This window comes from Adiantum capillus-veneris, chromosome 3 (genome assembly GCF_014529385.1).
Source record: "Adiantum capillus-veneris isolate H3 chromosome 3, ASM1452938v2, whole genome shotgun sequence".
NCBI classification, from domain to species: Eukaryota; Viridiplantae; Streptophyta; class Polypodiopsida; order Polypodiales; family Pteridaceae; genus Adiantum; species Adiantum capillus-veneris.
The window spans coordinates 123735412-123807500 of NC_140933.1; the positions used below are offsets into that span (position 1 = coordinate 123735412).

Genomic DNA, 72089 nt, shown 5'->3' on the forward strand with positions numbered 1-72089 from the left:
TAGTTACCTCTATAGTACTCTTGTTCTTGTAAGATCTATTGTGATGCTATCCATCCCATGTGTTTGTCTTTCTATGCTAATTTTTTGTCTTCAATCCACACTAGAATATTAAATTTTACTAAACTACTCAGAACAAACACTTGCTTGACTTTCTTTTGCTTTTTTGAGTATTTGGGTTGATATACCTTTGCTTTTTTGGATAACTCCCTAGAGGTTTCATTTGGTTCAGCAATTGACTTAAAGTTTTGCATTAGGGATAATTTGGACTCGCAAAGAGGCTCTATTAGGAGGTTTGACTTTGCCTCTCTTGTCCAAAGTGGGCAACTGAGTGAAGTACATAAATGCTTTGTCAAAACCCTATCAACCAGCATATCATTTGAAAGATCTTAGAAAATAAGTTTTAATTCCCCAAACTCTGACAAAATTGGAGTTGGTTTGTAGAAGTTATGGCCTCCCCACTGAAGCTGACATGTGGGAAGACATTCCATTTATAAGACGGAGTTGTCACATCAAAAATGGAATCTTCTAAAATATAAGGAATTTGATGGCATGCTATATATCAATGGATAGGTCTCTATAAGTACTGATCCGAGCCTATCACAAATTTTTGTTTATTATATTTTGTTGGTTTTCCTTGCTTCTAGAGGTTTACAATAAAAGAAAGAGTGAGAACAACCTCTTGGAAAAATTAAAAACATGATTTGATAGGAATTTTTTCTTGCCTAGTTCACCGGAGGTGAAAGGTAAAGGGAGAACCTAGTGGTAAAGGGAAGGGAAAATATGTAAATGTGAAAAGAAAAGATCTGATGTGGTTGTGGAGCCATGCACCCATGATTCAAGGGTCATGAGTGGCTCATATCATCATGGATTTGGAGCCATATGATGATTCAAACAGATGTGACCCAAGTGGAAGACTTGGTAAAGGAAGGAACCAGACACATGATGTTGCTGAATTTTTAAAAAATACTTCCACTCCGATCCAAGAAAAGTTGTCTTCATCAAAGTTGTAGCTGATGAGCTAGAGATTCTGATCATATTTTTTTAATAATTTTTGCATCTACGGTCTAGGAGATATGGCCAAAATGGCGGACGCCAGTTTTTTCAACTGTGGTGGAGACCACCCTCTCTACCTTTACACACACACACCCTTCCTTTTCCACATTGAGACCTTCTCTAAAAATCAGCCATTAGTCTTCTCACCCTCCTCTCCTTCCTCCTCTCTCTCAAGCTCAAAAACCCATCAAAATTCCTCTTCTAATCACCTCTCAAGTCATGCTTAATCTTGTTGTAATTCATAAGTTCTCATTCAACCCCTTTCTATTATTACTAGATATGTATTGATTTTATGTAGATTCTTTACATTTTAAAATAAGGAAGCTCTTGGACTCAAGCTATGGAGGAAGGAGTGAAGACAACACAAGAGATGATGGAGCTAATTAGTTGCAAATTGGTCAACAAATCACTTGGAAGGAGCTTCTTTATTGGTTGAATGTCCCTAATCAAGCTTCATTTGTACAAATTACACTTGGATCTTAACCTCACTCCTAATCACTCTCTTTCCTATATAAAGAGGCCTTCCCCTTTGTAATTTCAAGCCTCCCTCAGCCCCATTGAGTCTTTGTATCACTCACCATGAGCCCATAAGCTCATTCATTCACTCTATTCTTGCACATTCTAGAGTGAAAATTATTTCATGCTAGTAACCTCTCCTCCTCTTACTTATGTTAATTAAGAGATATCTTTTATATGTGTGTGAGAGTGCTGGATGTGATCTTGGCTAATCCTTGAGTGGTTGTTTGGTAATCTACATGCTATTTGTGTTGGGAGTGTTTGAAGTCATCCATTCCTTGTACACACACTAAGGTTAATGCTTCATTCATAGTGATCTCTCTCTCTCTCTCTCTCTCTCTCTCTCTCTCTCTCTCTCTCTCTCTCTCTCTCTCTCTCTCTCTCTCTCTCTCTCTCTTTGTGTAGCGGTCCTAGTACACGCTTCCAAGACTAGGTGGTGCCCTCATCTCATTTCCCTTGTGGCACAATGGAGTTTGTTTTGGTGTAGAGGCCTCCATTCCAAATTTCCTTCGTCATAAATTGGTGCCCCCACTGAGGAGTTCTCAAGCAGCGCTCTGTCAATCCTATGAAGGAAGATCCATCAAATTCTCCGAGACTTCCACTATGGTCTCCCCAAGAAGCTCGAGAAAAGAAGCATTTTTATCGACAAACGGCACGTATGCGGGTAAAGAGAGTTAACTACACACACCCTTCTTTGCTTCAAGGAAAATCTTGTAGTCATCAAGTCCCTAGGTCAAAACATTGTGTTGAGTGCTTTGTGGCTAGTGTGAAGACACTTCCTTTGAAGCCTCGACTCCAGGTGGTGAAAGCACTCTCAAACTCGGTATTAACAAATTTTTGGAGGGGGAGATACACATCAATGGGGTGCGGTATTGGCAAGAGGCTACATATGGTGATGCACTCCAACTACTACTAGCAAGAAGGCTCAAGGTGGTTGAGAGGGTAGCCATTGAACCCTATGAACTCTACAAAGCTGAAGATGGTCACACCAAAGCTAGGCTAATCACTGGTGAGCAAATTCTTCGCATCTCTCAAATGGTGGGATCCAAGAGAGCTCAACTTCAATGAAGTGCTTCATGGAAGTTTGTATTTAATGCACCAATGAATAATCCCATTTTCTACAACTTTCAATCAGTTCAGAATATTAGGGTGAATGTGCGCATTGATAGAAAGATTTTTTTCCAACAAAGATTGGTCTTCTATTTTGGAGCTGAGAGGTTGAAAGGGATATTGTTGTCCCCTGACCCTATAATATTTTCTATTTTGGAGTATAATGTATCTTTTGATGTTCACATCTTCATCTTGCTTTAAGCATACTCCATGAATCATAGGGATTTATATGGACCTTTCCAACCTCTTGCTAGACAAACTGTGCATATAATAGCTAGCACAAAGCTTAGGTTCCAAAACATCATAAGGAACTTACTAGGCCCTCGTCGTTTAGCTGAGATTAATGCATCTATCAATCCATTTATTCTACCCTTAATAAGATATGATTTGGGCCTAGACGTTTTCATCTTTGTGCTGTATTGAGAGGAAGGCAACCCATTTTTATGATGGCTTTCCCAAATTTTTTTGGGCATAGTGGGGAAAATGCTGGGGATTTTTTGGATAGCTTGGAGATGGCTTTCCTTGTCTCTGGGAGGGATGACGAAGCATTGAAATTGAGATCTTTTCCTTTGGTGCTCAAAGAAGAAGCTAGGGTATGTTTCCAGGCTCTAGATCCAACCCAAAGAATTGATTGGGAGGGATTGAAGGCGGCTTTCCTACGAAGATTTCAACGAGCCAATTCGGCAGAAGAACTATGGCAACGGCTTCTGGCCCTTCATCAAGTTGACCCTCATGGTTATGCAACCTATGAGGAAGGTTTTCTGAAACTTTGGGGGCAATGGTCAGACTCACTAAACCCTGGTGAGCAAGCTCCCAATTGCCTCCAAAAGGATCGATTTATGTCAGGTTTGTACCCCTTGCTAAGGGAAAAGGTAAAGAGCAAATTTCCAAATGCTTTTGAAGATGCCTTAAGAATTGCTAGGGAAAAGAATAGAAAGATTCTCTATCAAGCCCAAACTGGCCAGCTAGCTTTGGGAGGCAATATCACAACTATGGAAGCTTCTCACATACCTCCAAATGTGCCTAATGCACCAGACCTCAATAGAGGTCAACTAGAAGATATGCTCCAATAAATAAACAATCTCACAAACCAGCTAGAGGGGTTGAGAGTAAATCTTGTGCAGGGTGCAAGAAGGCCTATTGAGGGAAATGGTGGGAATCGGCCACCAATGCGACGTCAAGAAAGGGAAATGTTGTGTTACAATTGTGGGGAAAATGGCCACGGCATGTATAATTGCCCTCATCCCAGAAGATATGACTACCCTGTCAGAGGTCCTCGACAACAAGTAAGTCCTCCCCGTGCTAAAGCTCAAGCACAAGAGCAACCGCAACCTCAAATTTTGCAGCCACCTCGTGCTCAAGCTCAAGCCCCTGCTACTCAACCAAATGTGAGCATCATAAGGATGGAGGAGGTCCTCAATGGCAGAAGCAACCAGGAAGAAATAGCTAAAGGGAAGATGAAGATAGATGAAGTGGCTACAATGCCTATCAAACGTGTGCGTGTCCAAGATGAAGTAGGTAAAGAAACAAGCAAGGATGCAAGCAATGAAGCAAGTACATATCGGGCAACTAAAGGTGAAGCCAAGAAGAGAAAGACCCGTACTAGGTCTCAAATTGACATCTCTGATTTCCCTATGGGATCTCGGACACAACCTTATGACTTGACAGCTGATGTGAGTTCTCAAGGACCAAAATTACTTGGACACAACTACTTCATATCTCCCCAAAGCTTCGACGACAATGGTCAAAAATGGTGAACACGAGGGCAAAGCGAAGTAAGCTAGTAAGTGTAATCAAAGAATATGGTCTCAAGGATATAGTGCCTTTGGTGGAGGCTCAAATCAAGGGACAACGGATTCCAAAAACTTACATTGACAGTGGAGCAGAGGTTTGTGTCATGACAGAAAAGCTAATGCATCAATTGGGTTTAGAGGTAATGGAATCATCAAACTTGAGGGCAAAAATTGCCAATAATGTCTCTTTCACTTGTGTGGGTGTAGTGAAAGCTTTGAGAGTTTCTATTTTTGGAATCACTACAGAGGTTGATGCTTATGTGATGCCAGTAAAGGGAGAAGGATACCCCCTTATTTTAGGACGACCTTGGCTCATGGGTGTAGGAGCTAGGCAAGATTGGGCAACAGGAGACTTGGAGTTGAGGCCTCGCATGGGTGGCCATAGTCGGAAGGTGGTTTATAACCTAAAGAATGGGCGACAAGAGAACCTTGAACTAGAGACGTCAGCTGATGAGTGGAGCTCAAGTGGATGCTCCTCATCCATGGACGAGGAAGAGAGTTCAAGTGAAGAGAGTGATAGCACTCTCGAAGTCATGGGCGTCACCATAAAGGAAACTACCTCATCAGAAGACAACCCAAGGATCCAAATGGAGAATGTGTGGGATGCCAGCCTAGAGGAGATGTTATCCAAGGATATAAAGGAAGAAGAAAAGGAGGGTTATGTAAATGTTCTCAAGAAGCATGCATCATTGTTTATTTCTGATTACACTCACATTACAGGTGTCACTGCAGTGAAGCATCATATCCATTTAAAAGAAGGGAGCAAGCCAGTAGTACAAAAACTAAGAAGATTAGGAGTTGTGCAACAAAATGCACTGTTGTCCGAGGTGAAGAGACTCTTAGAAGCAGGATTCATATACCCAGTAGAAGATTCAGAATGGGCCTCCCCAGTAGTGGTGAGGCCAAAGAAGAATGGTAAATGGCGAGTGTGCGTGGATTACAAGCCACTAAATGCTGCAACAAAGAGGGACCACTTCCCTCTCCCATTTCAAGATGAGATTCTAAATGAAGTAGCAGGCCATGAGAGATACACAGTGTGTGATGGCTACTCTGGCTACTTTCAAATACACATTGCAGAGGAGGACCAGAATAAGACTACTTTCATCACACCATGGGGCTGTTTTGCATTTCGAGTCATGCCTTTTGGTCTCACCAACACTCCAGCCACCTTTCAACGATTCATGAACATGGTCTTCCAACCTTACTTTGGTAAGTCCATAAGGGTTTTCATAGATGACTTTTGTATTTACAGCTCCAAAAGTATGTATCTCGACAAAATTGATGAAGGATTTACTCGTTTAGCTAAGCTGGGTGGACAACTAAACAAGGACAAATGTCACATTGGGGAAAGCAAGGTTACACTATTAGGGCATGTAGTGTCCATTGATGGAATCGAGGTAGATCCTGAAAAGATAGAAACATTGCTAAATCTACCTTCCCCAACTTCCATCAAACAATTAATCTTTTTCTTGCAAAAGCTAAGATATTTGAGTAGATTCATACACTTACTCTCCCAAGTGATATTTCCTCTACAATAGCTGACTCGTCAAGAGACGCTTGTTTGGAGTGAAGAAAGTGATGGGCATTTTAGAGAGATTAAAAAAATGTTAGGGTCACTTCCTGTAATCCTCCAACCTTGTTGGGAAGAAACATTCTTTGTAAACCCTGGTGTGGGAGAAGAGGCCATTGGTGCTGCCCTCCTACAAAAAGATCCAAAAACATCCTTTATGAGGCCTGTGTATTTTTCTAGCCGCCTCATGGAAAACACAGAGAAGGCCTACACCCTGATGGAACAGCTAGTGTTAGCTCTCATGTTTGCGGTAACCAAATTTCGGCCATACTGGCTGCCGAAGAGGTTTGTAATTATCACTGTGGAGGATATGTTTCCCTATGCACTACAACATATGGAAATCTCTGACAAAATAGCAAAGTGGGTGGTGCGACTTCAAGAGTTTGATTATACAATACAGGTTGAAAGAACAACTCGAGCATGCTTAGCCGACATTTTAACAAACAAGTGCTATGAAAAAGTTTTCCATTTGAAGAGAAAGGAACTTCCACCACCTCCAGCTCCAGAGGCTTTGGTCAATGCTTATAGCCTCTACTTTGATGGAGCATACAAGAGAACCAAGGATAAGGCAGCTGTAGGCATCGTGGTCTTATCTCCATTGGGAGAGAGGATCCATGGTGAAGGGATCACTATAGAAGATGTCCACTCCAACAATGAAGCAGAATATCAAGCTCTAATTCATGGCCTTTGTTGGTGCCTCGATAATTCAATTAAGAGATTAAACGATTTTGGTGACTCCATGCTTTTGGTAAGGCAAATGCAAGGTACATGGGCTTGCAAAAATGCCCGTCTCTATACTAAAATGAGAGAAGCCAAAGATCTTATGAGGAGATTTAGGGAGGCACAAGTACATCATGTGCCAAGAGACCAGAACAAGGATGCAGACCACCTAGCATCATCAAAGTTAAATGAGTCAATAGTGGGAGCAGTGGCCATCAAACTTCCACTTCAGCAAGGCAAGGAGGACTTAGAAGATATTATGCACATTCTGGAGCAAGGAGAGGCTCCTAAACACTTGAATGCAGGGGAAAGGCGATGGTTAGCTAGGAAGGCTACCAGGTATCGCATAGTAAATGATGACTTGTATTGTCTTGGTAAGGATGGTGTGCTTAGGAGAGTGCCTTTGAAGAGTGAAATTGAAGAGATTTTAAAAGCTTGTCACGATGATATGTGCGGAGGACACTTTGCACACGACGTCACTAGTAGAAAGGTTCTACAAGCTGGGTTTACTTGGCCAAGTCTTCATCGTGATGTCAAATACTGGTGTCAAACATGTGATAAATGTCAGAAAGCAGGACCACGACGGCTCATAGCTGAACCTCAGAACCCAATAAAGGTATATGGGCCCTTTGAGAAGTGGGGAATTGATGCCATAGGGCCTCTACCACGCACTCAGTCAGGTAAAGAGTACATCATCATGGGAGTAGACTACATGACTAGATGGGCTGAGGCTATGCCGACCAATTGAATTACTGCTAAGGATGTGAGTCAGTTCATCTTTGACCACATCTGTTGCCGGTTTGGCACCCCTCTTGAAATACTATCTGATAGAGGACCAGGGTTTAGAGCAGACTTGGTAGGAGAACTCATGAAGAAGCTAAATATTCAGCATCAACACTCTACTCCTTACTACCCTCAGTGCAATGGTTTGGTGGAAAAGGTAAATGGAATCATTTGCAAAATTCTCACCAAACAGGTACATGCCAGGCGCCAAGATTGGGACAAACACCTGAATGGAGCTCTATGGGCCTATAGAACCTCCTTCAAAACCACATTAGGGTACACACCCTTTCATTTGGTTTATGGAAAGGAGGCGCTTTTGCCCATTGAAGTGAAGTTAACAAGTCTTCGAATATTGGGTAGCCAGGTAGGCTCTCAAAAGGAGAAAGTACATCAAAGGATCATGGATCTAGAGAGGCTGCAATTGGATCCTGAAGAATCCATCAACCACTATTCTCAAGAAGCAGAGAAGCGCAGAGAAAAGTTCAACAAAAAGCTAGCATCCAAAGACATCAAAAAGGGATCTCTGGTGCTTCGATATGACAATCGCTTCGACACTCGTAAGGATGGAAAGTTTCTTTTTCGATGGGAAGGCCCGTTCTTGGTCACCAAAAAGTTCAAAAATGGCTCTTACAGACTTCAAGACATTGATGGTAAAGTGCACAAGACCAGGACAAATGGATGGCGTCTAAAGCCTTATCACATCAGGATAAGGTCAGCTCAAGATCAAAGAAAGTAGGCTAGAGGCATAAATACCCCTAGCCAGGTTTGGGGGGGCTATGATCCGAGCCTATCACAAATTTTTGTTTATTATATTTTGTTGGTTTTCCTTGCCTCTAGAGGTTTAAAATAAAAGAAAGAGTGAGAACAACCTCTTGGAAAAATTTAAAAAATGATTTGATAGGAATTTTTTCTTGACTAGTTCACCGGAGGTGAAAGGTAAAGGGAGAACCTAGTGGTAAAGGGAAGGGAAAATATGTAAATGTGAAAAGAAAAGATATGATGTGGTTGTGGAGCCATGCACCCATGATTCAAGGGTCATGAGTGGCTCATATCATCATGGCTTTGGAGCCATATGATGATTCAAACAGATGTGACCCAAGTGGAAGACTTGGTAAAGGAAGGAACCAGACACATGATGTTGCTGAATTTTTAAAAAATACTTCCACTCCGATCCAAGAAAAGTTGTCTTCATCAAAGTTTTAGCTGATAAGCTGGAGATTCTGACCATATTTTTTTTATAATTTTTTCATCTACCGTCTAGGAGATATGGCTAAAACGGCGGACGCCAGTTTTTTACACTGTGGTGGAGACCACCCCCTCTACCTTTACATACACACACCCTTCCTTTTCCACATTGAGACCTTCTCTAAAAATCAGCCATTAGTCTTCTCACCCTCCTCTCCTTCCTCCTCTCTCTCAAGCTCAAAAACCCATCAAAATTCCTCTTCTAATCACCTCTCAAGTCATGCTTAATCTTGTTGTAATTCATAAGTTCTCATTCAACCCCTTTCTATTATTACTAGATATGTATTGATTTTATGTAGATTCTTTACATTTTAAAATAAGGAAGCTCTTGGACTCAAACTATGGAGGAAGGAGTGAAGACAACACAAGTGATGATGGAGCTAATTAGTTGCAAATTGGTCAACAAATCACTTGGAAGGAGCTTCTTCATTGGTTGAATGTCCCTAATCAAGCTTCATTTGTACAAATTACACTTGGATCTTAACCTCACTCCTAATCACTCTCTTTCCTATATAAAGAGGCCTTCCCCTTTGTAATTTCAAGCCTCCCTCAGCCCCATTGAGTCTTTGTATCACTCACCATGAGCCCATAAGCTCATTCATTCACTCTATTCTTGCACATTCTAGAGTGAAAATTGTTTCATGCTAGTAGCCTCTCCTCCTCTTACTTATGTTAATTAAGAGAAATCTTTTATATGTGTGTGAGAGTGCTGGATGTGATCTTGGCTAATCCTTGAATGGTTGTTTGGTAATCTACATGCTATTTGTGTTGGGAGTGTTTGAAGTCATCCATTCCTTGTACACACACTAAGGTTAATGCTTCATTCATAGTGATCTCTCTCTCTCTCTCTCTCTCTCTCTCTCTCTCTCTCTCTCTCTCTCTCTCTCTCTCTTTGTGTAGCGGTCCTAGTCCACGCTTCCAAGACTAGGTGGTGCCCTCATCTCATTTCCCTTGTGGCGCAATGGAGTTTGTTTTGGTGTAGAGGCCGCCATTCCAAATTTCCTTTGTCAGCACCTTCTAAATCCAAAGGGTCGGACAAGTTTTATCTTGCATCTGTTTTGGACAAGAGGAAGAATGTCAAAGTTCTTATTGGGTTCATTTGAGAGTCCAAAATTTCCCTAATGAAAGACTCACTTGGTCGAAGAAGTTGATCCAAGAGGATTGTTTGATGTAGAGACATATGTTGTCATACCTTTTGTGCTAGTTGGTGGAAGGTCCACTTTAGCTTTAACTTTGTCTATAAGATTTTTCTTTGATTTGTGCGACATCTGCAACTTTGAATCCAACATAAACAATTCCTATAAATGTTGTTGGCTACAGCTTGGGAAAGAGAGTAACGACATTGAATCTCCTTTGTAGGCTTTTTAAATTAACCTACTCTTCATGAGTCTAGGTGCTAAGGGTAGAAACCATTTCTTCTTAACTTGTATGAATACCTCTCATTGATTTCTCCCCAAACCATTCACATTTCTCACTAGCTACACGCTTCTACGTCAATTGGTAAATATCCCTACTCTTTTAAGAGGGTCATCAAGTGGATTGTGGAGCTACAAGAGATCCATTAATCCTCTTTTCTTGTATTGATGTGATAGGTCCTTTACCTATGACAACTAAAGGCAAATGTTACATACTTACTGTTGTTGACAATCTATCTAGGTGGGAAGAAGCCAAATCTATTAAATCACAAGAAAAGATGTTTCCCAATTTTTATATGAAGATATTTTCTAAAAATTTGGCATGCTATTGGAGTTACTTTCTGACAAGGGTCCAAGTTTTAGGAGAGATCTTGTGGATTATCTATGTGAGAAGCTTCATGTGCATCATATGTTTACTACTCCCTATTATTCCCAATGTAATGGCATGAATGAAAGGTTTAATGGAGAGATCACAAGGATGCTCACAAAGTTTACAAATAATAATGTGAAGACTTGGTATTTAGAGCTACCTTGTGCTCTATGGACTGATACACTACAAGAGCCTCTTAAGCTTAGCGACGCTCATTGTGAGACACTCAAAACTAGTGGCATCGTTGTGAGCATTGCTAGATAGCAATGAGTATAGGAAGCTTCATGTGATTCTCATAGGGACCCTGATAGTGGGTAAAAAAATACCATAAGAAACCTAGAACTCACATCTGGATCTGAGGTTTGGTGCTCTCGGGAAAGCGTTGAAGAAGAAAGTAACACTTTCATCTTCCTCTCTCTCACACACACAGGTACAAGTACCACTTCCTGGTTTTTTTAGGACTCTTCAATTAGCTAGGAATATCCACTCCTTTTGTGGCATGTTCTCCTTAAATTGGTAGTTGGCCTTGGGCTTTTAGTCCTCACAAAATTCCCCTCTTAGGGGGGGCGTGAATTTTTTCTCCTCCTTGGGAAGAAAACCAGGCAATAAGTCCTTCTCCCCCACTCTCTATGCACTCACTTGTAGATTCTTACACTTTCTAGCTTGATTAAACAAACCTACATTAATGATGTTTTGGCTCATGGTTAAGGCCATTTTTGTACTAGCCATCATGGTGCTGTATTCTTCTGATTTCAACGAACGACTCTCTGTCCATGCTTTATTCTGCCATAAAATTGGTGGCTTAACAAATTTACAGTGGTGTACTTTGCCCTTGAAAAATAGATGGTGATTTTGTACTACTAAATACCAAGGGGTGACCGATTGTTTGTTGAGTGCATATAGTGGTGTTACTCTTGTTTTTTCTAAAAACCGAGCTCGTACCAAGCTATTAGTGTGGTAATGGGGTTACCTTTGATGTTGTAGTGTTTTAACATAAGGATAACTTGACTAGATTTGAATACTAATTGTGGTATGGTATATTCCGTATAGGATTTGGTTTTACCTAGCCAAGTTGGCTACCTTGAAGGTATCAATGGTATATTTTTTGGTTCTAAAGCTATGGATTCAAAGACATTTTATGACTTATGGTACTTGGGAAAACAAGACAAAAATTAAATTAAAAAAATCATTGTCGATGCTAGCCAAAATCTTGACCCAATCATTTAAAGAAAGCATTTGTAAGATAGGTAACTTTTTGTCCGTGGCAAGGGCCAAATCAGAGATTAATTGAGAAGCATCAAAACTACAAATACATCTAAGGAGAAGAGAGGTTTCCATGGAGAGGGGCTCAAATACTAATTCCAAGCCTTGCAAACGGGCAAGGTTCTGCAATAGACAAAATTAGGATTACTTGAGGTAACAAGTAACATAGCTTTTGGTCCGTCGAGCCAGAAAAGGTCTAGTCCTAACAACCAATGATTTTTTTCAAGAATGGTCCTTTATGTAAAACCTAATTTGTTCTAAAAATCCTTGTATGCTACTCCGGGTCATGAATCGCTCTCATGCGAGCAATCAGTTTATAATGTATGTGATCCTAAAAGTTAATAGAAAATTATGATTAATATTGTAGGTTGGACCTGCACTCCTTAAGCCGAAAAATTCAGAGCAAGTATCCAGAATAATAGCCTAAGAGGGACCACCTAACACCAACCAACCCAAACATGAATTATAGATAGTGGGTCCAACTTAGAACTATGATTCGAGCTAGTTTCCAAAGCCAGCGTTCTGGTTTTCCAGAAGGTTGGAAAAACCTTATGTATAGGATGTGTCTGGAGTTGTTTTACTTATATAATAATGCATAAATGAACTTTTACTCTCAAAAAACAGCTGGCTTTAGAAAATTGACAATGATTAGTACAAAACCAACTAAATCTTAGATTTATTTTTGTACATGGATATAAGAATGAGATCTCATTCTAATGTAAAAATACAATAACCGATCAAATCCCAAACAGTAGTAGGAGCCACTGAAGTCACCGACACACATTTGCTTCAAGCCAAAAAAAATTCCAAGAAAGGATAGAGTTATCACCTGCATCCATCAAATAAAGACAACAGATACATTAGCCTTGGATGTACTTTACAGGTGTCAATGGACTATATCAGTTGTTATCCATGTCCAACTTATAATTTTTTCAAATTAAAACTAATGTTTGAATTGTTTATGTATTCCAACTCTCTATTGTTTTGAGAAGATTTTTTAAAATTATGAAAGTATTTATAGGTATGGTTTCTATCTAGCCCCATTTTTTAAATTTAGGTAATAGCATACATATGATTCTTGATCAGAAAGATCTCAAGATGGGGTTACTTTGATTTCCCATTACATAGCCCAATTACCTATACTTTCTTTACAATCAGCAAGACCTAGCCATGTTCTCTTCTTTTGGAGCTGAGCTATCTAGCTTTCTCAAAAAAAAAAAGGCCTCAATCCATCTTTTATCAGTACCCGTGCTACACCGACTATCCCTCAAACTAGTGGCATCTTTTGCAGAGATAGTGCGGCACTTAAAGATGTCAAGGAGTTTCAAAACAATCTTTGCTCCCTTAGTGACTCTAATCTTTTGGAAATGGTACCCAAAGTGTCAAAAGTTTTTTGTTTCTTACCTGGTAGACAAATTGAAATTGAGTCCTTTGGAGCGGATCATTAGCTCTATGTTTTACCTAACAAAGCCTTTCTGGCACCAATTCTTAGTAAAACCTGGGTATATTTAGCTAATATTCCTACCTTCACAGTTGAGGATTGCAGACTCAGGATTCTGAAAGAAGTGCAATTCCTTGACAAAGGGGAACTCATTAAAGACCTCTTCAAATTCTGTTCTAATGTAGGATTATACATTCGAACAAAGGTAACATGGAGTTTGCTAAAAGTAATATTGATTTCTACACGAAATCTATCTAGAATGTATTTTGGCCATATGTTAAATGTGCATGCAAGTTTCTTGAGCCTAAGCCTCATGTGAATCTAGACTTATGTAGTTTGACCATGCTGTCTACTTTATCCTCACCCATCTTGACCACCTTTCTCTCAAGAATCCAGTGGAATTTCATCTATCCCTTATCTGCTCTTTATTAGGAGGCCAAGCCAAATAATTTGTGGTTTGTCAGATTGGTTTTAATATTTTTCATAGACTTATATTGGATATCCTTAAAGAACACAAATCTGATTATCCAGGAACTTATTTGACCACTTATGCCAACTAAAAAGGTGTTACTAATCACCAATTTACTCAAGCGTTGTATTGAAGATGATGACTCCCCATCACTGAAAAGACCTAATCCATTAGCCACCCCCAAAATTACATTCACATCTTTTTTGACACTTAGTTCTTCCTCTAATTTTAACAGAGGAAAGTCTCATAGCCTTAATAGGGGAAGAGGAAGAAACACTCCCATCCGGCACCTCTTTGACTTATGATCACTGATACTGTGAAAGTTGCTTTTGGCCCATGGGGAAGGATGCATCTTAGTATATCTACGTACATTGTCTTTTCCAAAGTGAACCTCTGGATTGGGTGCACCCAAAAAATATATTTTGTGAGTGTTTTGACTTACTCTTTGAAAATCATGAAATACTTGATAATGTTCTCATTGGTTGGAAGTATCAACAACCTATTAAGAATCTTGTCCACAGTAATGATTTTTTACGACCTCGGGGGTGCACTACATAATCATGTTAATGTATAACATCAGTTCAAAAGGAGGGGTTTTTAAATGGAAGAATTTGTAAGGTCCCCAACACCGCCGACACCGAAAATGGGATGGTACCATTGACAGGTCTCTAGGCCTACTAAAGTCAAAATTCCTGGGAATTCACCCTTACCATTGGCAATGATTTAGGTTTATAGCCCTAGAAGAGACCCAATCCTGTCTCGCAGTGGAAATGGGACCCTAAAAAAAATTCCGGCCCTATATCTTCATCCTTTAGATTAAGGTTTCCTTAGCCAACTCTTTTTTCCCCCTAGCATATGTGAGGGCACGGCCGTTGGTGGATTCCTCGTCCAAGTGAAGAAGTTTCTAAATGTTTTAGTGCGCGGGAATGGATAGTTACCTGACTAATCAGGTCCACCCGTCCATGATTACCAACCTTAGTCAATCCCCACTTACCACCCCGCACTCACACATGATTCTGTTGTTGTTTAATTACTACCTCATTCTTTTCACAATTAAAATAATGATTCCTTTTAACTTTCAAAACTGCATTTCCTTAAGACAACCCTTGAAAACAGTATTGAATACATTCTTTCAGAAAACAAACATCTTTAGACTTAAGACAAGGTACTGTCATTTTAAAGTATCACTGACCACTACTAACTTGTCTCAAGACCACCTATACAGGGGTGAAAAACGGCACCCATTTCTTATTTATATAAACCGGGGTGGAAAAAGTCTTCACCCAAAGTCCGGGCGCCCATACGCCAAAACCAGTTGCCCATACAACCGGGCGGTTCCTCTAGGATAAACTTAAAAGTACTATCCATAAACATAAACAAGCACGGGGTAAAGACTCCACACATGCCGAGGTAAACGACTCCTCCATGATGGTATCTCCATCATTACTCATTACCTGGAGTAAAATTTTCCAAGGAATCAGAGGTGTCTTGAGACAAGCTGTCTTAAGGATGGTCAAACATTTCTTTCCTAGGTCAATCAGTCATACCCCAATCATTTCTTTCCTAGTTACAATCATTGCTCGTCGGTTTTGTGAAGTTACCTTCCATTTACAGCGAGTTTTTTCCTTCCTAACCTTACGTATGCAATGCTTAACTTAAAATAAACTTTAAAAGCTATTAGTGACATAATAGAAATCCACCTGGGACTGCTCGTCCATGTGTTGTGGGGAAGGTGCACGGAGACTCTCCTCTGTGGGCCTATGGCTAGGCCCTGCTTCTTGGTCATAATTAGTTGCTTTGTTGCGCTTGTTACTAATATCCTCTTCTTCAGTCAAAGGATTCCCCTTGGTTCTCTTGGGAGCCATTTCGGCAGCCTTATAAAAAAACTTAATCCATTAGAAGCTTAATTGAATAGCCTTTATTTTCCTTGTTTACCCAAAAATAAGGATTTTTGGAATAACTAGGGATCTTTAAGAGTCAATTTGATAAGTTATTCCTCCTATAACTTAATTATGCTATAAGTAATTTTTTTCCCACTCTTCAATAAGGATTTTGGACCTCAGTTATTTATTTGGCAATTAGATAAATTTATTTCCTAATTTTTCTTGTCCATTATATACACAAATCAGTTACTTTTGACCAAGATACGTACCTAAACTATTTATCTAAGGTTAGGATATTTATCATAGATTCCTCAAGGTGTATTCCTTCTCTGGTATTGATATCAAAGGTTTTCAAATTAATTTACTATATTTCCCTTTTTATTTTTCCCAAAAATTAATGTAATTTTATTGGGATATAAAGTTAAACTAATTTTATAATGGTAGCATAATTACCAAGGGTTCCCTAAGGTCTTATTAACCTCTAATAAATATCTCAACTCAATTCAAATCTATTTGATAATTTCTCCTATTTAATTTGTCTAAAAAATAGAGGATTTTTGCTAATATATTTAACTAGATTAATTATCTGAGCTTCTCCAAATTATCACGGGTTTTATAATACCTAATTAATCTCTGATAAATGTATCAGAGCATTTGAATTCAATTTAATAATTTCCCCTATTTAAATTACTCAAAAAACAGAGTAGTTCTGCTAAAGTAATTAGCTAGATTTATTATCTTAGCTTCTCCTAATTATCACAAGTTCCTTAACACCCAATTAACCACTAATAAATATATCACAACATTTGAAATCAATTTAAGAGTTTCTCCTCTTTAAATTGCTCAAAAAACAGAGTATTTCTACTAAAGTAATTAGCTAGATTTATTATCTGAGCTTCTCCTAATTATCACAGGTTCTTTAAAATAATTAACTAGATTAATTAGCTGATCTTCTCCTAATTATCACCGGTTTCTTAACAACTAATTAATACCTGATAAATATATCACAACATTTGAATTTACTAATTTCCCTTATTTAAATTACTCAAAAAACAGAGTATTTCTGCTAAAGTTTAGCTAGATTTATTATCTAAGCTTCTCCTAATTATCACAGGTTCCTTAACACCCAATTAACCACTGATAAATATATCACAAAATTTGAAATAAATTTACTAATTTCCCCTATTTAAATTGCTCAAAAAACAGAGTATTTTTGCTAAAGTAATTAGCTAGATTAATTATCTAAGATTCTCCTAATTATCATGGGTTTTTCAACACCTAATTAACCATTGATAAATATATCACAGTATTTGAAATCAATTTACTAATTTCCCCTATTTAAATTACTCAAAAAATAGAGTATTTTTGCTAAAGTAATTAGCTAGATTTATTATCCGAGTCTCTCCTAATTATCACGGGTTCTTTAACACCTACATAACCACTGATCAATATATCACAGCATTTGAAATCAATTTACTAATTCCCCTATTTAAATTTCTCAAAAAACATAGTATTTTTGCTAAAGTAACTAGCTAGATTAATTCTCTGAGCTTCTCCTAATTATCATGGGTTCTATAACACCTAATTAACCACTAATAAATATATCACAGCATTTAAAATCAGTTTACTAATTTCCCCTATTTAAATTACTCAAAAAACAGAGTATTTTTACTAAAGTAATTAGCTAGATTAGTTATCTGAGTTTCTCCTAATTATCACGGGTTTCTTGACACCTAGTTAACCACTAATGTATATATCACAGCATTTGAAATCAATTTAATAATTTTCCCTATTTAAATTTCTCAAAAATTAGAGTATTTTTGCTAAGCTAATAGTAAGATTAATTATCTGAGTTTCTCCTTATTATCACAGGTTCATTAGTACCTAATTAACCACTAATAAATATATCACATCATTTGAAATCAATTTACTAATTTTTCCTATTTAAATTGCTCAAAAGATAGAGTATTTCTGCTAAAGTAATTAGCTAGATTAATTATCTGAGTTTCTCCTAAATATCGCGGGTTCCTTAATACCTAAAAAACCACAATTAAATATATCACAATATTTTAAATCAATTTATTAATTTTCTCTAATTAAATTGCTTAAAAAATAGAGTATGTCTGCTAAAATAATTAGCTAGATTAAATATTTGAGTTTCTCCTAGTTACCATGGGTTCATTAACACCTACTTAACCTCTAATAAATACATCATATCATTTGAAATCAATTTACTAATTTTCCGTATTTTAATTTCTCAAAAAATAGAGTAATTATGCCTAATTAATTAGGAAAATTATTGAGAAAATTGTAGGATGATTTTCCTATCTAAATAACTGTCTAATGCAACTCTGATAATTACTTCAACTTAATCTAAGCCTATTTATTATATTTGTCATTAATTCATGGTTAATTTGGCTAATTTCAGCCCTAATATGATAGGATAATTAATTAGTTTAATATTACTATGCTTAATTAAAATAATTAGTAGAGATTAATTAATTAAGAGAGGTTTTATGAGTATACATAGGCTTAATCTTTGATTTATTAACAAATAGCTTAATCTAATCTTGCTAATTAAGAAGGATTAGGCTAATTACCGTTAGGGTTAATCAATTAGAGATTAATCTCTAATGATTTCTACGTAGTGTTCTCTCTAGATGAGAGAGAGAGTATCAAGGCTTCGAGTCTGAGAAATTATGAAGAGAAGGGGTCCTTTTATAGCTTTTTCTGGGCACTTGGCAGTTTCTAGCAATTTTTCCACATTCCAAGCAGCCCCCTAGCTTGCATTTTGCGCCATTTGCTGCTATCACTATCCTTGGTGGGTTTCCCCAGCTTCCACACTCCCCCCATACCTTCCAGAATTTACTTGGTTGATTTTTGCAGATCCTTAATGATGAAAATTTGAAATTTCTAGCTAATTCTAGAATCTTAGTGTAAAAAGTCTTTGTTAATGATTAGTACTGGAACCATCCAATTTTTGTTACTAATTGAATTTCTATTGTAATCTTCTAGGGCCCGTAACTTTTCCAGTTTTTATCGGATTCAGATTCTGAAAATTACTAAACATAGTAAAGCTCTGCTTATGATTCCAAAAATACCAAAATTAATAGTGTTTGGAATCCTTCAATAGTGTTTTCTATTAAGTTTTGCAAGCTTTGTACAATTTTTAAGGTTTTGAAAACTGGAAACCTTACAATCACCCCAACTTAAGGAATTGAGATGTCCTCATCTCAACCAAAATTGGGAAAAATCCTTGCGAGGGATACTTCATCCTCCCAAGTGGCGTCCTCGGTGGGGTAGTCCTTCCATTTGACCAAATATTCTTTGATAACCTTGTTTTTGAGACTCCTTTCCCTAGTGTCGAGAATTCAAGAATTCCTTGCTTCTGCATTACAATTTGTTCGTCATCTAGAGTATGATTTGGATTTGGGATGTAAGGTTTTAGAAGACTGATATGGAATACATTATGGACCTTGAGGTGCTCAGGCAATTTTAGTTTATAAGCTTGATCACTGATTACTTTAATCACTTCATACGGTCCACAATATCTGGGGCTTAGTTTTTTGTATTTTCCCAAGGATATGTTGGGGTATAGGCGTCTGTGCCTTGCCCGACCGCCCAGAGTCTGGGTGCCCACTAACTTGTATACCTTATACATAGCATAAGTGTATAGAGGGCTGCTCACTCTTTGAGTCTCCCCACCCACATCGTGTGTGTCTCTCCTTCTCTCTCTCTCACTCTCTGTCTGTGGTGCTCCCCGATCCCCTTCAATTGGTATCAGAGCGTAGGTGCGGAGGGAGCGCGTGTGTGCACAGTCACGACGACAGCGGAGAGCTAGTTTCATTGCCGAAATCGCGTCCACGTGCGCGCGCACTTTTAAGAGTGCAAACAGGGTTTCGACTTCGGCATTGGCAAATTCAGCTTTCCGAGAGCGTTTTCACTAGGTGTCTTGACATTTTACCCCCCTTTCGAAGCCATTCGAGCCATCAGAAACCTCATATGAGCTACGGTTGAGGAGCTGCATTTTTCAGCCCTCTTTTGGCAGTTTATGCTGCGTTTTTGGGTCGAAACGGAGGTTTTTTGGCATAGCTTTCACACCCGGACTTGGATCCATGTGATCCAGGAGTCTACCTTGGGGTTTTGGCACGCTCCGGACGCGCTCGTCATATCAGAATTTTAAAATTCTGAACGCTGAATTTTCTGCAGCAGCAGTTGTTTATTGTGTGTCGAGGATTCCACACATGGTTTGCTCTGAGATGTGAGAGTGATATTTGCTGCAAGTTTCCTCACAGGTGGGAGGATACGATGTATGCCTTATGTGGTTTGATGCTCAGGGAGACTAATGTGATTGCATTTTGAGCTCGGCAATGTATGCCTCGAGCATGTTTTTTGGCAGTCATAGGTAGAGCAGATATTTGTGTACTAGATTTGCAGGTGTTTGCAATGATGTATGCAAAGTGTGGAGATTGGTGCATGCATTTGGAGTGCGGTTTGATGCGCTTTGGTTGCTCATGGTTTTGAGCGTGCAGTCAGTTTGGTTACTGGTTTTGTGGCCGTTTTACTGACGAAACTCTGGCGAAATTTTCCCAGGAGTTTTATGCGTATCATTTATGCGATCTAGGTAGAGATTGCGGGTTGCACTCAGCATTTGCGTGTGGTGTTCTCTGCAGGTGGGAGATTTGTGCGTGTGTATGCATCGATAACGCACAGTGTGGTCTTGGTGATTCGCTCACGGTTTGACAGGCGTACAGTTATCTTGGCACACTCACAGGAGTGAGTATTGTGATGTATGCTTGTGTGGCTACCTAGCTCGTAGCCACACAAGCATACATCACAATACTCACTCCTGTGAGTGTGCCAAGATAACTGTACGCCTGTCAAACCGTGAGCGAATCACCAAGCCCACACTGTGCGTTATCGATGCATACACACGCACAAATCTCCCACCTGCAGAGAACACCACACGCAAATGCTGAGTGCAACCCGCAATCTCTACCTAGATCGCATAAATGATACGCATAAAACTCCTGGGAAAATTTCGCCAGAGTTTCGTCAGTAAAACGGCCACAAAACCAGTAACCAAACTGACTGCACGCTCAAAACCATGAGCAACCAAAGCGCATCAACAAAAGTCTGCAAATATGGCTGTAAAATATGGCTACAAATTAGCCCTAAAATTCAGCTCTTAAACAGCTGCATAAACAAGTCACAAACGTGTCCCAGATCAGCCTACAACTGAGTCATACATGAACACCTGCAAAGAGGAAACAATGGCTGAAAATTCAACACCCAAATAAGCCCTCAAACGTCCTGTAAACTTGTAAACCTGTAGCTGAAACCTGCTGAAAAACCTCAAGCTATCATTTATGCGATCTAGGTAGAGATTGCGGGTAGCACTCAGCATTTGCGTACGGTGTTCTCTGCAGGTGGGAGATTTGTGCTTGTGTGGCTACGAGCTAGGTAGCCGGATTCGAGCACTAATGGCTGATTTTTCATTTGACTTCCAGTGTTATGGTCTGACACAGTTTGATGGTACAGATTTTGTTGCTTGGAAGGAACATATGCTTGTTGCATTGGCGGATTTGGGGCAGGATAAACCCTTGCGTGGTTTATCGGCGAATCCCAACTCTATGCGTGATGATAATTGGCAGGATCTTGATGAGTTAGCAATGTCTACGATTTGTTTGCATCTGGTTGAGTCTGTTTACTGGCAGGTCTCGAGGGAGACTACAACTCATGCTTTATGGCAGATTTTACATGCTATGTACGCGACATCCATGTCTACAGGGAAGTCTAGTCCCACTTCTATGTCCATGGGAGAGATTGATCCCACACGCAAGTCTCGACGGCATAGAGACTTGACATGTTGGCATTGTGGACATAGAGGGCACATTAGGCGTCGATGTTTCAGGCGTTTGAGACAACGGAGGCGACAGATGCGTGATGTAGATTTGGGCATGACAGATGCTAGTGAGATCAGTACGGTGGTTATTGAGTATGCTTGTGACGGCGATGTCACATTTACATCTAGCTTGTCTTCAGACGATCTTATGTCTACGGATTGCATATCGGATTGCACATTGTCTTCACATTGGTTACTAGATTCAGATGCTACTTTCCATGTCACGTCGCATCGTGAGTGGTTTAGCACGTTTTCTAGTGGGAGACTTGGTTGTGTGCACATGGCTGATGGTGTTGTGTATGACATTGAGGGTGCAAGAGACGTATGTTTGTCCTTGCCGAGTGGTATGAGATTTACCCTGCGTCATGTTCGTTATGTGCCAGATCTGAGACGGGATTTGATCTCAGTCAGACAGTTACGGTATAGTGGATGTCGGGTATCGCTGCTTGAGCGATATTTTGCGTTGCATTTGGGTTCGCTAGTGATTGCGAGAGGTGCCAGGAGTGGTACAAGTTACCCATTGCATGTGGATCACGAGAGAGACGGTGTTGTCTCTGTGATCATGCAGCCAGGTAGAGAGCGAGAGAGCAGGCGAGTCTCTTTTGCTTGTGGGTTGCAGGATGCTTTGCATGGAGTGCAGAGTAGTGAACTCGTTGTGCACACAGTTGGGGCACGACTTGAGCAGTCACACAGAGAGGTGACAGAGTCAGACATGCATGCTTTGCTAGTGACTCAGCAAAGCAGAGAGTCAGTTGTGCGAGATACTTCTATGCAGGATAGACAGGTAGAGCGGTCTTGCTCTAGTGAGTCACGACAGGAGGACGTTGTGCAAGAGTCTATGCATACGGAGTTAGAGCATGAGAGCTCTAGTGAGTCACAGCAGATTGAGTGGTCATGTTTGCAGTGGATGATTGCAGAGGAGACTAAGATGTCATCGATTATGCAGTCATTCCTTTCTATGCTTGACAGTGAGCACGGGGATATAGTTGTGCAGGATATGTCTTCCAGCAGACATCTAGAGCAGCTGGTTTTCTCTGAGGTTGCACGACAGGTTGATGCGTCTTTTGTGGACAGTCAGGAGATGCATGTGGCTGACACGCCTTGTCAGTCAGAGATGCCTATTGCCAGGGATATATATGTTGATACATGCTCCGTAGAGCTAGCAGGGCCCGCTAGCATTGCATCGGCATTCGGTGGTCTCATGTATGAGATGCTGATCTTGAGACCGGATATCGCAGCTGTAGTGGGAGCATTTGCAGTTGGGGTTGTCAGTCGTTTGTTGACTAATGATGGCATAGTGCACGAGGGAGATATGCAGGTATTGCGTACATACTTGCAGTACGTGTGCGGTACGTCTGGTGGTGTATGGACTTACACGGGAGTAGGACAGTCGGATGCACACAATCACAGCCAGCCAGTGGGCATCGATTGAGAGTGGTTTTCTCTCACCTTTTGTAGTCTTTTGACTAGGTTCTCTTGCTTAAAGTCACAGTCGCCTTTAAGTGGGAGGTTGTTGGGGTATAGGCGTCTGTGCCTTGCCCGGCCGCCCAGAGTCTGGGCACCCACTGACTTGTATACCTTATACATAGCATAAGTGTATAGGGGGCTGCTCACTCTTTGAGTCTCCCCACCCACATTGTGTGTGTCTCTCCTTCTCTCTCTCTCACTCTCCGTCTGTGGTGCTCCCCGATCCCCTTCAGGATAGAGTGCTTCTTTTTGGCCGAACCCTTAGGAATGCTTTATCTCCTTGTTTGAAAACTCGATTAGACCGTTTTTTATCAGCATACTGTTTCTGGCGATCCTTGGCTGCCTGAATGTCTTGCCTTATGGCTTTGGTTTGGGCATCCATCTCCTCCAACATTTGCTTTGAAGCTTCTACTCTTGTAGTAGGGTCAGAAAAGTTTAGGGGTGATATACACTCATGCCCATAAAGAGCATTGAATGGTGACATCCCAATCTTTGATGAAAGGAAGAGTTATAGGCCAATTCCACCAGAGGAAGAAATTGGATCCATTTCCGGGGTTCCCTACCACAATAGGCTCTAAGGATGTCTTCAATAACTTGGTTCACTCTTTCTGTCTGGCCGTCTGTCTGGGGGTGATAGGATGTACTGAAACATAGCTGAGTACCTAAGGATTCAAATAAAGCTTTCCAGAATTTTGAAGTGAATTTTGAGTCTCTGTCACTGACTATTCTCTTAGGAAGCCTGTGTAACTGAAGATCTCTTTGATAAAGAGACGGCTTATGTCTGATGCAGTGTAAGTTGTTTTTACAGGCATCAAGTGGGAGACTTTAGTCAACATATCCACTACCACCATAATGGAGTTGTAACCCCCTTGAACAGTGGGAAGGCCTATTACAAAGTCCATGCTAATGAGTTCCCACTTCATTTGAGGAATGTCCAGAGGTTGAAGTTTTCCTGGCATCATTACTCGTTCAGCCTTAATCCTTTGACAGGAAAGACATTGTCTGATGAAACGAAGTATATCTCCTTTCATTCCTGGCCAGAAATAGCTTTTCCTTATGGCATTAAGGGTCTTTGCATAGCCAACATGGCCGGCAACTGGAGCGTTATGTCCTTCATAAAGGATTAACTCCTTTAATGTTGGATTTTTAGGAATGTAAAGCCGATACTTATAATAGAGAAGCCCCTCCTCAAGTGAATAATCCTTGATTCTGTCTTTCTCTTTCTCTTTTAGGTCCTGTTGATTGATAACCTGTAGAAGTTTGTGATAATCCTTATCTTCCAGTGAAGCTTCCTTAACCTTGTTGAGGATTGGATTGTCAACTGTGGAAATAGCCCCAAGAAAAACCTTATGGCTAAGAGAGTCAACAACCACATTCTCTTTCCTTGGTTTATATTTTATCTCAAAGTCATATTCATGTAAGAGTTCTATCCATCTTCTCTGCCTCATGTTGAGTGTTGCTTGTGAGAAAATCCATTTTAAACTCTGATGATCGATGATCAATTGAAACTTTCCTCCTAGAAGATAGTGCCTCCAAAGTTTTAGAGCATGGACGACAGCTAGAAGTTCCAGATCATGAGTTGGATAATTCAGCTCGTGGATTCTTAATTTTCACGAAGTAAAGGCTACTAGTCTACCTTCTTGGTTTAAGACTCCTCCTATAGCAAGACAGCTGGCATCTGTTACTACTTCAAACTCTTGAGTGAATTCAGGAAGTTTGAGTACAGGAGCTGATGTGAGATTTTGTTTTAATTTGAAGAAACAATCCTCATGCTCTTTTCCCCATGTAAGTTTGGCTATCTTTTTAAGTAGCCGCGTCAAGGGTGCGGCAATAACTGCATAATCTTTGACGAAGATTCTATACCATCCTGTAATGCCCAAAAATCCTTGAATCTCACTGACCGTTTTGGGTTGTGGCCAATCTATTATATCTTTAATCTTTGTGGGGTCTACTGAAATTCCTTCAGGGTTAATTATAAAACCAAGATAACTAACTTTTGTCGTGGAAAACACACATTTACTCATCTTGGCATATAACTGATGTTGGCGTAGAAGATGAAGTACTTTACGTACATGGTCTTCATGCTTCTTTTCGTCCTTAGAATATACTAGGATATCATTGAAAAACACCAACACAAAATCATCCAGATATTCTCTAAATATATCCTACATGAGATGGTTAAAGGTAGCTGGAGCATTCGTAAGACCAAAAGGCATCACTATGAATTCATAATGCCCATACCGGGTGTTGAAAGCAGTTTTGTAAATATCTTCCTCCTTAATCCGGATTTAATGGTAACCTGATAGGAGATCAATTTTTGTGAATACCTTGGCTCCATGTAACCTATCAAGCAATTCATCGATGCGAGTAATGGGGTACTTATTCTTTACTGAAACCTGGTTTAGCCCTCTACAATCAATGCAGAGACGTAAGGATCCGTCATTCTTCTTTTGGAATAGAACAGGCGCTCCCCAAGGTGAAATGCTTGGTCTTATGAATCCCTATTCAATAAGCTGACGAAGCTGTTCTTTTCATTCAATAGCTTCAGGAAGGGACATTTTGTAGGGTCTTTTTGAAATTGGTTCACTACCTGGGAAGGTTTCAATTTCGTGGTCTATATCCCTAGGAGCAGGTAAATTCGAAAGATCTTCCGAAAATATATCCGAAAATTATTTAAGCCATTCTGGAGTTGGGTTGTCCCTTGAATCATCTGACTTATTAAGTTTTACTACAAAGATCTGTTGCCCATTACGTAACCCCTTCAAAAGTCCACTAGCCTTGACTAAATGAGCCTTAGGTTTCCCATTTAATCCTTGTACTAATGTTTCTTCACCTAAGTGATTTTTGAAGGTTAAGTTCCCTTGAGCACAGTGAATTTGGGCTTGATTTTTTATTAGCCAATCCATTCCTAGGATACCATCATAGATTCCTATTGGAAGAGTTCAAAAGTAGGATGAAGTCAGGGTTCCCCCTAGTTCAAACTCAACTTTCCCAGTTGTAAATTGAGATAGAACTTCTTTCCCATTTGCTAGTTCTACTACTAATTTCTTGGTAGGATATTGGTTCAATTTAAGTTTCCTTAAAAATTTAGGGAGAGAAAAGAGTGTGTGCTGCCACAATCTATAAGTAGTTCAAAATTTTCACCTTCTCTGTTTACAGTGGTTTGGATGATAGCATACTATTGTTGAGCTCCAGGGTTATCAATGGCGACAAAAAGAGTAGCTCTTTCATCTTCCTCATCCAGCAAGGTAGGATCTCCTACTGCAGCATAAGCTCTGGCTCCTCTACCTCTTCCTCTGCCTCGTCCTCTATTGCCTCTACCTCTTTGTTTATTTCCTTGTCCTATCTGAGTCTGAAGAGTAGTTTCGGTATAAATTTGAGGATTTTGCCCCTCAGGACATTGACTCATGTAGTGTCCCATTCTATTGCATCCATAGCATCTGATGTTCGGGAAGGTCTTCTCTATAGTGGCTGCAGCTGACACTGCCCTCCGTTGACCTACTTGAATATAATTCCCAGTTGCTCTTCCTCTAAAGTTATTGTAGTCGTTGTAATAGCTCCTGGCAGGGGGTTTCCTTCAACGGCAAGTGGTTTATCTCTTAGAAGAGCATCTTGAATAGAGGTGGGTCTCATAGCTTCCAGGCGGTTACTCAAGGTTTTGTTTAGACCCTGACAGAAACGAGCAATCTGTTGTTCCATAGTCATTGGTGGTGCGTAACGTCGTAAAGACACATATTTGGTGTAATACTCTTCCAAAGTAAGCCCTAATTGTTTGAGGGCGAAGAACTCATTCATCTTGATAGCTTGGTGAGCTGGAGGAAGATATCTTTCTTTCACATTTCTGCTTCATTCTTTCCCAAGAGGGACTAATGGAAGGATTATCTCTACAATATTGTTTCCACCAGAGTTTGGCATCTCCGGTGAGTCGAAACATTCCTAACATTGCCTGATTTTATGAAGCAGTTCCTGCTGCCAAGAAATAGTCATCCATGGCGTCAAGCCATGCTTCGGCATCACGTTCTAAGTTGGTTCCTTCTCCCTTGAAAGTTGGGAGTTGAACTTGTTTTAATAGTAGTTTCTTTTCCTGGGTGGGAGTATAGAGACTTTTTGCATTTCCCTGAGTTTGTAATTAATGAAAATTCTTTAGTGATTACACTACTTTTGTTTTGTCATGCAAGTTCTCTAATCTATATATTCTTAAAATGCTGAAAACAAAAATCTGACAATCATCATCACCATCTCAATTAATTACACAAGCATGTCAGAAAACCATGGTATATACAAAGGTTGAGACAATGCTGAATCATATTATGTACAAGATGGACTCATACTATGTACAAGATAGACTCATACTATATACAAGATGGACTTCATGCTATATAGAATGTGTGTTCCCTAAATCAACATCCTCTTTACCACTGGTGGGTATGACAGGGGATCAAAAAAGAAGATGTCTTTTGGTCCCCTAAACCTTGGGCCTACCCTCATGGGCCTGATCCTACCTGGCTATATTACTGTGGCACCCTGATCATAGACCCACTGATTCTGTAACACTTCTACCCCATCTACAACAATGGTCTGATCTGGATCTTCAGTCCCACTCAAGAAGAAAACTTCAATGGTCCAAAGTGTTTCTGCCCACTTGAGTCTTTTTAGATTGAGTGTCAACCCTTTCAACTGTCCCGCATCAATCATGAAAATTCCACCAAACTGTGACCAGCTGATTCCCCATGTAGGAGGAGGGGAAAACATTAAATCTAACAATTGCATGATGCTCTTGCGAAGTACAAAGTTGTTGGAGCTGCAAGCAGCCTCGAACATGATGTTGAAAATCACAAACTTTTGGTAACTTGACCGATATTTTCCTATATTGATAGGGAAATTCTCATTTCACAATATACCGTAATTAAAAATGCAATGCAACTCATGCCTATTTCTCAACTTTTACGCTCCTAAGGTCAGGACCTTATTAAACCATGCTTTGATACCACTTGTAAGGTCCCCAACCCCGCCGCCGACACCAAAAACGGGATGGTACCATTGACAGGTCTCTAGGCCTACTAAAGTCAAAGTCTTTAAACAAGAAAAATTCATGGGAATTCACCCTTACCATTGGCAATGGTTTAGGTTTATAGCCCTAGAAGAGACCCAGTCCTGTCTCGTAGTGGAAACGGGACCCTAAAAAAAATTCCGGCCCTATATCTTCATCCTTTAGATTAACACTAGAATGGTAACCTAACAGGACATAAAAGTGTCCTTTCAGGGTTTTGGGAAAAAATTCCAAAACCATAGTAGATCCACTCATTTTGAAAAATCCTTTCATGAGCTTATAGTTCAATAACTACTACATATGGAAAAAATGAGAAACTTGTAAATTTTCTCATCCCTTGGTCACTACAAGCCTCCAAAGTTGATGGACCAGTGCATTTTGCCCAAAACAGCAATTTCTTACGGTTGATTGCATATAAATAAGAGTGGAGGATTTTGTAGGACATGAGATAAAATGCCCCGTTAACTCCAATGGGTTGGTGACCAAAACATATGGTTGCTTTTACCTCACTAATTTTTTTTTGGGCAAAAAAATAGGTACAAAAAAGTTGCATTTATGCCATTCTGCGGACCTATCATCAAAGTTTTTATAGTCATACTCAATACAGATACTATATACATGTTTTCTTAGTTCCCTTTGGGCCTCTAGATTCAAAAGGAGCCATGGAGCATGTCGAAAGGATAATGGATCTCTTACAATTGGAACCTTGGGGGCAATGATAAAGTGCTAAATACAGCAAACATGAAAAAACTGGGTTTAGCATTATGACCTCTAGAAACCCATAGAAACTACTCAATATCTAGCCAAGTTTGTAGTCTATGATTAGATATGGTTACTACCTACAAAATACACACAATTGGCCTAAGAAACTAGCAATATTGAGAAAGTTATACTTGCTACTCTAAAATGTATCGTATTCTTCAGCAATCAAAAAACTCAACCATCATCATATACTATGCTATATAGCATATTAGGTCCCCCAAAACTCAAGGAAGATTATCTTTATGTTATACATTACACTTACACAATCAATATTGAATTTGGATATCAAGAAAGCCACCAAAAAAATCATAAAAATTTTTAATTTTGGCCAAAAAACAGGATTATGCAATTCTTGTAAATTGGTCATAACTTTCAATTTTAACACTTAGCTCTCCCTACAAGCATCAAAACATGTTAAGAACTATGAAGGCCTAACCTCTAGCCATCTAAACCTCACAAACATGAAGTTTAGAGTGGTATAGTTGACAAAATTTGAAAAAAAGCCAAAAACAGGACCCGTTTTTTCACATAGTTTAGGTTCAAAAATGTTGTGCAAGAGTAAGGTTAATGGTGAGATCGATACTCAAAAAAAAATGCTAAGTTTTTTTCAGCTCATAAGGCAACATTGTGGATATATAGCACCTAGAAATTCATTTTCATACTCTTCAAATAATTCAAGCAAAATGGTCACTTAATAGGACACAAAAGTGTCCAAGGACATAAAATTGTCCTGTTACCATTTTAGTGTTAAGGTTTCCTTAGCCAACACTTTTTCCCCCCTAGCATATGTGAGGGCACAGCTGTTGGTGGATTCCTTGTCCAAGTAAAGAAGTTTCTAAACATTTTTGTGCGCGGGAATGGATGGTTACCTGACTAATCAGGTCCACCCGTCCATGATTACCAACCTTAGTCAATCCCCACTTACCACCCCGCACTCACACATGATTCTGTTGTTGTTTAATTACTACCTCATTCTTTTCACAATTAAAATAATCATTCCTTTTAACTTTCAAAACTGCATTTCCTTAAGACAACCCTTGAAAAGAGTATTGAAGACATTCTTTCAGAAAACAAACATCTTTAGACTTAAGACAAGGTACTGTCATTTTAAGTATCACTGACCAGTACTAACTTGTCTCAAGACCACGTATACAAGGGTGAAAAACGGCACCCATTCCTTATTTATATAAACCGGGGTGGAAAAAGTCTTCACCCAAAGTCCGAGCGCCGATAGCCTAACACCAGTTGCCCATACAACCGGGCAGTTCCTCTAGGATAAACTTAAAAGTACTATCCACAAACATAAACAAGCATGGGGTAAAGACTCCACACGTGCCGAGGTAACCGACTCCTCCATGATGGTATCTCCACCATTACTCATTACCTAGAGTAAAATATTTCCAAGGAATCAGAGAGACAAGATGTCTTAAGGATGGTCAAACATTTCTTTCCTAGGTCAATCAGTCATACCCCAATCATTTCTTTCCTAGTTACATCATTGCTTGTGGGTTTCGTTGAAGTTACCTTCCATTTACAGCAAGTTTTTTCCTTCCTAACCTTACGTATGCAATGCTTAACTTAAAATAAACTTTAAAAGCTATTAGTACCATAGTAGAAATCCACCTGGGACTGCTCGTCCATGTGCTGTGGGGCAGGTGCCCGTAGACTCTCCTCTGTGGGCCTATGGCTAGGCCTTGCTTCATGGTCATTAGTTGCTTTGTTGCGCTTGTTACTAACATCCTCTTCTTCAGTCAAAGGATTCCCCCTGGTTCTCTTGAGAGCCATTTCGGCCGCCTTACAAAAAGACTTAATTCATTAGAAGCTTAATTGAATAGCCTTTATTTTCCTTGTTTACCCAAAAATAAGGATTTTTGGAATAACTAGGGATCTTTAATAGTCGATTTGATAAGTTATTCCTCCTATAACTTAATTATGCTATAAGTAATTTTTTTCCCACTCTTCAATAAGGATTTTGGACCTCAGTTATTTATTTGGCAATTAGATAAATTTATTCCCTAATTTTTCTTGTCCATTATATACACAAATCGATTACTTTTGACCAAGATACGTATCTAAACTATTTATCTAATGTTAGGATATTTATCATATATTCCTCAATGTGTATTCCTTCTCTGGTATTGATATCAAAGGTTTTCGGTTTAATTTACTATATTTCCCTTTTTATTTTTCCCAAACATAAATGTAATTTTACTGGGATATATAGTTAAACTAATTTTCTAATGGTAGCATAATTACCACGGGTTTTGTAAGATAGGGATCTTTAATAGTCGATTTGATAAGTTATTCCTCCTATAACTTAATTATGCTATAAGTAATTTTTTTCCCACTCTTCAATAAGGATTTTGGACCTCAGTTATTTATTTGGCAATTAGATAAATTTATTCCCTAATTTTTCTTGTCCATTATATACACAAATCGGTTACTTTTGACCAAGATACATACCTAAACTATTTATCTAATGTTAGGATATTTATCATATATTCCTCAATGTGTATTCCTTCTCTGGTATTGATATCAAAGGTTTTCGGTTTAATTTACTATATTTCCCTTTTTATTTTTCCCAAACATAAATATAATTTTACTGGGATATATAGTTAAACTAATTTTCTAATGGTAGCATAATTACCACGGGTTTTGTAAGATCTAATAAACCTCTGATAAATATCTCAATTCAATTTAGATCTATTTGATAATTTTCTCTATTTAATTTGTCTAAAAAATGAGTTTTTCTACTTAAATAATTAACTAGATTAATCATCTGAGCTTCTCCTAATTATCACGAGTTTTTTAACACATAATTAATCCCTGATAAATATATCAAAGCATTTAAATTCAATTTACTAATTTCCCCTATTAAATTACTCAAAAAACAGAGTAGTTCTGCTAAAGTAAATAGCTAGATTTATTATCTAAGCTTTTTCTAAATATCATAGGTTCCTTAACACCCAATTAACCACTTATAAATATATCACAACATTTGAAATCGATTTACTAATTTTCCCTATTTAAATTACTCAAAAAACAGAGTATTTCTTCTAAAGTAACTAGTTAGATTAATTATCTGAGCTTCTCCTAATTATCAAGGGTTGTTCAACATCTACATAACCATTGATAAATATATCACAATATTTGAAATCAATTTATTAATTTCCCCTATTAAAACTTCTCAAAAAACAGAGTATTTCTGCTAAAGTAACTAGCTAGATTAATTATCGGAGCTTCTCCTAATTATCATGGGTTATTTAACACCTAATTAACAACTGATAAATATTTCACAGTATTTAAAATCAATTAACGAATTTCCCCTATTTAAATTACTCAAAAAACAGTGTATTTTTGCTATAGTAAGTAGCTAAATTAATTATCTGAGTTTATCCTAATTATCACGGGTTCCTTAACACCTAACTAACCATTGATAAATATATCACAGCATTTAAAATCAATTTATTAATTTCCCTTATTTTAATTTCTCAAAAAACAAAGTGTTTTTGCTAGACTAATTAGCTAGATTTATTCTCTGAGCTTATCCTAATTATCATGACTCTTTAACACCTAATTAACCACTGATAAATATATCACAGCATTTCTAATCAATTTACTAATTTCCCCTATTTAAATTACTCAGAAAATAGAGTATTTTTGCTAATATAACTAGCTAGATTAATTATCTGAGATTATCCTAATTTTCACCAATTTCTTAACATTTAATTAACCATTGATGAATATATGACAGCATTTGAAATCAATTTATTAATTTCTCCTATTTAAATTGCTCAAAAAACAGAGTATTTCTACTAAAATATTTAGCTAGATTAATTATTTGAGTTTCTCTGAATTATCACAGGTTCATTAGTACCTAATTAACCACTAATAAATATATCACATCATTTGAAATCAATTTACTAATTTGCCCTATTTAAATTGCTTAAAAAATAGAGTATTTCTGCTAAAGTAATTAGCTAGATTAATTATCTGAGTTTATCCTAATTATCACGGGTTCCTTGACACCTAACAAACCACTGATAAATATATCACAGCATTTGAAATCAATTTATTAATTTCCCCTATTTAAATTTCTCAAAAAATAGAGTTTTTCTGCTAAAATAATTAGCTAGATTAATTATCTAAGTTTATCCTAAATATCACGGGTTCATTAAGATCTAATTAACCATTGATAAATATATCACATCATTTGAAATCAATTTACTAATTTTACCTATTTAAATTGCTCAAAAAACAGAGTAATTTTGCCTAATTAATTAGGAAAATTACTCAAAAAATTATAGGATAATTTTCCTAGGTTAATGACTATCTAATTCAACTTTGATAATTACTTCAACTTCATCTAAGCTTAATTAATATATTTAGCATTAATTCATGGTTAATTTGCCTAATTTCAGCCCTAATATGATAGGATAATTAATTAGTTTAATTATTCTTAATTACAATAATTAGCAGAGATTAATTAATTAAGAGAGGTTTTATGAGTATACATATACCTAATCTTTGATTTATTAACAAATAGCTTAATCTAATCTTGCTAATTAAGAAGGATTAGGCTAATTACCGTTAGCGTTAATCAATTAGAGATTAATCTCTAATGATTTCTGCGTCGTTCTCTCTGTAGATGAGAGAGAGAGTATCAAGGCTCCGAGTCTGAGAAATTATGAAGAGAAGGGGTCCTTTTATAGCTTTTTCTAGGCACTTGGTAGTTTCTGGCAGTTTTCCCACATTCCAAGCAACCCCCCCAGCTTGCATTTTGCGCCATTTGCTGCTATCACTGTCCTTGGCAGGTTTCCCCAGCTTCCACACTCCCCCCATACCTTCGAGAATTTACTTGGTTGATTTTTGGAGATCCTTGATGATGAAAATTTAAAATTTCTAGCTAATTCTAGAACCTTAGTGTAAAAATTCTTTGTTAATGATTAATACTGGAACCATCCAATTTTTGTTACTAATTGAATTTCTATTGTAATCTTCCAGGGCCCGTAACTTTTCCAGTTTTTATCGGATTCAGATTCTGAAAATTACTAAACATAGTAAAGCTCTGCTTATGATTCCAAAAATACCAAAATTAATAGTGTTTGGAATCCTTCAATAGTGTTTTCTATTAAGTTTTGCAAGCTTTGTACAATTTTTAAGGTTTCGGAAACTGGAAACCTTACAGAATTTTAGGCAATTTAACAGAGATACATTAAAATAAGGGGGTTTTATATTCAATAAAAAATCCTAAAATAGGGGGTCATTTTATTCATTTTTTAATACCCCGTGAACACACATTATATAAGGGGTTATTGAATGGTGAACCCCTTACATTTACAACACAACATTGCTCTGAAATGTGCTCATGATAAATATGTCTCTTTTTGTAAAGATTTTGATATTTATGGCAAGCATGTCTACACTTGTGAGCTTGATTTATTTAAAGATAACACAGTCCAAAAAAATTTACCTAAAGGACTGAATCACATCCCCATTTTTTCAAGAAACACAAGTACTATTTCCTGGTTTTATCCAGACACTTCAATTAGTAGGAATGTCCACTCCTATTGTGGGATGTTCTCCTTAAATTGGTAGTTGGCCTTGGGATTTTAGTCCTCATAAAATTCCCCTCTTAGGGGGTGTGGAATTTTTTCTCCTCCTTGGGAAGAAAACCATGCAATAAGTCCTTCTCCCCCACTCTCTGTGTAGTATCCTTTTATGTAGCCACACTCGTCTCACAAACATTCTCTCTCTCTCTCTCTCTCTCTCTCTCTCTCTCTCACACACACACACACACACACACACACACACACACACACACACACACACACACACACACACACACCACCACCACAACACCACACCCCCCCCCCCCCCGCCTTGAGTTAATGTGGTGGCTACCGCTAGATAATTCTCTCATGATAGGTCACGAGTTGTTGTGAATATTACTCCTCAAACCATGTACCAAAATCGATATTTATAAACCAGGTGAGAATTTACCCCTCACTTAGCCTTGGCACTTTTTTTAATGTGTATGACTGCATAAAAAGAGAGCTCTTTTGAGTTCTTGAACAATTGTTTGCTGTGTTTCAATGGCGATGATGGAACACAAGGACACATCTAAGGTTTGTTAAAAGTTTATTTTTTTTGCAATACTTTGCAAAGCATGCTTGAACTTAGTGGTTAATGGTGGTTACATCCATATATCGTTTGGATTAGCAATTTGTCCACGTCATCTCTCTAACATGGGATTGCACCATCGATTATTGTCTCACTTGTTTTTACACCTTCTACCTTGATAAAAATACTACATTAATGATGTTTTGGGTCATGGTTAAGGCTATTTTTGTACTAGCCATCATGGCCCTGTATTCTTTTGTTTCTACGGAACACTCTCTGTCCATGCTTTATGTTGCCGTAAAACTGGTGGGTTTAAAAATTTAGGGTGGTGTACTTTACCCTTCAAAAGTAGATGGTGGTTTTGTACTACTAAACACCAAGGGGTGATTGATTGTTTGTTGACTCCATACTATGGTGTTACTCTTGTTTTTTCTAAAAAAGAAGCTCTTACTAAGCTACTAGTGTGGTAATGGGGTTACCTTTGATGTTGTAGTGTTTTAGCATAAGGATAACTTGACTAGATTGGCATACTATTTGTGGTATGGTAGATTCCGTATAGGATTTGGTTTTGCTAGCCAAGTTGGCTACCTTGAAGATATCAATGGTATAATTTTTGGTTCTAAAGTTGTGGATTTGGAGACGTTTTATGACTTATGGTACTTAAAAAACCAAGACAAAAGTTAGATTTAAAATTTTTGGCAATATATGACTTATGGTACTTGAAAAAACAACGCAGAAGTTAGCTTTAAAAAATTTGGCAATGTAGTAAAAAATTGATCTATGGATTTCTCGGGGGATTATGACACCTAGATGAGGAGGGGTAGCCTCAGGACTAAGTAACACCCAGCCTTTAATGGGGGATATCAATGGGATCAAGGGATGAGAAATGGGTGCACGGCTATCGAGGGGATCTGGAGTGTCCGCATTTGAAAACTAAACCCGGACAGGCATGCCCGCCTGGCGGTCCACCTCAGCAAAAAACTAAACCCGGATAGCCGGGGCCATGTGGCGGGGTCAAAAGGGTGAAAGGGATCCACGCTGGCTCGTGGGAAATTGACGGGCATGCAGGAGAATTCAAATTCTGTTTTTGGGTGGTGTTGGAGGTTAACTGGCAAGAAAGGGGGAGAGGATGGACCTGAATGCAGGTTGGGTGGAAGAGGAGGAATGCAAGGAAAAGAGAGGATCAAAGATGCTTATAGCTTCGATCTCAATGTGACCTGGCAGGAAGAAGAAGCCATGAAGGATAACTAGCAGGAAGTAGAAGCCATGAAGAGTAAAATGGATGGGCCTATACCTGATTTGAATGAGGGTATAGAGGTGAGTAGCGAATCTGAATCAGATTCAAGCCAAGATTTTGAGGATTCGTTGGGTTTTGATACTGGTTGACTGAATGAAGGTAACTCAAGCAGTGCCGACCATCCAGAATCTGGAGCCCAATTCCCTCAAAAGCAACCATGTGGGGCCTCAAATGGGGACTCAATCCACATGGTCAAACCTAGGATCCTGTCTCCTAATCCATCCTTGCATCTCACCATTTCTTTAGTTTTGATCGAGCAAGCTACGACCTAATGCTTCAAGATATGAAGGGGATTTGCAACCCAAGTTTAGCTACACTTTGAGAAGTAGGTGTCCATGACATAAAGAGATGGAACAGGATGAAGGACGATCTATGTATTCGAGGACCCAAACATGATGGATCAACCAAGCTCTTCTTGAAGATGCCTCTCCTGGCAATTGCACCAACTGAGCAATGGGCAGCTATCATAGAAGAATGTCACATTGATCCGCAAGGGGCTCACCTCGGCATGTCAAAAAGTATTGATATTGTCAAATCGAAATGGTGTATAGATGTGAGAAAGCATGGCATACCTATTTCCTTTATCAGAAACGTGATTAGATCTTGCAAAGTGTGCAGCAATGGTCCAACACTCCCTCCCCAATTGCTTATGTCAAAACTCCCTCCCCAATTTCTTATGTCAAATAAGGTTGAAGGAAAGTTGAATGCTGATAGAATAACCCAACTGTGAAAATTTTAACAGATAAAGCCCATGTGAATGGTGCGCTAGAGAGTATTGCACTTAAGCATAAGGTGAGACTTGTCAAGATAAGATCAGCCCAAGTAAGTTTTGGTAAGGTAGAGGACATCTACGTTTGTCATTGTGGTGGTTCAAGAAGTCATTGTGGAGGAGACAAGCGCAGAGAGAGAAAAACAAAGAAGTGTGGTTGTCTTTTCAAGGCATGAGTGCAATTCAAAGAAGAAGTCGACGAAGTCAGTATTACTCTCCATGCCCAGCATCACGGCCATGTTCCTGGATCTTGGCTTTGACTTATACTATCTACCGGTTCATCCATGAGTGCTTCACCGTTGCATGGAAGATTACTTTGATGTGGGTACATCTCGCCACGTTTCCAAAATGTCCGTCTCAAAAAAAAACTTCCACATGCAACAAGTGCCTCCAGTAGATTGCGTGACGTCATGATCCCAAAGGAGGTCCGACAGCTCACATATAGCTTGCGACTTCAAGGTAGTACTTTTCATTGCTTATGCTCTCAACCTATATAGCATTTTCTTGACCTAAGATATTTTTTCTAGGTCGAGCATCAGAAAATGATTGGTCGGGGATGTATATGGAGGCTTTGAAGTTACAATCTGATGGGAAGGTAGCTTCTTTTATAGCAATAGTTTCATTTTCACTTTTATATGTTGTCCTTGCATCCTTATGTAGATGCTTGTTGCTTTTGAAAGGTTGCATATGTCCAGCCATACAATCCAAATGCATTGCAAGACATCCAGAAGCCTTTTGTTATCATCATTCAAGATAGTTGGATGCTGGAGATGTGTATTCGCTTCTCACGACATAACGCATGGGCTGTGGACAACACGTTCAAGACAAATGTGTATGGGTTGCCATTATATGTAGCCATTTTGCCTAATCAAGCTGGGATCGGATTGCCTGTGTGGTTGATGATGTGCACATGTGACCATGGGACATGTCAGGAGAGCATTGCCCTTGAATTGACGATCCGCGTGATATTTTCAAGGATGGGTAGCATTCGACCGAATGCAATTATAATAGATAAGTGTCCTCAAGAGCTGAATGCTGTCTTGAGAGCCATTAGGGATGATGATGCTTGCTGGGCTCAAGACAAAAGAGGGTGTCGAGTGCAAGTTGCATGCCATGTCCTGCTCTGTTGGTTTCATGCCAAGAAGGCTTGGGTAGAGAATCTTTTGCCCCAAGTGCCAAAAGACTTGCGAGATCAAGTATATTCTACGATGTGCAACCTTATGTATTCAAAGTGTGAGGATGATTTCGAATCTTGCTCTCAGAAACTCTTATTGGACTACTCCGAGCATGAAAATATTCAACGTTATGTATCCAACGGATGGTGCTCAAAGTCATGTATATGGCGTGAGTGTTGGCCAAAGTTTGGGCGCTTATTTCCCCATGGCAATGTGGACACTACAAATCTCGTGGAGAGATAATGACAGTACATTAAGTACACTTCACTGGATTCAAGGATAAATATGTTGATGCTTGACCTATTGCATGCACTTGTTGGTGATTCAAGGAGTGGAATCTGGATGAGAGGTACTCTATTGGAGTTCTTCAAGAAGAAGCAAGAGCTAGGTGAGCATTAATCATTTTCTCCTTGCATTTTTATATCATCTACTTTTCCTAAACAAGTTCGTTGTGTGTATGTCAATAGAGGACTCTGAACGTTTTGTTGTGTATGAACAAGTAGGGCCTTTACATCCGCCATTATTGTAGGATCAGTCAGCCAGCCAAGAGGAGGCTTGTCAGACATGCAAGCATAACCAGTATATATGGGAGTGTTGTGCATTAGCCATGTAGGCATTTTGAGTAGTCGTTGCAACATGTATATACAAACCGGCCTTGTTTGTGTGCGGGTGATCACGGTGGTCTTGTTTCTTCTCATTGATTTCTGCTACAAGAGTTTGTGCTGGGCTGTGAGCACTCAAGCCCCTCGTCAAGTTTATGCATTTCCATTGGGTGGGTTTATACAATTTGCAGGATCAGCCATCCAGGAGGAGGCTTGTCAAACATGCAAGCACTATGTGTATATGGGAGTGTTGTGCATTAGTCATGTAGGCATTTTGAGTAGTCATTGCAGCATGTATATACAAACCGGCCTTGTTTGTGGGCGGGCGATCATGGTGGTCTTGTTTCTTCTCAACTGGTTTTTATTTTTGCTACAAGAATTTGTGTTGGGCTGTGAGCGAGCCCCTTCTCAAGTTTATGCATTGTTGTTGCTTGTTTATATACAAGGTCCTCAAGAGTTTATGGATTGAGAGTAGGTTTATGGATACAATCAACCATCCATGACTGAGTTTTATTATTGTTGCTTGTTTATATACAAGGTCCTCGAGAGTTTATGGATTAAGAGCAGGTTTATGGATACAATCAACCATGCATGATTGAGTTTTATTGTTGTTGCTTGTTTATATACAAGGTCCTCGAGTATGGATACAATCAACCATGCATGACTGAATTTTATTGTTGTTGCTTGTTTATATACAAGGTCCTTGAGAGTTTATGGATTGAGAGCAAGTTTATGGATACAATCAACCATCCATGACTGAGTTTTATTGTTGTTGCTTGTTTATATACCCTTGGTCCTCAAGAGCAGGTTTATGCATACAATCAACCATGGTTGAGGTTTTATTGTTGTTTCTTGAAATGCATACTTCAAATGTACCTGGACTCGCATAATTTGCCATAATTATACCTGGAATGCCATAAAAACCCAGTTGGACCCAAGCCATAAAACCTGGACGTCCAATAAACACCTCACAATAAACCTTGACCTGAACATAAATATGGGCCGAGCATAACCTGGACTATCATATCTAGGTACCTAGACATAATAACATGGAATGGAAATGGTTTGCAAATTCAAAGCAATTCAAAGAAAATTTATAAATTTGGGTCAACTCTCTATCGCCAATTAGTTTGACGCTCACAATCGATGCGTCTCTCATTTTTTTGTTCCACCATTATTTCTTTACAATCAATCTATTAATTATTAATTAGCTAAAGTGACAATTGTACACATGCTCGAACACCTCATATATTATTCATATGTATCCTTTATATTACCATCACCACCAGCAACATCATAGGCACCTCACACTAAACCTGGACTGCCATAAAAAACATGCTCGAACCTCGACCTGGAACATATATAAACATGGACATGGATAGAGCTGGCACTAACACTAAACCTGGACTTCCATAAGACATGGACTCGCATTAAAACCTTGGCCTGGACTCGCCATATATGGGAACATAAACATCCATGGACTGAGCTCGCAAATAAACCGCTATAAAACCCATATGGACTCACATTAAAACCTCGACATGGGATTATTAATTACACATGCTCGAACACCTCATATATTATTCATATGTATCCTTCATTACTATCCCCACCAGCAACACCATACATACTAAGAGCTAGTGCCGCACCTCACACTAAACCTGGACTGCCATAAAAAACATGGACCGAGCTCGCACTAACACTAAACCTGGACTGCTATAATACATCCATGGCTCGCAAATAGACCTCCATAAAACCTCTACATGGACTCGCATTAAAACCTCGACATGGAACATAAACCCATTAACACTAAACCTGGATTTGCATTAAACCTGGACTCGCCATATATGGAACATAAACATCTAGGACCGAGCTTGCAAATAAACCGCCATAAAACCCATATGGACTCACATTAAAACCTCCACATGCAACATAAATCCATATGGCCATACCAACCGAGCTCGCACTAACACTAAACCTGGACTGCCATAATAACCAGATATAAACATGGAAGGCGGCCATAAACTTGGACTGCCATAAGACATGGACTCACATTAAAACCTCGCCATATATGAGAGCTTGTAATAAACCTGGACTACCAACCAAGACCGAGCCATAAATCTGGAACATATATGCTCGGACCGAGCTCGCACTAACACTAAACATGGACCGTGCCATAAACCTAGACTGGCATAAGACATGGACTATATATAGATAGACCTAGCTCAGACATAAACATGGACTCAAACTCGCCATAAAACCTGAACCGAGTTTGCAATAAACCTGAACATAAGCATGGACCGAGCTCACAATAAATCTGACTGCCATAAACAGATTCATAGACATGGAGTCGCATTAAACCCCAACCATAAAACTTGAACCTCGCCATAAAACTTTGACCAATCTCGCAATACAACATGCCGACAGCCATAAACCTGGTGCTTTAAACCTCGACATTGCCATAAAACCTGAACCCATGTGGACCGAGCTGGGATTAAACCTGGACTGCCATAAAACTCAATTGGATATAGACACTCACATTAAACATGGACCTTCCATAAACAATGGACTTCACATTAAACCTACCTGGACCGAGCCATATAAACCAAAACTACCATAACCTTGCGTTAATTGAACGAACACAAACAACTTGGACCTCGCCATAAACCCAACAGCAATTCCAAAAAATACACCCTTAAACAACCAAGTGAGCCATTTAACCTATGACATCATTCAAACTTCAACCCCATAATGCCATAAATCAGAAATAACCTCATCGACAATTCACCACACATAAGAGGTAGCAGCCTCATGCATACCACTTGCCATAAACCTGTTGGTTACACCCTAAACCTCGCCATAATAATTATACAAACTTGAGCTCACAATAAACGTGAAAAGGGACTTAAGTGTCATACCATAATGTCGTTTACATAGATTAGGTAATATCACATGTCATGTCCCAATTTTTCACGAGATAAAATTTACATAGATTGGGTAAAGAGTCGAGCAAAGACTCAAGCAAAATTGGGTAATAGTAATATCACATTGCCATGTCCCAATTTCATAACACCGTTTACATAGAGTGCTAGTCAACTTCAAGACAACATCTACGGAGATTTTGCCTCATAAGTAACTTGCCTATACCAAGGCAATGCCAACAAAATAGTAAACTTAGTCTTTTGCCACAACCTCAGGACACCATTCATGGAGATTTTTCCTCAGCATCAATATGTCATCATGGTTAAACCATTTCTTTCTAACCTGAAACACATAAGTAGTCGTCACAAGAGCACATAAAAGAGACCCACCAACTAGACAAGCACATAGGAGTTATGGCACCATACCCATTCCTTAATCTTCTCTCCAAGGCAAGAGGATATTATATATCTAATGGCCGCCATGACATAGAACCCACAGTCAATCCCATTCGGCTGATGCGGGCCCTGCATCAAATCCATGACATGATCAGGGACATCCACTTTTTAAGCAGCCACAAAAGCACACCTAAATCATACTTGTAGCACTTTAATCTCAAACTCGCTAGATGGCTCAAGCAATGCACATTTCACTGCTGCTGGATTCCTTGCTCCATGGCCCAGCGCCTCCATACCCCTACATGAATCATATGTAAGAGTGCAAGACATAACTGACATGCAAAATCCAAATACACAATAATTATGCTAGTACCTGTGCAAGAAAGGTATAACATCCATCGGAGCACTACAACCAAGCGAATCATAAAAGAGAAGTTGGTGCTTTCTTCCACCTAGACCCGTTATCTTCATATGTGTGGAAAGGTACATCACACATAAAGTCCAATGCTTTCTGCGGCAAAGACAAGAAGGAAAATTTTAGGGCATTCCTCAAATTAGGGAGATGTAACATTGCATGACCTTATAACAATCGGAAAAATGGTTAGCACACAATGGCTTATATACTTCTCCCCAAAGAAGTTTTGCATAACATGTATGCCATCATGCTTGCCTAAACTTGCTTCTTCCACTAAAACCCACATGGAATCGACAAACATAACTCGACTTAGCACATCCGGTGGTGCTATATAGTGTGCTCCATCCACCTATTAAGAAACACAAGTTATGCTTCTAAATCCGTGTACTTTTATAAAGAAACACAAGAAAGGATCAACATCAAAAGATTACATTGTAAACAAATTCATTGTCTTTGTTGAGGCTTCATTAAGTAGTATGAACCGCAACACCTCATCATCCATGTCCACGTGTATGCCATATTGAATGGAGATGAATTTGATGGGTATATGCGAAGAGAATCTAGTGCAAATAGGTCACAGCCATCAATGTAATGATTGTCATGCACAACAAAGCCAAAAAATCTAAAAATGTCTCTATCTAAATCATACCTGTAAAGTGCTCAGTTGCTCCGTGTCGGAGACAAAGCGCAGATTTCGTTCCCCGCCTTTTCCAAGTGCAAGTGTCCATTTGAGACATAGAACTCAAGGTCCATATAAGAGCAGTCATCAAGTGATCCTACATCAATAGTCTCGTTGGAATTCTTTCATCTCCAAATTGGTAGCTTCTTCTGGGATGGAGAAGTACGTACATGGTCCTAAAAGGTATCATGCATGTCATTATTTAAATGAAATAAACAAGACATCTTGTGAACAAGCATGTCATGAACCCTCCTCTCAGAAGAGACACAAATGTAGAAGCACCTCCCACAAACCTCATCAAGATTGATGCTTCCCAAAGACTCCTCTTGTATCAATAGCTTCGAAAGTCTTCTCTACACTTTTATCATGATCCTCCTCACCCTTTGGAGCAAACTCGAAGGGATCCTCCTCATCAATGTCATCCAAGGCAGCCTCAAGCCATGGAGGGATATCGTGAAATCTATTCTAACTACACGCATAGCATTAAGGAAAAAAGTGATTACACATGCATGCTTAGTGTGATGAGGCAAAGCAGCAACAGAGTAGGACACTCACATGTGCACCATAAACTTCTTCAATTCTCTTTTGAATTTGTCCAAGCCGGCGAGCCTTGTCCGCCATGTATTGCTTTATTCTCCCACTGATAAACTCTTCAACAAAGGAAGCTTGATCCATCTCCTTGTACTGTCCACCAAGCTCCTTCCATGCTTGTAATGCTCAAATGCGCATGAGGCATTGATATTGCTTGCAGTTTTTCATGAACTTCCAATCTTTATCGGCGAACCTTTTCATGGTTGCTTTCTTCCAAGCCTTAACCTCAAGATTAGGCAAAAAATTATCTCTTCTCTCTGCCTCTTTGTGGAAGGGCAGCCCTCCAGGACGCTTTGGAATCTCTATGTCAATACCATGAGACTCCTTGAGGTGTGTCATCATCCTTCTATTGAGCACATGCGTGTTTTTGGTTGTTTGGCATATGCTTTGGTGCCACAAACACAACGTAGAAAATTGGATAATAAGGTATTTTTGTTGGTTATAGTGCTCAAAGCAAAGGTTACAGGTTGTATCATTCACAAACAAAGTGTATTCTGGTTTCACGGGATGTAGTGTTTGTGGAAAATTCTATTCAGCCCTTGCTGTCATGTGCTAGAGACAATAATGTAAGCTCACAGGACATTTATGACACTTTGTTGCCTCTTTTTAGTGGTGGAAATTTGAATGTAAATTCCAATGAGGCAATTGTACAGCGTATGGGGGTTTCCAAAAATGTTACAAATCAGCCTATTATTGATGCAGATGTACATGGTGTACTTGATGAGGAAAGGGATGAAAATGAGCAGGCTAGAGATATGCCAAAATGGCTGGTGCACACTTTGCGTGACACTAAATTGGATGCACCTTTTTCTAGTGGTACTCGTTCAGGCATTTTCCATGCATCTTATGCATCAGATTGTTATGCTTTGGTTTTGTCTAGCTTACATGATGTTGAGGAACCTCTCTCTTTTGATGAAGCACAAAAATCAAAAAACTGGATGGGTATCATATGCAATCAGAATATGATGCACTTATAGAAAATGACACATGGACTTTATGTGATTTGCCTCCTGGAAAAAAGGCCATTGGTATGAAGTGGGTTTACAAGTTGAAACGCAAGCCAGATGGTGAGATTGATCACCATAAGGCTCGACTTGTTGCAAAGGGTTATGCACAACAAAAAGGTATAGATTATGAAGAAAATTTTGCTCCCACTTGTCGTATGACTACTATGCATTTTCTATGTGCATTGGCATCTCATTTTTCTTGGGATGTACATCAATCAGACATTGTTACTGATTTCTTCAATGGTGACATATTTGAGGAAGTTTATGTAACGCAGCCTCATGGATTTGTCAAGAAAGGACAAGAGGACAAAGTGTTTAGATAAAAGAAGGCTTTGTATGGGTTGAAGCAATCTCCTCATGCTTGGTATGAGAAAGCTGACACTCATTTGGTCAAACAAGGCTTTCGTAATAGTCCAACAGAAAGCACATTGTATGTAAAGCGTGAGGGTGATGTACTTTCCATTGAGGTTCTTTATGTAGATGATTTGCTGATCACTGGTCCCAATGAGGCACATATTGATGAATTTAAGGCTGATTTGAATGCTACATTAGAAAATTTCGGAGGTCATTTGAAGGGCCTTGTAAGAAATTGTATTTCTCTCTCTAGAAACTTTTTTTAAAATGCACTTGCACCTTGTGAGTACGTCCAAAAGGACAACCAAACACTCTAAAAAGTAGATTTATATTCCCAATCGTCCTTGAAAACGGTCACTTTTTTATTTAATGCGAGCGTCTTTTTCAGGAGGCAGGTGCGGCGTATTCAATGAAGCTTACGTCATCATTGAAAGTTGAAAAGTCACAAACTGTCAAATAGTGATATATTTTGAGGATTTTGACACCACCAATGCATCCGGAACGCCAAAATACCCTAAAAACGAATGTCCACTTGTCTCATTCCGACATCCAGAGAGGCAAAAAATGTCAAAAAACCCCAAAAAATGGGCTTTTTACTTAAGGCGCGCGAGGAGGCATTTCTAAATTCTAAAATGCCCCTCTGCGCGCCGTTAGTACAAAGCTCCTTTTAGTGATTTTTGGACACTTATCTTTCCAGAAAGCCCCTTTTTAGAGGTTTTTGGACATTTTCCTCTCAAAAAGCTTCCTAAAAAGAGTAAAAAGGGGCTTTTCACTAACGGCGCGCGAGGAGGCATTCCGAAATTTTGGAATGCCCCCTCGCGCGCCATTAGTAAAATGTTCCTTTAGGGCTTTTTGACATTTTTTTGCCTCTTTGGATGTCTGAGCGAGGCAATTGGACATTCATTTCTAGGAGATATGTGCGTTCCGGACGCATTGACAATGTCAAAAGTTTCAAAATCTTCCACCACTTGATAGTTTTGTGACTTTTTGAGTTCTAGTGATGACGTAGCCTGTATCAAATGCACTACATCTACCTTCTGAAAAAGATGCTCGCATTAAATGAAAGAGAGTGCTCGTCTTCAAGGACCACTAGATTATTAAATGAGGAGAGGGACACCTTTTATATTTTTGTTAATATCAATCTATTTTTCTACGTAACGTAGGCTCTTCTCTCATTGGAGGAGCTTATTTTCCTCTCTCTTCCAAAAGGCCCTCCAAAAGACCTCTGAAGTCTCCTAATGCTTTCAAGATAAAAGATTTGGGATTGTTGCATCATTACTTGGGTATACAGTTTAAGCAGTGTGATGGTGGTATCGCCTTGTGTCAAAAAATTAACATAGAGATATTGCTATGTAAGTTTGGACTTGAGGATTGCAAACCTATTGCCACTCCCATGGAAACAGGTTTGAAATTAAGTCTTCATGATGCTGGTGATCTTGCAGATGTCACTCTTTACCAAACTATTGTTGGATGCCTCATTTATGTATGCAACACGAGACCGAATATTCAATTTGCAGTCTCACAGGTCAACAAATTTATGCATAGCCTAGGGTCTAAGCATTGGCAGGCTGTCAAGAGGAATTTTTCTACCTTAGTGGCACTTTACATCTTGGCTTGTTTTATCCCAAGGGGGGATCATTGCCGCCAGACTTACATGCTTTTTTGGACTCAGATTGGGTTGGTTGTTTTGACACGCGAGTGTCCACAAGTGGTTTTTGTTTCATGCTTGGCAGTTCATGTATATAATGGCTGAGTAAGAAGCAATGTACTGTGGCCACTTCTAGTTGTGAGGCTGAGTACAAGGCAGTCTTCACAGTTAGGATTGACTGTGTATGGCTCAGACGCCTTATGACTGATTTGGGTGTTGAACAAGACACTGCCAACACTATCTACACTGATAGTCAGAGTGCATTAATAGTTGCGAGGAACCAAGTTTTTCATGCTTGCACAAATCACATTAAGGTGCAGTACCACTATGTCAGGGAGAGGCTCTCAACAGGAGAGATCAGCTTGGCTTATGTGCCAACACAAGACAACCTTGCAGATCTTTTCACAAAGGCATTGTCTCCTGAGAAGCTTGAAGCTTTCCTCAAAGCTTTGGTTTTACTCCTCTTTTTGGACTGATCATGTCCTCAAGGCATGGCACTTCCCTTTACTCATGTGCCATCTCTCGTTCACTGCATCAGTCCAGGGGGGATTTGTTACCATATACATGTGGTAGTGATGTGTGTGAAAACACTAGGACCACTGGGGCATTTTTTCCCTCTCTAGGAGGTTTTTCCCCCCGTGCATTGTATATGTGCCCATCACTCTAGGGCTTTCCATATTTCCATTGCACACTAAGTAATATACTCTCTATTGTGTGCCTTAAGCTTCCTTCGTCTTATCCAAGCTGTGTGCGTTTCCTTGCAACCGTAATTCCAACACTAACCATATACCCTCACATAATTTTATGGGCATCTAATAATTGAAATCAAATCACCAAAGCAAACCATAAATTATACATAAACATCTCGGTTAACTCACGACGTCATATGGAACTTCCCCTTGGTAGCACCCCTACAGGTGTAGGTAAAACCGGCTATGGAACGATACTCGCATTCCCAAGGTGATAATGGAGACCTAAATACATTTATCGTCAATTTTTATCAAGATTTTCAATTTGTTAAGTGGTTTGCCCATCCGGTGAATCTATATAGTGGTTTTCCAAGGAGTTTGGAGTCAAAAAATTTGGTTATGCAGTGGACAACAAGCTTCTTTTTTACCATATCTCTTAGCTCGTGCGTGATTTTCACATAACACCAAAGAGATAAAATGTTTTAAATGATGTGTTTTATCTCTGGTATAAAGGGTTCACGCTGATTCATAATGATTGGTGAGTGATAGCCAAAACAGTATTCATACCACTTCTATGACGTGAAACGAAAAGAACTTTTTATGCACGCACGTGATTATAAACGCATCATGTGCATTAAAAAAAGTGTTAAACATAATAAAATAATCATGGGGCAACTTCCTACATACTCGGTTAATCCATAGATGCACTTGTATACGAAAAAACAATCACTGAGAGGGTGACTACTGAGAAAAATGACATAGAGAGAGCGATGATGATGGCTATGGAGTTTAAAGCTTCTCACCGTGCTTTAGAATCAATTAGGAGCTGACAAAAGGCTTCTTACTTTGCCGTCAAAGAGTGGTGATAAGAGCTACGTAGAGGTACTCACCATGAGTGTCTGAAGAGCGTGTACACCGTGAAACGAGAGAGAAGATAGTAAGCAAGTAGCGAGAGAATATCCTTCTTCTTCGTCGTCTTTTTCTCGTATATGAGAGAAGATCTGTGAGGTCCCCACCCCACCGTATCAACGGCGGATTTGATGGTGAACCTAGTGGCCACTAGATCTATTGCGGAAGCAAACAAAATGGTTCGGGGTTCGACTAGTGAACGATCTCTCATCACAAAGTGAGTCGAGTTCGAGCCTACTAGCAGGGAGATCTAGCTCCACCTTGCAGGGGAAGCGTACTTGAGCTATCTAGCGATCCTAAGACCCACCTTCCAAGAGGAGAGAAGCCTCCAGTGCATTTTTCCCCATGTTTCAGAGGCACGTACTCTCGAGAATTCCCCACTCTAGGGGCAATGAGCATTACTAATATCAAGTAAGCACTATGGGGACAGAGAGTTCCCGACCAATCGGGACCACCCATCTCGTAGGCATTGGAAACCTAAGCCAAGCCCCCACTTTCCACCCCCACACTCACACTTCCTTGAGTGACCTAATTACTACCACAAAGGTTGTTCAACATAGATATTCCTTGTCTAATTCCAAATCACATTGTTCGTTAAGACAACCCTTCAACCAGTATTGCAAACAGCACCAAGACAGAATTCTAGTAAAAATTCTACTCAAACTTATTCATAAAAGTTCTAATGTTTTGGAGGTACAACATCCCCCCTCCAGCGAGAGTTCACTCCTCCCGTTGTCGCCTAGCTGCCCATACAACTAGGTATGTCCACCGCATAGAAAGCACGTCATGGACACTCCCACCGCATACAAAGCAAGACGTGGGTTACCACCGCATAGAAAGCAAATCGTGGGTATCCACCGCATAAAAAGCAAGTTGTGGATTCAAGAGCCCTTAACGAGGAACTCTGCCCCCTGTGATCAGTAGGGGGGTCAGGACTGATTCAACATTGGAAATAAAATGAACATGTCGAGTTAAATTTTCCCTAGAATACATTCTTTCCTAATTGCAACCAGCATAACCATCAATCATTTCCTTCCTACTTTAGAACTTAATGTACAATGAATTCAATGCCGAGGTTTCCATCGGATTTCTCCGACATGTTTAGGGATATTTTCATTCCTCACTAAACGTATGCAATGTTAAATTAAACAACTTGAATGAAATTATGATCTACCTCTTCCATTTCTTCGTCGATGGCCCGTGAGATGGCCAGTAGTTGTTCTTCCATGGGATCTTTTCCCTTCCTGTTCACCTTACTCGTTCCTGCCTCGTGGTCGTGGGCTCCACCAAAGTGAGTCCTCTTAACCGGGGCCATTTTAAACTCACTACTTTAAATAATTAACTTGGAGAAAAGAGCTAATGTCCGCAAGCGTCATAACAAGCCAATGATAGATTAGCAACATCAAGCAATGCATGCTACATGAGAGGTTTAGATTTTTCCATATAGCAATCATTATGGATGACACATAATCCTATGGGAACCGGTTCTAAAGATAATTACTCGGCTTACATGATTAATAATAATAGGATTTCACTAATAGAATTACCAGAGAGATTAATTAAGCACGATTAATCTCTTGCCTAGCAATTAGAGGGTGCAAAATCACCGCATGCATAGGTGTAAGAAAAACCACCTCTTAGAGACTTAATGACAGATTAATCTTACCTTGATTATATCTTAATGCATAACAGAGATGAATCTAAATTAGCTACAATATTAATGCGTGATAGAAAGAGTGACTCTCATCAATCTACACAATTACCAGCTTACAGATTAATTTCTATGCTACCTAGAGAGAGAAAATTCTAATAATCGTGCACTAATCATTAATTAAGAGTGATGAATGGCTGATAATTCAGCTATGGATGATGATTACATAATAGAATATGGTTAAGGAGAATTTAGAGAGTAATTATAGAGAATTACGACTAGAAATAAGCATAATAGACGAGAAATTTAGATGGTAGAGAAAGGAATTTACAAATAGCATTAATTTAACCGTGGTTACCGTGATTAAGGGCTGATAATCTTCTCGATTTTCTGATCTAATCAAGATTCTTGAGATGAGAATTCGGCAGCACTTTCCTCCTTGCTTCTCCTTCAAAAGGTGTGTGAACCGGCAGCACCTTCCCAGTGTGGGTAGGTGTGTGTGTGTGTGTGTATGAGCATAAGTGTGTGTGTGTGTGTGTGCAGGTCTTTAAATAGGCCCCTACAGGCTGAAAATTGACCTGGGTTGCTAAATGCATCTTCTCCAGTTAAGCATGGCAAGTTTAGTTCCCTACTCACGAAGTGTCAGGTTGGCTAGTTTAACAGACTCTGAGACTTAGTTACTGGCTTGGCAGCTTTCCCAGGAATCCCACAAGGCAAGAGGGTGCCCCCTAGCTGCTAAAGCTGGTCTCGAGTGGCCTGGAACCTGTTCCCACACAGTCCCGGGCTCCGATGCCTCCCCGCTCAATTTTTGGAAAATTTGATTTTAGGCTAAAACGGGTCATACGAGTCGGATTTTGATGCCGTAAATTTCTATACGGAGCTCTAACTAAGACGTAGTGGATCGAGTACCTGCCATATTTAGCAGCCCCCGAGGTCCGAAAATGAATTTTTCTGAAATTCGGGGTACGGGTGCAATTTTTCGAGACGATCAAAACTGGACGGGTCGGATGACCAAAAACTTACTTTTTTTGGAATTTTTTTTACAAAAATTATTGTAATTCACATTTCGGAGCTTTAAAACATTCTAAACATCATGGCAGTGACAGAATCTGGAAAACTGCTAAACATAGTAACTTATTCCATTATTTTCATTTCAAGGTATAATGGTGTTCTTTTTGATCGGGGTCAGAGACCTTACAACCTCCCCAACGTGAAAAATTGAGATGTCCTCATCTCAAGAATGTGTTTGGGTAATCTTTTATGAGTATTGGTTCGTCCTCTCAAGTTGCATCTTCTTCAGGGTAATCGTTCCACTTTACCAGATGCTCCGTGATAGTTCTGTTGCGCAACTTCCTTTCCCTTCTTTCCAGTACGTAGTCAAGTTGGAGCTCGAGAACTCCTTGTGCTGGCATGACTATCTGATCTGAGTCCAAGAATTGATTAGGATTAGGGATATAGGGTTTGAGTAAGCTGACGTGAAATGCATCATGAACCCTCAAGTTTGCAGGTAACTTTAGCTTGTAGGCTTGGTCACTTACAACCTTAACGATCTCGAATGGTCCACAACACGTTGGGCTTAGCTTCTTATATCTGCCTAGTGATAAGTTGCTTTTCTTTGGTCGGACTCGCAGAAAAACCTTATCCCCTTCTTTGAAAGTTCTTTCTGAACGGTTCTTATCTGCATAGTGCTTCTGTCTATCCTGAGCGGCCTGAATGTCCTGACGAATAGCTCTAGTCTGTGCTTCCATATCTTCTAACATCTTCCTAGATGCTTCTACCCTGATGGTTGGATCTGAGAAGTTCAGTGGTGCTAGGCAGTCCTGTCCATAAAGAGCTTTGAAAGGTGACATTCCAATGCTTCTGTGTTCGGAAGAATTATAAGCATACTCCACCAAAGGTAGATATTGTAACCACTTCTCTGGCTCTTGTGAACAATAGGCTCTGAGAATGTCCTCGATGACTTGATTAACTCTCTCAGTTTGCCCATCTGTCTGCGGATGATACGCTGTACTGAAGGCTAATTGTGACCCAATAGATTGGAAAAGAGAAGTCCAAAATTTTGATGTAAACTTGGCATCTCTATCACCGACGATACGCTTAGGCAGCCCATGCAACCTAAAAATCTCCTTGATGAATACCCGACTAACATCTGAAGCAGTAAAGGTTGTCTTTACGGGTATTAGATGAGCCACTTTTGTGAGCATATCAACAACCACGAGAACAGAATCATAACCTCCTATAGAAGGTAATCCTGTAACAAAATCCATACTGATGCATTCCCATTTCATCTAGGGTATGTCAAGAGGTTGAAGTTGCCCTAGTAACTTCATTCTTTCAACCCTTATCCGCTGACAAGAAAGACACTACCTCACATAGCGAAGTATGTCTCCTTTCATCCCAATCCAAAAATAACTCCTCCTGACAGCATGAAGAGTCTTAGCATAGCCTGGATGTCCGGATGTAGGGCTATCGTGTGCTTCATACAAAATGGTCTTCTTTAAGGCTAGATCTCTGGGTACACAGAGTCTATGTGTGTAGTAAAGACATCCCCCCATAAGAGAGTAATCTTTAGCTTCAGACATCTTATTTTGCTGAACTAGTGATACTATACGTTGGTACTCTAGATCTACTAAAGATGCTTCTTTGATTCTATCCCAGATAGGGTTATTTGGAATAGAGATAGCTCCGAGAAAGGATTTTTGGCTAAGACCATCTGCAACTACATTTTCCTTCCCTGGTCTATACTTTATGTCAAGGTCATATTCCTGTCATAGCTCTATCCATCGTCGTTGTCGCATATTGAGAATAGGTTGAGTAAAAATCCATTTTAAGCTCTTGTGGTCTGTAACCAACTGAAATTTGCGTCCGAGAAGATAATGTCTCCATAACTTTAGCACATGTATAACCGCTAAAAGTTCCAAATCATGAGTAGGATAATTCTTCTCATGATCTCTCAGCTTTCGCGAAGTATATGCCACTGGTCTTCCTTCTTGAGTAAGAACTCTGCCTAGAGCAAATTTGCTAGCATCAGTCGCTACTTCAAATTCCTTACTAAAATCTGGAAGCTTTAAAATAGGAGCCGAGACCAAGAACTCTTTTAGCTTAGAAAAGCTAGACTCGTGCTCGGTCTTCCATTCAATCCTCATTCCTTTCTTCAGGAGTTCCATCAAAGGTGCAGCAATACGAGCATAATCCTTGACAAAAATCCTGTACCATCCCGTTATCCCAAGAAATCCTCTTACTTCGCTGACGGTGGATGGTTGAGGCCAATCAACGATGTCCTTGACCTTGTCTGGGTCCGCTGAAATTCCTTCAGCCGATATGACAAATCCAAGGTAATTGACCTTCGGTGAGCAAAAGGTACACTTGCTCTCTTTAGCGTAAAGTTGGTGTTTTCTAAGAAGATCAAGTGCTTTGCGAACATGTTCTTCGTGATATGCCTCGTTCTTAGAGTAGATCCGAATGCCATCAAAGAAAACCAAGACAAAATCATCCAGGTAAGGTCTAAAAATATCCTGCATAGGTCGATTGAAGCTTGCAGGAGCATTTGTTAGACCAAAAGAAATTACTGTGAACTCGTAGTGCCCATACCTAGTATTGAAAGCCGTCTTTGGAATATCCAATTTCTTGATCCTGATTTGGTAATATCCTGACCTTAGATCTATCTTTGTAAATATTTTGGCGCCGTGGAGTCTATCCAAAAGTTCGTCAATCCTTGGAATTGGGTACTTGTTCTTGATAGTTACCTGGTTTAGTCCCCGGTAGTCTATGCATAGCCTTAAGGTTCCATCCTTCTTTTTCTGAAAAAGAACTGGAGCACCCCAAGGAGAAGTACTGGGTCCAATGAATCCTTGCTCAATGAGTTGCCTAAGTTGTTCCTTGAGTTCGATAGCCTCTGGAAGTGACATTTTATAAGGTCTTTTTGAGATAGGTTCACATCCAGGGATAGTCTCGATCTCATGATCTACCTCTCTCTGCGGCGGAAGATTCGTAAGGTCTTCAGGGAATACATCATCATACTCTCTCAACCAGTTTGGTCGAAATGAGGTATCTGATTGGTCCACCTTGTTGAGTTTTACTGCATAAATTTGCTGACCCTTCCTTAGTCCCTTCAAAAGTCTGTTGGCCTTAACTAGAGTAGCTTTAGGTCTCCCATTTTCCCCCTGGATTAAGGCTTCATTACCCAAGTTATCTGTAAAGGTAAAATTCCCTTGTGCACAATGTATGTGGGCCCTATTTTGCTTTAGCCAGTCCATCCCTAGTATCCCATCAAAGAATCCTAAGGGTAGGGTTCGAAATTGGGCAAAAGTAGGGTGTCCCCCTAAATTAAAATCGATTTTTCCTGTAGAATGTTGAGATACTACTTCCTTGCCGTTTGCTAACTCTACAACTAGCTTGCTTGTTGGACACTTATCTAGCTTTAGCTTCCTCATGCATCTTGGTGAAAGAAATGAAAGAGTACTACCAAAATATATAAGGAAGTTAACTTATTCACCTATGAGAGATCCTGGCGTATGAATGACTGCGTATTGCTCGCAACCATTGGGATTGTCAATTGCAGCATGTAGGGTTGCTCTCTCCACTGCGGCATTTACTCTGGCGGTAGCTCCACGTCCTCGCCCTCTGTTCATCCTTCCACGTCCTCCTCTTCCATTAGCTTGGCCACGCCCACGGGTATTCAAGGGTATGGCATTGGAATTGGTTGCCTGGGGCAATTGGATCTGTAATGCCCATGCTCGCCGCAGCCATAGCATCGGACATCAGGGAACTCCATGGTTGTGGCGGTAGCCACAATAGGGCGCTGGTTATACGCTTGGTTGGCTGGTCTGTTATCCCAAGCAGTTGTCCTTGCCCTCTTTGCCCAATGATTCCTCCTGTTCTGATTAGCCCTGTGTACTTCTAGAGCTAGAGGTTTGGCCCTCAACAAGGCATCCTATATCGTCGTTGGCCTGAGAGCTTCCTACCGAGTATTCAGGGGGTCGATTAGTCCTTGGCAGAACCTTGCCACCTGTTGTTCCAAGGTCATCTTAGGAGCATATCTCGGAAGAGTGACAAACTTTGCATAGTATTCTTCGACAGATGAATTCAGCTGCCGAAGTGAAAAGAATTCATTCATCCTCAAGGTTCTATAGGCAGGCGGGAAGTAACGTCCCATTATTGCAGCTTTGATGTCTTCCCATGATTGGGAAGATCCCTTAATATCCATGTCTCTGCAATGTTGCTTCCACCATATCTTGGCATCGCCAATCAAGCAGAACATCGCAAGCATGGTCTGATTTACGGGTTGGGTCTCCGTAGCTTCAAAGTAATTGTCCATGGCTTCCATCCATACTTCCGCATCTCTCTCCACATTTGCCCCCTAGCCCTTAAATATCAGAGGTTGGGCTTGCTTAAGGAGGAGCTTCTTCTCTTGTGCTGCCGAGTACAGAGCAACAGGCGGTACCTACATGGATTATACGAATTCTTGATACCATTACTTGGATTTTAAAATAGACACGAGACTTTAATAAAATTCAAAATTCCACTTTATCAAGAGACAGAGATTCAGAGACAAAAGCGCTTTATTGATGAAAATTTATTACAATCGAACCCTTCAAGGTTTAGGATAACTGATAATCAGCTTATTACATGGCTTTATGGATTGCGTATGACATATGCCTAGGAGATGGTATTGACATGATGCACTACTTCATTTGTGTAATAGTTCCTATACTCATTCTTGAGTGGATAATAAACTAATATATCAAGCCGGAGTTCCGCTTTCAGTAATCCAAAGGTTTTGACTCGGTTCGCTGGGATCACGTTGGTGACCTTCTCCAAAAGCCAGTCGTTGATGGTTTGATTGGAGTTGTCTGAAACAGTCTGGTCCAATCGTGTAGGCACCAAGTAGAATATCTCTATTACTCTCAACTCTTCTCCCCAACGTATCTTCTTCAAGTCGGTAGCCAGGCATCCTAGCTTCCGAGCGTTGATGTAGTAAACCCCGCCTGGAAATGTCCAATCAAGTTCCCATCCTTTATCAATGCGAGTGGAGTGTGGCGTATAAGCCTTTAACAGTATCTCCATGACATCTCGCCTGAATTGGTAAACTAGGGATCTTCGAGCTTGCTCATAAATAATCTCAAACACTTGGAACTTCCGATATTCGAGCACGGGGTCTTCCTGCAACACCAATGCAAGGAATTCGGATCAACTACCTATATACTTTCAGTTCCTTTTAAATGTTCAAACAATACGACTTTATTTCCCAGCTTAACCTAGGCTCTGATACCAAGTGTGAGGTCCCCAAAAATAGCAGATTTTTCCAAAACTGAACCAAACGTTCATCTAACCTATCGAAACATGGAAACGGCCTTGCTTTTTACTTTAGAACCTTCCAATACTGTCAATCAAGCATCTTAAGTCAAATTTTGACAAAATAGATATTGAAAGCTTTTTTTTTTTTTTAAGAGACCCAAAACTTGGGCGTCTTATAAATGTGGAGGGAGATCAAGTTTTAAAAAAATTAATTTTTAACTTTTTGGCGCTCATACTGGCGCTCAGATCAATCACCATATATCGGCACGCATATCGAGGCATATATCGGCACCTGCACCGGTAGACCATGCAAAAAAGAGAACCGCGGGCCTTTCCGGTGTATTTCCCTCCTTTCTTCTCCTCTTCTCTTGCCCTCCTTCTCCTCACTTGTTGTAGATCTGCTGCCTCACGACTTGCCAGAGGTGATCTTTTCACTCGTGGGCTACTCCCCATCAACAAGGTGAGATTCTTTTCAAGTTTCCTTGTAGATTTGTGCACTTAGTGTATGTGTGTGTAACGTAGCGCGCGCGCGTGTGTGTGTGTGTGTGTGTGTGTGTGTGTGTGTGCGGTTTTGTAGGTTTTAGGATATTTTTCTAACTCTTTCTTGCTCAAATAGGCCGCATGTGAGTGCTCTAACATTCTTTTTTGTTGCGTACACACACACATTCACATAAACATGCACGCAAGTAAATAAAAATGCACACTAAGCAATGCAAACACACTATATACAACACACACACATATTTTTCAATTTCAACAAAAATAAAATGTTATTTTATAAGTAATACTAATGAAAAATCATCATTAACTAAGAAAGATAACTACATTTTATCATTAAAAAAATATTTAGTTTGATTTATGCTCTTTTATAATTAGTTTTGCTGATTTTGTGTAAATAAATTTAAAATTTTGACAATATATTATTATTTTTGTAATTGTGACTTATCGTAGGCTATTCGCTTAATTAGGTTTAGTCATCTAACACTGACTGTTCAAGTAATAAGTGGTTTCATCGCTTAGAAATGATCCGCAGTTATATCGATGAAGGTTAGATTCTTAATTGAAGTGTGTAGTTGCTAATGTACTGAATCGTTTAGCCGAGCCAGCTTAGTCTTATACGCGGCTCAACTAGTTTCTTTATCTAGTCACTTGGCGACTTAGGGCTAGTCGTGTAGGTTTAATCGATATTCAAACGGTTTATTAGGGCTTGTCGCTTATAGGTAACCGATTGTGTATTTAGTCGCTTACCGCTCAGGAAGGACTACTCTGTATTTAGGAAGTTGAAGGCTACACGCTTAGAGTTATTTGCTTAGTGCTAGCCGCTCAGTGTTAGCTGCAAAACAACTTTGACAAACGAAGTAAACTAACGCAATTGGACTTCAATAGCGCACACAGACTACAAAAACATAAAATTTTTTCAAAAACAGACTTATTTCAAACCCTAATATATAGCATTGAACAATAAAGACAAGATTATTACTTGGTGGTCTTTATCTCAGTGCACCTCTAGACTGAGGTGTGCGGAGATCGGGCATGGCTAGAGAATGTGAGGTTGTTAGAGCTAGCAGCAAATGGTAGAAAAATTGCAAGCAGACTACAGAAACACAACCCATTTGAGAGTCCAAAATTTCCCTAATGGAGAACATAAATGTGAAGTAAGCTTCGCTTTGCTTCAAACAATATATTGAGATATGTCCTTTGCAAGAATTATTGCAAGATGAACGACTATCAGTTCTCTTTATAGAGGGCTTGAGAAACAAAACTCTCAAAAAGGACTTGCACTTAAAGGTGTGTACCACATTTGTACAAGTCGCAAGAGAAGCATTGTATCTAGTTGACAACTACACGACGTATGGAGAGGTATCTGAAGATGCGGACCACCATCAATAGTAACTCTTCAACCATTAGTGAGTCATCGACCAAACGAAGTGCACTTACTTCACTCACAAAAATTTTTTATCAAGTAGTCGAGGAAGTGATTTGAAGGATGAACCAAGCTTATCGACAGAATCCCGATTTAAGACCACAACATCCACATGCAACATATGTATCAAGAGCACTGAAGTGGTGTGAAATTGAGTAGAAATACACACACATATGAGCGTTTTTACAAGGGGAATTATTTGAGGGAAAGGTCGTATGGACCTCTAGTGGCACAAAAATTACCACCACCTACAAAGTACAAGATAGGTCTCAAGAATGCAGCACCAACAAGGGGAGACAAACCACAACATGTGTTAGGACAAAAAAAACCACCTTTATCTCAACAAAATGAAGCTATTGTTCAATACACACAACTAGCCAAACCACTCGTGAGTTAGTAAACAATGCCACCAAGTGTTTATTGTGAAGAACCTGTAGAATTTTATGGAACAGAGCCTAAGGGAGGAGCAACGTATATCACATAGGGCTCTCCTTTTTGTGTAAGGGTAAATGAGTTTATAGAAGATTCATATGTGGCTCAAATAAAAAGAAGCAATAGACAATGGAAAAAAACATGCTTATGTTTGTTTGTTTCCCAAAAGCACTTACCTTGCATGAGAGGTACTCCAGGTCCAAATGCTCGAGTCCAATAAGAGCGTATACCAAATGCACTTTTTTCCCACTGGGGTTTTTTTCCTTTGTTCATCCAGGTTTTGGACCCTAATCTAGAAACCATCAGCATAATCTTCTTGTATATATTACTTCTACATCAGCAAACAATAAGAAAGTGGCTACCCAAATCAATCAACAACGATTAGGAGCAATAGCTGTAAACCACAACATGCTTATCGAAAGCAACAAATATCCATCAAAAAGTGGAAAGTTAAATAATGGCCTACAATGACAAGAAATGGAAAATTCATCATGTGAGATATCCACAACAACCATATGTAGCTCACACACAATGCTTCAATGTTGGCAACCTATTGCAGACAAATCATATTGTAGAATACCAAGTGTAGGTCCATCATTAAGAACATCAAAAGCTATCTTTATGGACACAAGTGAAAAAAACGAGAAGAATGTGTACAAAATGCAACATTGCCTTGAAAATGGAAGTCCAAAATATGCATCAACAACAACCTAGGATATATGAAGCACTCAAGGAAGGGGGGAGTGTCACCAACCACAAAGCATACAAAGCTAAAGATCAATTGTGAACACACAACTGAAGACAACCCTAATGATAAGATTGCACATAGTCATGTCAAGGGACTACACAAGCCAAGAAGGCGGGAATGTTAGCAGATTGACCAAACAAGCGTCCACCTCGCCAAACACATAGCCGAACACCACAATTGTAGTCTATTTTTTTCCAAGCTAGTATAGCGATACTCTGTGTAAATCATGATTTCAAAATAGCAAGTCAATTCCCTAAGATGTTCTTTCATGACAATTGTAAAAGTCCATGTGAGTTGGTCACTGGCCATCTATAAAGCTCTAGGTATAAAGGTAACTTAAATGTGAAGAGAGACTTATCTTTCGGAGAAGAAGGAGCTTTGCAAAATGTACGCTCAAGCCACTAAACTTCTCCAACTTGTAAATTTTTCTAATGACAAGGTAATCCAATTTCAATTCTAAAACTTGCATTGTGTTCCACTCTCTTTTGGTCTTTCATTCAAGTGTAAGCATTGTCAGCTTTGTTGTGGTTTGTGACTACACATTTGTGAGTCTTAATTGCAAATTTTGAGTGCTTAAATCACTATTTTTTGACGTTTTGACCATAGGAGAGTGTTCCTAGACCATAGAGAGACCTTTCTAGACTAATCTATTGTAGATTTTAGGACCTTTTTCAGGATGGATCGTGATTTTGGTACCTTGTTGGATTACAACCAAACTTGGTAGGATAGTGCCCCTAGGTGTCTTAGACCTCCTCCTAAAGTTTTGTTGCATTTTGAGTTCGTTAGAGTGCCAAAATGGCATGATGACCTAGAGCACTGAGAAAATACATAGATAGATTTCCCTAATCATTGAATGGTTATTTTCTTGTTGAGTTGGTGTGTTTGCTTGTTAGGTTCACTTATTGAGATTGAGAACCTCAAAGAGTCTTTGTGACGCATCCGAGTCACTTCCCTGAGTATTGACACTATGTTAGTTCCACATAGCTATGCTACAGATGTCCATCACAAAAATCTGCTAGCAAAAGTGGATGAAGAAGGATCAGACGTAGGTGAGGAAGATGACATGGACCTCAACAAGACATTATAACAAAGAAAAGATGAGAAAATAGAGAAAATTAGGTAATATAGAAGGAGAAAGAAGAGCAAGGAGGTAGAGCTTGTCAACACCGTTCGGCAACACATTCACAAAGTGCTAAAAAAAGTCCAAGTAGTGATCCGAAGAAGATTCCAAAAAGCAAAAAATGGATGATTTATAGAGTTTTCAAGGGACTCTCCCCAGGGTCAAGAAACAACCAAGGAAGAACCACCAAGGAAGGAGACAATAGATGACAAACAAGATGCTCACATTGAGACCAAGAAACAGTTTTCACCGAAGCCAACAACACCACCTCTCGCATGAAGACAAAGAGGTTGTCACACAAATGTTGGATGTTCCTGACCTCACATACTAGATGCTAGTGACAATAGCAAAGATTATCATAACCTGCATCACAACATTCTAAGATATTGAAGCATCGGGACACATGTGGCAAGTGTTCCTTGAACGTGCATAGGTCATAGCTTGGACATAGAAACAAATTTTTGTAACAGGAATATCATCATGGATGTCATAAAATCTAATATCTAACCAACCCAAATGATTTTCTCATATTAAATAGATCATTTAATGTGGGAGAATAAATGGGAACAAGGGTTATAATATAGACATGTGCTTATGGATCTATCTCAACACAAGGCAAGATTAAAAGGTCCAAATGAGAGATGCTATGTCAAAGAGAAACGCTAGCTAATGGAGCTTAAAGACCTTAGGGTTAGCTTCATTAAAGGCCTCCAATGGTTAGTGTTAATTTTCCTTTGACGTTAGGAAAGTTAGGGATGTGCTTGAGGTGGGAACCTGGCCCAATATGGAGGAGCTCTTCGTGCTTGCTGACCAAGGTGCTTTAGGTGCTTGTCGTGATTGTGCTGACTAAGATACTTGAGGCCATGCTTGTCGTGCTTGCTGACTAAGGTGCTAAGGTGCTCCATGACTAAGGTTCTTGAGGAGCTTGAGGAGTTCCAAAAGTCAAACAATATCCCTACTCAAGGGGGGGGCGAGCCCTCATTGTAGGAGCATGATAGAGAACACACACATAAGGGAAATTCAAACAATATCCCTACACAAGGGGGGGGCGAGCCCTCATTGTAGGAGCATGAGAGAGAACACACACCCTCACACAAGGGAAGCTTGGTCTAAGGAAGCAACAAAAGAACTTGTCAAGTTCCTCTATATGTTGCCCTCATGGTGTGCCTAAAGCCCATTGGTTGGCCTCTCAAGGGGTAGCTAATTTAATTAATTATTTATGCATTTATCAAGTCCTCTCTCTCAAACGGTAAAGGGGGTTACTTGTCCCAAGGCTAGCATGGTTGCTTGATATGCACTTTACATGTGATTGGCTACCCTAGCAGTGGTCCAATCACCTTCCATCATGAGCTACAAAAGGGGGGGGGGGGGGGGGGGGGGGGGGGGGGGGGAGACGTAGGGGCTAGCTTGGGGGGTATACTCTCCCACACACACACACTCATTGTGTGAAGTGCAAAAAGCAAGAGCTCCATCTCCTTCTCCAAGATTGTTGAGTATTTGACATCCTACACCAATACTTTTGGCTATGGAATACAAATTCAACCAAGAGCCATGCTCCAATGCTTAATCTTTCCATCTTCTTCTTCATCATTATTATGCTATTATGATATGATATGCAAGAAGAGTGATGATAATTGAGGAACTGTCTATTTCTCGTATGCTACTTCTTCTTCCTCTTCCTTACCCTCATTCCACGCTAGCTCTCTCCACCTTCAAAGGTTTTTGAGGCCTTGAGACTGAGGCCGGGGATGGTTAATAATTTTACAAGTTTATGCTATGCTCATGATTCATGAAGTTTTCCAGCTTCATTGCATCACCTAGGTCAGAAGGAACACAAAGATTGTATTGTACCAAGCCTCTCTTGATGGGAGAATTTATAATACAAAAGCCTATTGGAGGGGAGACTGGCTCCACATAAATCTAGTCCTCAACAGTTGTCAAGTTCTCTAACTCTCCCTCTCTTGCAAAAGTATTGTTCATGCCAAGTTAATTAAGTATAATGGTTATGTTGCTACTGCTAATTAAGTTCACCATGTATGTTCTCAAAGTAGTCTCATAAAACTGCTTACTCTAATTCTCTTAATTCCGCTATTATCAAAGTTCAAAGGCCATTTCCATTACATTGGTATCAGAGCTATTGGTTTCTCTATTCTTTCTTAACACTAGGTTGGTAACCTAACAGGACATAAAAATGTCCTTTCAGGGTTTTGAAAAAAACCTCCAAAACCATAGTAGATCCACTCATTTTGTAAAATCCTTTCATGAGGTTATAGTTCAAGGCCTACTACACATGGAAAAAATAAGAAACTTGTAAAATTTCTCATCTTTTGGTCACACCAAGCCTCCAAAGTTGATGGACCAGTACATTTTCATCAAAACAGTCATTTCTTACGTTTTGTTGCATAAAAATAAGATTACCGATTTTTGTAGGACTTGAGATAAATTCCCTAGTTAACTTCAATGGGTTGGTGATCAAAACATATGATTGCTTCTCACTCACTATTTTTTGTTTTGCCACAAGAAATATGTACAAAAAAGTTGAATTTTTACCATTCTGCAAACCTATCATCAAAGTTTCTATAGCCACGCTCAATACAAATACTATATGCATGTTTTCTTAGTTCCCTATTTTCTTTTAGGTTCATAAGGAGCCATGGAGCATGTCAAAAGAATAATACATCTCTTACCAAGGGGAATCTTGGGGACAAAGATGAAGTACTAAATACAGCAAACATGAAAAAACTGGGTTCAACATTATGAGTTGTAGAATCCCATAGAAACTATTCAATATCTAGCCAAATTTGATCCTTATGACTAGATATGGTTACTACCTACAAAATGCATGTAGTTGTTGCAAGAAACTAACAATATTGAAAAAGCTATACTTGATATACTAGAATGTTTCATTTTCTTCTATAATTGAAAAAATCAACCATCGTTGTCTACTATGCAAAATAGGGTATTAGGTGCCCCAAAACTCAAGAAATATTATCTTTATGTTACAATATGCGACATAGAAAATCAAAACTGCATTTGGATATCATGAAAGCCACCAGAAAAATCATAGAAGAGCTAAAATTGGCTAAAAAACAGGATTTGACAATTTTTGTAATTTGGCCATAACTTACAACTTTAACATTTATTTCTCCCTAGAAGCATCAGAACATGTTGAGGACTACTAAAGATATTTCTCTAGCATTATAGACCTCACAAACATGAATTCTAGAGTGGTATAGTTCCAAAAAGTTGAAAAAATCCAAAAATTCACACAGTTTAGGTTGTGAAATTTTGTGCAAGGACAAGGTTAAAGATGGAATTGATATTCCAAAAAAATGTCGAGTTTTTTTCAGCTCATGAGACAACTTTCTAGAGAGATAGCACCTCAAAATCCATTTTGAAACTCTTGACATAATTCAAGGAAAATGGTCACTTAACAGGACATAAAAGTGTCCCATTACCAACCTAGTGTTAAGAAGAGAGGTCCTTAAGTTGTCCATGAAAGGTTGGAAATGTTCATTGCAATAGGGTAAGTGGGTCAGGGATCTATTATCTTGGCTGAGAAGGACTTAGTTCAAGATACACTATTGGGAACTATAGTCTTAATAATGGAGTCTCACGGGGCTTGCCTTTGGCTTAACCATTATTGAGATACGAGCAAGCTCAACAGGAACTATAATCAATTGATCAATGCTAGACCCTCTCCACTAGTCTTTGCAATCAATAGGCTCTAAACCAAGGGTGTGGCTACTTGAGAACTAATTTTTAAAGTTAAAGAAGAGTAGCGACTAAAGTTTTTGAGGGTACCAAAGCACAGAGTAATCTATGCATAAGTTTAATTAGCATGGCTGACAATAACCAAGAGAGTAGAATGAACATTGATAACTTTGATTTTGCACATGAAGGTGCTATTGATGATGCCCCCATGTTTGTTAATTATCTTGTTAGTAGGTTGCAGCAAGCTATGGACAACCCTGCTTTGCAAGTCGAAGGTACTCAACAACTTCGTGCTTATGGGATCTTCCTTCCTCTCCAAGAGGAGATAGAGCTTAGGAGGCCTCTTGATGAGACTCCCAAAAGAAGACTTTCTCCCATGAGAGAGGAGGAATCCAAAGAACAAGAAAGAAACAAATCCCTAACTTCCTCTAAGGATGTGGCTCCACGAAGACAATGGTCTAGATGGTCGCCAACTCCTCCCAAGAGGAAACGGTCAACCCATAGTCCTTCTCCTCATCACTCCAAAGGGAAGAGAGGAAACAAAGGAAGAAAAAGGCAAGAAAGACACACCCTCTTCTCCTTCTTCTTCACCTTCCTCCTTCTTCGTCTCCTTTTTCTTCATCCACGGAGTTGGCCACCAAGTTAGGCATTCAAGCTCACGAGATGGGAGATGTAGTTGTAGCCGATATGGCATTCAAGGGCCAAGAAGCCGCATTCACTTCATTGTGAAATTGTGTCCTCGTGTCCAAGGCTATGTTGACAACGAAGATTTATTCATTTCTCCTCTCAAGAATGACGATGTCATCTTAGAGGCACCATGGTTTGATCATATGGCTGTTAATGTAAAGCTCCCTAAAAGAAGGTTTTTCTTCAAGTATAGGGAAATTAACATGTACATAGATGATAATGAGTGTGGTCGTACCATACCCCTTGTAACTTCTCCTGCTTTTGACAAATCGATGAAAAGCTCAGTTTTTGTGTACATGATTTTTGTCAAGCAATTTATAAAGATTCCTAATGTTTTATCAAATGAAGATGGTAGGAATCAAGAAGAGTTAAACTGACTTATTTTCTAAATGGATTCAAAGATTTTTTTATCGATGATAGCCCTTTGGACTTACCTTCAAAACGAGGGGATGATGACCATCGAATTGAGCTCCTACCAGGAATTTCACCACCTAACCAGCCTCCTTATCAAGTTTCGCAAGCTCAACAAGAGGAGATCATGAGGCAAGTACAAGAATTGATAGAAAAAGGATTGGTGAGACCTAGCTCCTCTCCCTTTTGTTCTTCAATCCTTTTAATGAAAAAGAAAGATGGTACATACCGCATGTGTATGGACTATCGAGCGTTAAACCATATCACTATCAAAACAGATTTCTCGTATCACCACGGGTAGAAAATCTATTTGATAAGATACAAGGTTCAACCTAATTCAGTAGGATTGACCTTAAAAGTGGCTATCATCAAATAAGCATAGTGAATGAAGATATTGTAAAGCTCGCGATTCGTACAACGTTTGGTCTTTATGAATATTTAGTCATGCCTTTTGGCGTGACTAATGCACCGGCCACATTCAATCTTTTAATGGAAAAAATCTTTAGACCATATCACAAACTCACTGGAGTGTTCTTTGATGATATCATCATCTACTCCAAGTCCTTGGAGGATGTAAGATCCTCAATTTTTGGGTCTCTTTTAAAAATTTAAAAAAATTTGCTTTCAATATCTATTTTTGTCAAATTTTGATTTAAGATGCTTGATTGACAGCATTGTAAGGTTCTAAAGTAAAAAGCAAGGTCTCTTCCATGTCCCAGTAGGTCAGACAGATGTTTGGTTCAGTTTTAGAAAAATTCACTATTTTTTGTTTTTTCATGCTTTTTATGCTTTTATGTGTTTTTTTGCAAAAAGCAGAGTCAGATGCTTGATCTACATGTTCCGGGAAATCTATGGTTCAATTTTGTAAAAATCTCCTTTTCAAGTGCTTTTCAGGCTATTTTTAGCTTTTCATGGGTTTTAATGATTTTCTATTCCAGTGGACAAGGGCAGCACGTGGTTCAATTTTTTTTTCTTTTTATGCTTTCTTTAGCTTTTCAACCTTTTTGAAAAGAAATGTGATTTTTAGGATTACTGAAACATAAAAATATTAATTTTAGTCTCCATTGGATTCAAAAATCATCACCCGGAGTAAAAACGGGATTAAACGAGAATTAATTTTATAAAAAGCAGTACCATAAATACGCCAGGGAAGTACGGGAAAGTTGTAATTATGTCAGGACATCACGGTGCGGCATAGTCTAGTCAAGGTTCCATTAGTTGGCCAGATACTGTTCAATTGATCAATTTTACTGTAAAAATTGGATGGTAAGTGGGAGAGCTGACCACCAAAAGCAAAGGCATTTTTTTAGCAAATTTCACAAAAAACTGCAGCTATTCTTGGGCCAAAAACTAGTGCTAGTTTTCTGCTTAGGAGTCACTCAAGCATGGCCTAGTGCTGCCTATAAAATCAATGGCCCAGTGACTATAAAATCACCTACAATGCTTAGTTTTCAGTGTCGTCTGTTGCGTCTACTACCGCAAGGCTATACGTATCTATTATACGGAGTGGTGCAAGCTCTTCATCACCATCTCCATAAGCTCTTATCTTTCATATATAGGAAGAAGAAGAAGGATATTCTCTCTCTACTTGCTTACTATCTCCCCTCTCGTGTCACGGTGTACACGCTCTCCGAAATCTCTCATGGTGAATACCTCTACTTAGCTCTCATCACCTCTCTCTTGTGGCAAAGAAATAAGCCTTTCAACATCCCCTAATCAATTATAAAGCACGGTGAGAAGCTCTAAACTCCATAGCCATCATCTCTCTCTATATATATGTCATTTTTTAGAGTAGATACCCTCTCAGTGGTTATTTTCTCGTATACGAGTTCATGTATAGATTTGAGGAGTACATAAAAAGTTTCCCCATGATTATTTCATCAGGTTAACACGTTGATCTATGCACACAATGTGTTTATGATCATGTGCATGCATAAAAAGTGCTTTTCGTTTCACGTCATAGAAGCGGTAGGAACACTGTTTTGGTCATAACTCAAAAACCGTTATGAATCAGTGCGTACCCTTTAAACCAAAGACAAAACAAACCATTTAGAACATTTTTTCTCTTAGCTATCATATGAAAATCACGTACGAGCTAAGAGATATGGTCAAAAAACAGCTTGCTGCCCACTATGCAGTCAATTTTTTTGACCCCAAGCTCCTTGGAGAACCACCATATAGATTCCTTGGATGGGCAAACCCACTTACCCAATTGCAAATCTTGACTAAACTTGATAATATATGTATTTAGGTCTTCGTTGTCACCTTTGGTACGCGAGTTTTACCTACGTGTGTAGCAGTGCTACCTAGGGGAATATCATATGACGTTGGGAGTTGATCGAGCCGCTTATGTATGATTTATGGTTTGTTTTGATGATTTTATTTCAGTGATTATATGCCCATAAACTTATGTGAGGGTATATGGTTAGTCAACCCGAACCGCATGGGCAATTATGATTAAAGTGTCTTTCTTTTTGTCTTACTGTTTGTTGTGTGAGTATCATATGGGCAAAGTGATGTGATGGAGTGTTAGTCTATATTATGGATCTGAGCTTGATGCATTGGTTTGAGGTCAAACACTTTCATTTACATGTTAAGCATGCTCCCAAAAATGGCAAAAAGTTGTTTTTTGCATATACATGTGAAGTTATGGTTTATGGTTGACCTAAAGGTCGGAGCTGTTTTGCATCATGTTTATGGTGATGGAATGTTAGCATATGATGTATGGAACCTTATGGGTTGATGTGGATTCCTCATGTGCACGGGTATGATTTCTTTCCGGCTTTGTAGGTCAAAACTAGCCCTATATGCTAGAGGGGTGAAGTGCAAATATGATGCATCAAATTTGCATGGTTAGATGTTGTCAAATTTGGATTTTTATATCATGTTTAGTTTCTGGTCGGACTTATTTTATGCACGAAAAGCTCATGTCTTAAGTTTCGTGTGTGTGGACTTCGATTGACTATAGTGGATATGTCAAATTCCAAGTGTGGGAGTTTGTTCATTGTGAATATGATTTGTGGTTAAGAGCTGAGATCCCTCATGGATTATGGTTGTGATTTTATGGTGGAAGCCAATGTGGCTCTTGGTTATTTTTTCTGGATATGGTTATGTTGTCAAAATGCTGTCGAAATTTTTGCAGCCATGCTATGTTCTAAAGTGGTTATGCAGGATTCGCTGTGCCTCACCCTAGTTGCTCACACATGTGACGTGATTGGATTATGGTTTATGGTTTTGAGATTAGATCATGAAGTGACTCTGGATGGTTTATGGTAGATAGGTAAGGGTAGAGAACATGTGCAATTTAACTACTTGGGAAAGATTGTTTATGCATATGTAAGGTGCTACTGTGATTAGACTCACGTGTTATGTTTCTCATGGCAACATTGCTACGAGACTAGGATCACCTACATCGCTTAGCTTTAGACAAAAGGATCGTTGACCTGAGGCTTTGCTGGATCGCGGATGCATAGGTCTTCTTCTTTTTGTTAGGCTCATCTACACAATTAGTGCGTCGGGGGTTGAATGACCTACACGGCTAATGTGTGGGGGACTTTGCCTTGGCTATGCCTAAACACCTGGTGTTGGGCATCAAAGAGGCATGGTGCCTAAATTGGTATGGTTGGTGTTGATACCCTACCACCTACTAGTACTTGGGATCCTTTCAGAGCTCGGGTTCATGGAGGGAGGCGAAGCGGCCTCAGTTTATGCTTGGCTCAGGTAGGTTGGAGGTGTTCTGGCTCGCTCTTGACAAAGTGAAATTCTTTATGTCCATAGTAGAGAGGAAGTGGATGGGTGGACCGGTCGATCCCTACACAGGGTCCGGTGCTCTACTAGTTATTTTCTTGATATTATGGTATACCCTGATTTTATCATTGCATTAATATATGGTTGCTTGTTTCATTTAGATGGAGGCATTTAAAGATTCTCTGTTTTCATTCTCTCATGTCTCTGTGCACTCTATTTCATCCTCCACTATATATTCTCTCTCTATCGGCAACGCGGTGTACACATATATTCACCCTCTACAATGTTATATTTTTTCTTGAGTGCTCTTTCAATCATAACACCCATTCAAGGGTAGCACTAGTCGCTAGGTGCCTATGGATGCAGTCCCCAGCTCATACCCTAAACTATATGCTTGGTTGGGCATTCAGATCTCCTCCCCCATGCAAATTCTTTTGCAACTCTGATGTATATTGAAAATTGTATAAAGGTGTAAATTGTATATTTTGTGCATAGAACCCTAGGGAGGGGTATCTCTTTCTTGGTATCATAGTCAATGCTTAAGGTTATGGGGATAGCCTAAAGCTTGATACTAGTTGGGTTACTTATGCATCACACATGCATTCATGCATGCTATTTGGAAAAGGATATTGTATTCATGATGCATCTTTAAGTGGCATTGGTTGGTGGTACCTGCTTGACTTGTCTTCTTGAATGGAAGTAATTGGTTTGAGTTATGGTGAAGTGGTTGAAGTGTTCAACAACGGCATTGTAATTTCTTTGAATTTTTTTTGCAGTAACAAATGGCTCCCAAAGTGATGATTGAATGCTTTAGTCAGGGGAATGAGGTCTTGGCTATAGTGTTATATTACAACACGGTTATCAAGGGATGAAAAGGGAAATCTTTTACTTAAAAATCGGGACCAAAGTCTTCGGCATTCCAGGAAGCACAACTTGTTGGAAGAGTGTTGACCGTAATTACCTTACCTGTCACCAAGAACCCTTCTGTCAATTCTTTATCTACATTGACGATAGTCCAAGAGACTGGTTTGCCAACCTCAGGATGCTTCAACTCAGAATGTGCTTAGGCCTAGAAGACATGGTCTACTACTTGGCAATGCACTCCCAAATGCTAAGGATTGCCAAAGTTGCTAAGAAGTTTGAAGCTCTTGCAACTATCATAGGGAAAGAAAAACCAGAAGATAGCTACAGACCACATTGTCCTGTGGGAGGTCTCAAAGAATACCCTGTCATAAGATTTAAAATAATATTTAGAGAGTTGGCTCCGAGACATCCATAATATTGTAATGAAATCATAAGAATCAAATTTGATGAATAAAAGAAGCATAGACTCAGTTTTGGTTCACATGTGTACTAAGTTTTCTTTCTCCTTGTCTTGCTTTATATAGATTTACTTAATTGTCTATATGCCCAAGTAATTTTTCCCAAAGGGTCTTTATCAATTACACGATCGGATTCAATATCCATTAGGGAATTGAAGTGGTCCAAGCTTCAAAGGGAACTAGAGACTACCTTCTTCTTCAAACACTTACGTAGCATAAGAGCTATATGTTGAAGCCCAGCCCGAACATCAGACACAAGTTCCTAATAGGTTTATGACCAATCCACAACTTTGGGTCAAGGAAAAGGTCCAAGAAGGCGACATCAAAGTACAAGGATACATTCTTTATCTTAACCTGTGTTCGCTTTTGGACATACGAATTTGAGAGCTCATACTTAGTATGAAGGCCTTCATGCTAGACCAAAGATATAACTTTTGCAAAAAGGTCATAATCAGAGTATGGGAGAAGTCAAATGGTAGCAACCGATTTTATTATGTACCCCAAGATTGGTTAAATGGAGTCTATGGGCCTATTCTCAAATACAATCCTCACAATGTCACTATTACCTTTGATGACTACGAGATGCCCAGATGCATTAGTGACTTTGCTCAAGTACAACCAATCGCAGCAAACTCGAGTAGATATTTCTATAGAGATGATGTAAATGAACGGCATGCTCATGTAAACTATTTTACTGGAATATCACCCACGGATGTATCATGAGGAGAGGAATGGTACGATAAGGAAGACAAGTTGAAGTTCTAAACTTTGAAACTCAAGATGTGAACAAATATAGGGGTAGAACCTCGACTGTAGGAACCAAGAACTGGTTCATAGGGCCCTTTCGTATTCATGTATCTTCCTAGAGACACTATGTATATTTTTAGTTTTCGACAATTATAAAAATTTGATTTTGATATAACTCATTTTGTTTTGAGGACATAGTATTTGAGTTGAATCTTGGTTTTTCCATTCTAACTAACTTGAGTGATGGGGTGTGTGTGTAGATGACTGATATCTTACCTCGAGGGATATGGGAGGATATACTCTCTTACCTTATGGTCGAGGATCATCTTCAAGCAGGAGTGGAAGTGCAGAGACTTATCACTACCATGCATAATGGGGAAGAGAAAAAAATGCTAATGTACACAAATTGTATTATACATAATACATTCCGAGCTTGGTACCATTACACTATAGGAAACCCCGAGTTTAGACCACATGAACATAAACCCTCGCCCATTGGGATTATTGAATGGATACAATCTAGGATATCATTGTCACTAACCAAGTGTTATACATAAATGCTTATGAGCTTACCTTGAGACCGACAAAGGAAACGTGGATAGCTACAAACATACTTTCCTTAGTAATGGCTACGGGATGTTTCAACATTTTCATGTTTAATGTATGGGGTCGTCAATGCCAAACCAGCGACCGACTAACATTCCTTTAGCCTGGTACCTTGGAAGTTGCTCTTTGACTTATTTGGAAAGTCACTAATCCACAAGCTTGCCATGTAAAAGTTTTATACAATGTCTATAATAAACCCCAATGCCTTGCAGATTGTGTGAATATACATAGTTATGATGGGTGGGATACACTGGATGTGTTTCCAAAAGAATCTGCTTACTTTGATGACTACTTCA

General features: G+C 39.4%; 2 pseudogenes; one reads left to right on the forward strand and one right to left on the reverse strand.

Moving 5' to 3' along the window:
• Positions 1-36067: 36067 nt before the first annotated feature.
• Positions 36068-38755, forward strand: LOC147461642 (uncharacterized; annotated as a pseudogene).
• Positions 38756-41952: 3197 nt separating this feature from the next.
• On the reverse strand, positions 41953-43918 carry LOC147461643 (uncharacterized; annotated as a pseudogene).
• Between the last annotated feature and the right edge of the window lie 28171 nt (positions 43919-72089).